At 45.0% G+C, this 65,942-nt stretch overlaps 2 protein-coding genes across 4 annotated transcripts in view; one reads left to right on the forward strand and one right to left on the reverse strand.

The window, feature by feature from the left end:
• Positions 1 to 834: 834 nt before the first annotated feature.
• On the forward strand, positions 835 to 37,233 carry RAB39B (RAB39B, member RAS oncogene family). The gene is made up of 2 exons (XM_030209422.1): positions 835 to 1,049; positions 34,700 to 37,233. The coding sequence occupies exons 1-2, from the start codon at positions 835 to 837 to the stop codon at positions 35,124 to 35,126; spliced, it is 642 nt and encodes a 213-aa protein (XP_030065282.1). The 3' UTR covers positions 35,127 to 37,233.
• A 12,137-nt stretch (positions 37,234 to 49,370) lies between these two features.
• Positions 49,371 to 65,942, reverse strand: part of VBP1 (VHL binding protein 1) — a 22,139-nt gene continuing 5,567 nt past the window's right edge. For 2 of the 3 annotated variants that reach the window (XM_030209999.1, XM_030209998.1), the window contains exons 2-6: positions 65,680 to 65,804; positions 63,031 to 63,097; positions 55,141 to 55,239; positions 53,408 to 53,546; positions 49,371 to 49,913 (exon numbers count right to left, since the gene is read on the reverse strand). In XM_030209999.1, the coding sequence (XP_030065859.1) occupies positions 49,843 to 49,913; positions 53,408 to 53,546; positions 55,141 to 55,239; positions 63,031 to 63,097; positions 65,680 to 65,786 (483 nt within the window). In that variant the 5' untranslated portion in view covers positions 65,787 to 65,804 and the 3' untranslated portion in view covers positions 49,371 to 49,842. The remainder of the gene's footprint in view (positions 49,914 to 53,407; positions 53,547 to 55,140; positions 55,240 to 63,030; positions 63,098 to 65,679; positions 65,805 to 65,942) is intronic. The other variant, XM_030210000.1, reaches the window with a different exon arrangement.

Consider the following 65,942-nt stretch of genomic DNA (forward strand, 5'->3'; position numbering starts at 1 on the left):
GGAAGATAAAATCGAGGGAGCATCGCTTGTTTGTAGAGCCAGGAGCCGGACTTGGTAAATCCGAGGCGCTCGATCCGGTTCAGTCTGTGATGATTCCTTGCGTTTTACCGAGGATTCGCTGCGTGTATTCTGGGCCTGAGCAGCTGACCCACATTTCAGCTGGGTTTCTTTTCCCCCCCGCATCTCTGAAAAGGAAGGATCTTAGCACATTTTATTTTTTTAAGTACCAGGAGAACAAGGAAGCCGTGCATGTGAATTCCTTTTAGATTTAGAAAGACAGCAGGACTGATACAATTTTATTATTTTTTTTCTATATATATAAAAAAAAGATTCCATATCGGTTCCAGAAGTTCGAATTGGATTTACGAGAAACGGAAACCATCTGACCTTTGGATCTGAAGGGAGTTCTGGTGCTGCTCCAGGGAGAGGGGCCAGCATGAGCCGGGAGGCAGCCCCGTAGCCCCTGCCAGGAGTAAGAGAGGGGGAGGGGGACGACGACAGCGCCGCCTCCCACAATTTTATTGTTGCCATCTCATTTTCTTTCTCCACCAGTGCAGGAGCCCGGTGCACAGCGTCCCCTGCAGGTGGCTGTTCTCTGCAACCTGCATAATGCCCATCACCCGCTGTATCGGAGCAGCGCTGCAGAACTGCGGCTTTGGCCGTGGCCCGGGCTCCGTTTTCTGAACGTTCGGTGCACTAGACTGACGTGCATGGTGCATTTATTGCACTTTCATTCATTGACTATTTTCCTGACCGTCGCTGGGAGGGACCTTAACACGGATTTGGATTCTGTTATTATTATTTTTTTTTTAATATATATATATTTATTGGAAGATGGAGGCGATCTGGTTGTACCAGTTCCGTCTGATCGTGATAGGAGACTCCACGGTGGGCAAATCGTGTCTGATCCGCCGCTTCACCGAGGGATACTTCGTACCGGTGTCGGATCCCACGGTGGGGGTGGATTTCTTCTCCAGGCTGGTGGAGATCAAACCGGGTAAACGCATCAAGCTGCAGATCTGGGACACGGCGGGGCAGGAGAGATTCAGGTGAGCTGAAGAAGAAGAAACCCTCCACCACCCACCCCTCTTCCACCCCCCCCCCCCTCCCCACAGAGTGGAGCTAGCAGCCAATGGGGAGTTTGTAGGGATGATCAAGCACCCAAGCAGTGTTGCATGAAGGAGCCCCACCCACGGTTTTCTTGACTCTCTCCCTCCCCATTGTTTTCCTATGAAGAAAGACTAAGGAGGCTAGGGCTATACAGCTTGGAGAAGAGACGGCTGAGGGGAGACATGATAGAGGTATATAAAATAATGAGTGGAGTGGAACAGGTGGATGTGAAGCGTCTGTTCACGCTTTCCAAAAATACTAGGACTAGGGGGCATGCGATGAAACTACAGTGTAGTAAATTTAAAACAAATCGGAGAAAATTTTTCTTCACCCAACGTGTAATTAAACTCTGGAATTCGTTGCCGGAGAAAGTGGTGAAGGCGGTTAGCTTAGCAGAGTTTAAAAAGGGGTTGGACGGTTTCCTAAAGGACAAGTCCATAAACCGCTACTAAACGGACTTGGAAAAATCCAAAATTCCAGGAATAACATGTATAGAATGTTTGTACGTTTGGGAAGCTTGCCAGGTGCCCTTGGCCTGGATTGGCCGCTGTCGTGGACAGGATGCTGGGCTCGATGGACCCTTGGTCTTTTCCCAGTGTGGCATTACTTATGTACTTATGTCCTCTACTTGGCTCACTTTTATTACATAGAGCAGTGATTTAACCTATTGTGATGTCATAGTGGCTCATTCCACCAATAAGAGCCAACCTCATTAGTGATGTCACAATGGCTTGATTGTATAGAATGTTTGTACGTTTGGGAAGCTTGCCAGGTGCCCTTGGCCTGGATTGGCCGCTGTCGTGGACAGGATGCTGGGCTCGATGGACCCTTGGTCTTTTCCCAGTGTGGCATTACTTATGTACTTATGTCCTCTACTTGGCTCACTTTTATTACATAGAGCAGTGATTTAACCTATTGTGATGTCATAGTGGCTCATTCCACCAATAAGAGCCAACCTCATTAGTGATGTCACAATGGCTTGATTGTATAGAATGTTTGTACGTTTGGGAAGCTTGCCAGGTGCCCTTGGCCTGGATTGGCCGCTGTCGTGGACAGGATGCTGGGCTCGATGGACCCTTGGTCTTTTCCCAGTATGGCATTACTTATGTACTTATTCTTAGCTTCTCACCCTTTTTCTTCTGGCATTCCTTTCACTTTCCTGCTTCATCTTTTCCAGATATGGGGAAAGCAGTAAATCTAGAGGACATGAATTGAGATTACAGGGTGGTTAATCTAGAAAATAAGGAGATATCTCCTTATTTTCTAGATTAATTTCGATTAGGGAGATTACCTCTTCGTGATAATTACAGGGTGGTTGACATAGGTGTAACATCAGGAAGTAGTACTTTTTCAAGGAGAGGGTGGTGGATGCCTGGAATACCCTCGAAAGTGGTAGGGACAAAAACAGTGACAGAAATGAAAAAATGTGTGAGATAAATACAAAGGATCCCTATATGCACAGAGAATGGAAGCGAAGGGTGCTTAGACGGTAACTCCAGCAGTTGGTAAGGAAGGCCTGTGCTGGACAGAGTTCTACCGTCTGTGATCTGAAAATAGCAAGGACAATCAAGAACAAGGACGCATATATCACATTCATATTATTTATTTCTTTACCATGTAACCCAAAATCCTGTAACACCAATTGTTTATATTCTTATTTCCACTATTCATAAGCCACATTGAGCCTGCAAAGAGGTGGGAAAATGTGGGATACAAATGCAACGAACAAAAACAAAACAAAAATGTATTTGCTTACTGAGATTTATTATCTGCCTTTATGAAGAGATTCACCCAAGACAGTGTACAACAGGTATAATTTAACATAAAATTTACAATTTTGTGAATGGCATAACAATCCTATCCTATATAATAATTCTCACCTCCAACAGGATGTGCTTGGGACCGTGCCTGCCGGAAGTGGTCTGCTAAGCAGGCACACACTGACCTCAGTGACATCAGTGACAGACAACTTGGCAAAGCAAAACAATCTGAGTGCTGGCCATTAGGACACAGGGTTGATAGGAGAGTTTTAAAAGACTGAAGGAACCGAAAGTGTTAAAGGGGGGGAGGAGGGGAGTTCTGAACGACTGAAAGACATGAACATTTCGGAAAGGAAAACAATCTGAATGCTGGCCATTAAGACACAGGGTACATTGGAGAGTTTTAAAAGACTGAAGGAACCAAAAGTGTTCAGGGGGGGGCAAGTTCTGAATGAATGAAAGAAATGAAAATTTACGAGATGAACACAATCTGAATGCAGGGCATTTGTACACAGGGTAGATAGGACACTTTTTGAAAAAAATGAAGGACGTGAAAGTATTACATCTTGGGGGAGGGGTGAGGAGGAAAGCGGTGGGGTATCCGGATACTGGGCGTTAGGGCCACGGGGGGGTACATAGACTTTTGAAAGCCTTAAGGAACCCAAAGTGTGGGAAGGAGGAGGAAAAGGAGGGGAGGGAACGGGGTGAGGGGCATTAGGAACAGGGGAGGGGACCCTGTCACACACTCTCATTCTCACACATACACTGTCACACAGACAGTCTCACTCTGTCACACACCCGCACATTCACTCTGGCTCTCTCTCTCAAACATACACACTCCCAGGAAAACCTTGCTAGCACCCGTTTCATTCGTTCCAGAAACGGGCCTTTTTTACTAGTAGTAAATAAAGAAAAACAATTACTCCTCAACCCTGTTATAACGCAATGTAAGCATGGCTCCCAATTTGATGAACAGGAAATAGCGTGACGTCGCAATGCCAAAGCCGTCTCTCCACCCACTCGGAGCAGTGCACACATCTCATACCTCAAGCCAGGGCCGCTGAGAGACTGAACTGGGCCCGGGGCAGGACCACCGCAACCAGCCCCCCCCCCCCCCCCCCGGATCGCTGCCGCTTACCGCCCCCCACCCAGGATTTCCGCAGCCGCTGCCCCCCCTGCCCGCCGGAACTGTAAATACCTTGGATCCTGAGGTCCTTTTTCCATCGCTGCTCTTTTCTCAGCCGCATTGCCTGCCCCTGCAGCTGCTTTCTCTCACGCCGCGCATGCTTGGTTTCAAAACCGAGCATGCGCGGCTTGAGGGCCCAGCAGCTGCTTGGGAGGCAATGCAAGGGGGGGCCTAGCAACGGAGTTTTCTCTCGCCTGCTCCTTCGGGGTGCGATCACCCGGGTCCCTTCAGGAGCAGGAGAGAGAGACCCTGGCGCTGGCCCCCCCCCCCCCCCCCCTTGGAGACCTGGGGAATTTTGCCCCTCCTCTTGGCAGCCCTGCCTCAAGCATTCCTCCTTGGGTCAAAGAAATGTCTCGTGTGTTTTAATATTTATGTACCCATAGTGAGTTCTGATTGACCGGTTCTGTGGATAGGAAAACGGTGTCCACCTAGTGATGGGGCTTTTCAAAACTGTTACGTAGTAGAGGAAACTTTATTTCATTTATGAGCCGCAGAACCGTCAGAAAGAAACATGCCATGATGAAGCCCTGGGATCTTCTGTTGAGAACACAGGCCGTGTTCCTTTTGCTGTCCCCCACTACCGTGAAGCAGCAGTTCCACTGACAGAGCAAAAGCCGACAGAGCTGCAGATCTGCTGTTAAACCTACCTTCCTCTAGATCCAAGTAAGAGCACTGCAGTGCTTAGATCCATTAGTGATATGAATCTTTTCATCTCTCTTTTATTATATTATTGTACGCTGTGGGTGTATCTGAGGGGGAAGGCAAGAGACCAGTTTGCACCATTGTTGGATTATTGCTTATGAATATGACCGTGGTGCAGACAAAATTATTAAACCTATTTGTGGCAAATTGCTGACTGCCCTATTTTTGTGATGCCAGTATTTATTTATTTATTGCATTTGTATCCCACATTTTCCCACCTATTTGCAGGCTCAATGTGGCTTACAATGTTCCGTGATGGCGATCGCCATTCCCGGCATGAGAAGTACAAATTGGTATTGCATTACAGATCATAGGTGGTAGAGTAGATTAAGCAGTCAAGTATGGAGAATTCATTTTCGGAAAGAGAAATAAAGAGGGGGTGCGTTAAGGTTCATTCGTGTCGAAGTACCTGATGCAATCAGTATTTGATCATGTAGGTATGCAGCCTGCACGGAGTGGCGGGTGTGGCTCTGGCCACCGCTGTGGGTAGACTGGATGGACCGTTCAGGTCCTCTGTTATTGTTTCCCTGAATTTTTCCTTCTCCCTTGCCTTTCGCTCTCTCCTGTCCCTTCCCCATCACTTTCCCTTTCCTTCTCATTTCTCACCACTGGCTATCAATACCTTTTCTTTCCAGTTTCCTCCGCTTGACCTTTCTGAAGCTGCTGGTTTCTCGATGTCCCATAACAGATAACTTGCTGTTGCTTCCAGAAGCAGGAGGTTGGCCAGAACGAGCATATATGGGGTGTGTAGGGAGAGACATAAGCAGTGGATGAAAAAGGAGGTGATGAGGCCTCTCTCGTGCAACATTGGTGAAACCTCAAGTGTGTCTAGTTCTGGAAGCCATACCTCTAGGACTGTAGTTCTGAATCTTTTTTCTGTTGTGACACACCTGACAGACAATATTCACCAGTGTGACACACTGAACACTACAGTTTTCAGCTGAACAAAGGTGGGAAAAAACCCTATGTAGCATTTAATTGTTGCTAACAATGATCTAAGGGAAATACAAACGCAATGCTGGTGATAGCCCACCTTTTTGATGCTGCTTTTAACTCCTAACCCTTATTCACTTGTTCAGAACCCTTATTTTGTCATCTTCACCTTAATATTCCCTTATCTCTTGTTTGTCCTGTTTGTCAGGCCTAATTAGATTGTAAGCTCTGTCGAGCAGGGACTGTCTCTTCATGTTCAAGTGTACAGCGCTGCGTACGTCTAGTAGCGCTATAGAAATGATAAGTAGTAGTCTTTGGGATTCCAGAATCTTGCTACTCTTTGGGATTCCACACAGAGTCTTGCTACTATGGGATTACGGAATCTTGCTATTCTTTGGGATTCTGCATGGAATCTTGCTACTATTTGTTCTTATCGCTTATTTGTCCTGTTTGTCTGTCCTAATTAGATTGTAAGCTCTGTCGAGCAGGGACTGTCTCTTCATTTTCAAGTGTACAGCGCTGCGTACGTCTAGTAGCGCTATAGAAATGATAAGTAGTAGTCTTTGGGATTCCAGAATCTTGCTACTCTTTGGGATTCCACACAGAGTCTTGCTACTATGGGATTACGGAATCTTGCTATTCTTTGGGATTCTGCATGGAATCTTGCTACTATTTGTTCTTATCGCTTATTTGTCCTGTTTGTCTGTCCTAATTAGATTGTAAGCTCTGTCGAGCAGGGACTGTCTCTTCATTTTCAAGTGTACAGGGCCAAGAGTACTATGGACTATGCCTTGGTGCCCCCAGGTAGAGAAGCTAGAACCTTGGACTCTTTTGGGAGGAAGTTGTTCCAGCCCACCGGTAGCATCTTCAGTTTCTGCAGGGAACGCACCACTTCCAGTACTGCGTGTTGCCTTTTGGCCTTTCGTCAGCACCCAGCGTCTTTACCAAATGCCTAGCAGTAGTTGTAGCATCGCTATGCAGGCTGGGGGTGCATGTGTTACCTTATCTTGACGATTGACTGGTGAAGAGTACGTTGGAGGATGGTGCTCTGGAGTCCATGCGGAGGACTATTCGGGTGTTAGAGCTACTAGGGTTCATTATAAACTACCCCAAGTCCCATCTTCAACCTGTCCAGCGATTGGAGTTCATTTTAGCACTGCTTGATACACAGAAGGTTTGAGCCTTCCTTCCAGAACCAAGAGCGGACACTGTGGCTGCTCTGGCTTCTCAGGTTCAAGCCTCTCTGCAGCACAGCTCGACAGACATTGAGGTTGCTGGGCCACGTGGCTTTCACAGTTTGTGACACATGACACGCCTTCACATGAGATCAGCCCAATGGACCCTAGCCTTCCAGTGGTACCAAGCCACGGGAAGTCTAGAAGATGTCATCCAAGTGTTCAAGATCTTGTTCACTCTCTGTTCTGGTGGACCATTTGATCCAGTTTGACTCCGGGACTCCCATTCCAAATTCCTCAGCCTCAAAAGGTGCTGACAATGGATGCATCACTCCTAGGTTGGGGAGCTCATGTAGATGGGCTTCACACTCACGGAGCCCCTGGTCAGTCCAGGAAACAGGTCTTCAGATCAGTCTCCTTGGAACACTCTTATGGCTTTCAGAGATCGGCTGTCTCACCAAATTGTACTCATTAAAACAGACAACCAGGTTGCAGTGTATTACACCAACAAACAAGGGGGCTCCAGATCACGCCCTCGGTGTCAGGAGGCCGTCCGCGTGTGGTGCTGGGCTTGCCAGCACGGCATGTTCCTTCGAGCCACTTATCTAGTGGGCAAAAACAACAGTCTGGCTGACAGACTGAGTACAGTTATGCAATTGCACAAGTGATCTCTCAGCATTGGTGTTGCCCGTGAGATCTAACGAGCATGGGGCACCCCCTCGGTGGATCTCTATGCCACTCACCTGAATCACAAAGTCCCTCAGTTCTGTTCCAGTTTTCAGGCTCACAACAGAGTGGCATCGGATGCTTTCCTTCTGCATTGGAGGATGGGTCTTCTGTATGCATATCCTCCCATCCCTCTTGTGGGGAAGACTTTGCTGAAACTCAAGCAAGACCACGGGACCATGATCTTAATTGCACCTTACTGGCCACATCAGATCTGGTTCCCTCTTTGTTGGAGGTTTGCCGTCTGGTGTGAGGGCAAGGCCCTAGATCCTATTTCCTGCCCTACACAGACCCTGCGTGAATACCTTCTGCATCTTTCTGAGTCTGGTCTAAGACCAACTCCGTAAGGGTTCACCTCAGTGCAATTAGTGCTTATCACCGTGTAGAAGGTAAGCCCATCTCTGGACAGCCCTCTAGTTGTTCACTTCATGCGAGGTTTGCTTTGTCAAAGTTCCCTGTCAGACCTCCGCCTGAGTCATGGGACCTCAACGTCGTTCTTACCCAGCTGATGAAAGCTCCTTTCGAGCCTCTGACTTCCTTCCATCTGAAGTATTTGACCTGGGAAGGTCATTTTCTTGGTGGCTGTTACTTCAGCTCATAGTTTCTGAGCTTCAGGGCTTAGTAGTTGATGCAACAAGTCAAGCGGAAGATATTCAGAAGGACCAGACTGAAGTCACAGGAGGAGGAGTGGCCTAGTGGTTAGGGTGGTGGACCTTGGTCCTGGGGAACTGAGGAACTGAGTTCGATTCCCTGCACAGGCAGCATATTGTGACTCTGGGCAAGTCACTTAACCCTCTATTGCCTGCCGCATTGAGCCTGCCATGAGTGGGAAAGCGCGGGGTACAAATGTAACAAAAATAAATAAATAAAAATGATGATTTATTAAGGGGTCTTAATAAATCATCATTTTTGACTGTTAACATCTGTGACTTCAGTCTGGTCCTTCTGAATATCTTCCGCTTGACTTGTTGTTTCTTTGTGTGTGTTTTTGCGGGAGAATTGGACTCTCTTTGTTGTTCTTTAGTAGTTGATGCACCTTATACTAAGTTTCATCACAACAGAGTAGTCCTCTGCACGCACCCTAAGTTCCTGCCGAAGGTCGTGTCAGAGTTCCATCTGAACCAGTCAGTTGTCTTGCCAACATTCTTTCCCTGAACTCATGCCCATCCTGGGGAGAGCGCCTTGCACACCTTGGACTGCAAGCGAGCATTGGCCTATTACATGGAGCAGACAAGGCCCCATTGACAGTCTGCCCAGCTTTTTGTTCCTTTTGATCTCAACAGGGTGGGGGTTGCCATCGGGAAACGCACAGTTTCTAATTGGTAGATTGCATTCCTTTCACTTATGCCCAGGCTGGGCTGACCCTAGAGGGTCACGTCACGACTCATAATATCAGAGCTGTGGCTGCGTTGGTAGCTCACTTGCGGTCAGCCTCTGTTGAAGATATTTTCAAGGCTGCAACATGGTCTTCAGTCCACACATTCACATCTCATTACTGCCTTAAGAAGGATACCCGGCACGATAGTCGGTTCAGGCAGTGTTGCAGAATCTGTTTGGGGTCTGGAATCCAACTCCACCCCACTAGGCCTGTTTTATTCTGTTCCAGGCTGCACTCTCACTCAGTTCGTATATAGTTTAATCTGAGTTATGTCCTTGCGAGGACCGTTGTCCAGTGATTGTTATTTGTAGTGAGCCTGGATGCTATGGATTCCCCACTTGTGAGAATAAATAGACTTGCTTGTTCTCGGAGAAAGCAAATGTACTTACCTGTACTGCAGACCAGGGGCGTAGCCAGCCTTCCGTGGGTGAGGGGTCCAGAGCCCGGGGGGAGGGGGCACATTTTAGCCCTCCCCCCTGCGCCGCCCCCCCACCGCCGAAATTGCCGCCCCCCTCCCACCGCGACCCCGCCGCCGCTGCAGCCTACCTTTACTTTTGCTGGCGGGGGATCCCACTCCCCGCCAGCCGACGTCTTCTTCTTAGTCGCTTCCCGCTCTTCAATTTGTTTGCTGACGTCCTGCACGTTGTACGTGCAGGACGTCAGACTCAGAGAACAGAACTGTTCTCTGAGTCTGACGTCCTGCACATACAATTACGTGCAGGACGTCAGCAAACAAATTGAAGAGCAGGAAGGACTGAGAAGACGTCGGCTGGCGGGGAGTGGAATCCCCCGCCAGCAAAAGTAAAGGTAGGCGGCGGCGGGGGCGGGTTCGCCGGGAGGGGGGTCCTGGGGTGAATCTGCGGGGGCCCCGGCCCCCTCAGGCCCCACGTAGCTACGCCACTGCTGCAGACCTTATCTACTATAATAAAACTCGCCCTCAACGTTCTGAAGACAACGTTCTGAAGTCACTCAGTCACTCCCTGAAGGGTTCATGGATTCATGGTGGTGAAGCCACAACACTGACCATGTCTCTCTGCCCCGCCCTCGCATGACGGACCAATCAGAAAAAACACCCTCAACATTCTGAAACACAAAGGACCATCACAACACCGTTCCCAGGCAACACTAGGCAACATAAGACGGACCAATCAGAGGAAACTACGTGACAATAAGGGAGGAGCATTCCCCAGCAGAATGGCTCATTATCTGAGCAGCACGGAGAGCACAGAACCACCGCTGGAACGAGAGAAGAATATTCCTGCTGTGGGTATGTGCAAAAATAGACCGGGGGGGGGGGGGGAGAAATTTTTAAATGCCTAATGCCAGTACTGAAGAGTGCCAGAGGGCCTATAGCACAGACTATATTTGGGATCGCTTGACATGGAGTCAGAGGAGCCGGAAAACAACGTGCCCGTCACCATCTGGGACGTGGGCGAACAGGACAAGCTGCGGCCCAGCTGGAAGGATTACCCGCGACCCAGCCAGCAGCAAACAGCGACCAAGGACAGCACAGCACATCCCCCAACCCCCAAGCAAAAAACAAAACAAAAAAAGACACACATCAACAACCTGCACACACACCGCACCCTCACACACTCACACACACACACACAAAATAACTCTGTGACACATACACACACACACAAAAAAAGCCACATGCTAGCGCCCGTTTCATTGGTTTCGGAAACGGGCCTTTTTTACTAGTGTTCTCATAAGCCCGTCCACCTCCCTTTGGAGTTGTCTCCTATTTACATTTTTATTTTTGATGTAGTATCTAACTGTGGGAGACGTGGGAGGTGGGATGGCACTTACGCATGAGCAGTAAAGCATGTCTCATGCTCTACAAAGATCTATTTTGAGCTTGTTAGACGCTGCAGACTGGGCAATGCAGTGCCACGTTACTGACTTGTGAGAATATAAGGCCTGCTGTCCTCGGAACACCTGCTACAGGTAAGTACCTTCGCTTTACTGGCAGGCTTCATTACCTGAAGACACTGACTGAGATCTTTGCTGTCTCAGTATTAATCCTATCTCCAGTGTGACTATTTATTTATTAATTATTAATTTCTTTTCTTTTCAAAATTTCTATTACACATTATCTTTACAATTCTAGGTGGATTACAAATCAACATACACAGTTTAAAAACATACAAACGAATTGCAATAAATAAAAAAGAGAAAAGTCCAGGTATCACTTTAATTTAAAACATGATGAAGTCTGTTTATCAAACTCATAATTTATTTGTTACATTTGTACCCCGTGCTTTCCCACTCATGGCAGGCTCAATGCGGCTTACATGGGGCAATGGAGTCACAAGGAGCTGCCTGTGCCTGAAGTGGGAATCCAACTCAGTTCCTCAGGACCAAAGTCCACCACCCTAACCACTAGGTCACTCCTCCACTGTTGCTACTATTTGAGATTCTACATGGAATGTTGCTATTCCACTAGCAACATTCCATGTAGAAGTTGGCCCTTGCAGATCACCAATGTGGCCGCGCAGGCTTCTACATGGAATGTTGCTAGTGGAATAGCAACATTCCATGTAGAATCTCCAATAGTAGCAACATTCCATGTAGAATCTCCAATACTATCTATTTTATTTTTGTTACATTTGTACCCTGTGCTTTCCCACTCATGGCAGGCTCAATGCGGCTTACATGGGGCAATGGAGGGTTAAGTGACTTGCCCAGAGTCACAAGGAGCTGCCTGTGCCTGAAGTGGGAATTGAACCCAGTTCCCCAGGACCAAAGTCCACTACTCTAACCACTAGGCCACTCCTCCATATTCAGATTAAAGGCCTGATCAAACAAAAAGGTTTTTAATGCAACTTTAAATTCTTTCAGGTCTCTCAGAGGCCAAATCTTTGCTGTTAAATCATTCCACATTTTATGTCCTGCAACACAAAAATATAGATATTCTGTTCTCCTCAAGAGGTACCATATGAAAAGATGGTACATCCAGCAAATTGGAAGCTGCTGATTGTAAAGACCGTGAAGGTTGGTGAAATGCAGTGTAGATGATACTACTGATGAAATTTTATTAATCAAGACATTAAACACCAACAATAAAATCTTGTAGCGAATCTGATACTTGATTGACAAACAGTGCAATGCAGTCAAAACAGGAGCAATACATAGTAACATAGTAGATGACGGCAGAAAAAGACCTGCACGGTCCATCCAGTCTGCCCAACAAGATAAACTCATATGTGCTACTTTTTGTGTATACCCTACCTTGATTTGTACCTGTCCTCTTCAGGGCACGGACTGTATAAGTCTGCCCAGCACTATCCCCGCCTCCCATCCACCAGCCCCGCCTCCCACCACTGGCTCTGGCACAGACCGTATAAGTCTGCCCAGCACTATCCCCGCCTCCCATCCACTAGCCCCGCCTCCCACCACCGGCTCTGGCACAGACCGTATAAGTCTACCCAGCACTATCCCTGCCTCCCATCCACCAGCCCCGCCTCCCACCACCGGCTCTGGCATAGACCGTATAAGTCTGCCCAGCACTATCCCCGCCTCCCATCCACCAGCCCCGCCTCCCACCACCGGCTCTGGCACAGACCGTATAAGTCTGCCCAGCACTATCCCCGCCTCCCATCCACCAGCCCCGCCTCCCACCACCGGCTCTGGCACAGACCGTATAAGTCTGCCCAGCACTATCCCCGCCTCCCATCCACCAGCCCCGCCTCCCACCACCGGCTCTGGCACAGACCGTATAAGTCTGCCCAGCACTATCCCCGCCTCCCATCCATCAGCCCCACCTCCCACCACCGGCTCTGGCACAGACCGTATAAGTCTGCCCAGCACTATCCCGCCTCCCATCCACCAGCCCCGCCTCCCACCACCGGCTCTGGCATAGACCGTATAAGTCTGCCCAGCACTATCCCCGCCTCCCATCCACCAGCCCCGCCTCCCACCACCGGCTCTGGCACAGACCGTATAAGTCTGCCCAGCACTATCCCCGCCTCCCATCCACCAGCCCCGCCTCCCACCACCGGCTCTGGCACAGACCGTATAAGTCTGCCCAGCACTATCCCCGCCTCCCATCCACCAGCCCCGCCTCCCACCACCGGCTCTGGCACAGACCGTATAAGTCTGCCCAGCACTATCCCCGCCTCCCATCCATCAGCCCCACCTCCCACCACCGGCTCTGGCACAGACCGTATAAGTCTGCCCAGCACTATCCCCGCCTCCCATCCACCAGCCCCGCGTCCCACCACCGGCTCTGGCATAGACCGTATAAGTCTGCCCAGCACTATCCCCGCCTCCCATCCACCAGCCCCGCCTCCCACCACCGGCTCTGGCACAGACCGTATAAGTCTACCCAGCACTATCCCCGCCTCCCATCCACCAGCCCCGCCTCCCACCACTGGCTCTGGCACAGACCGTATAAGTCTGCCCAGCACTATCCCCGCCTCCCATCCACTAGCCCCGCCTCCCACCACCGGCTCTGGCACAGACCGTATAAGTCTACCCAGCACTATCCCCGCCTCCCATCCACCAGCCCTGCCTCTCACCACTGGCTCTGGCATAGACCGTATAAGTCTGCCCAGCACTATCCCCGCCTCCCATCCACCAGCCCCGCCTCCCACCACCGGCTCTGGCACAGACCGTATAAGTCTGCCCAGCACTATCCCCGCCTCCCATCCACCAGCCCCGCCTCCCACCACCGGCTCTGGCACAGACCGTATAAGTCTGCCCAGCACTATCCCCGCCTCCCATCCACCAGCCCCGCCTCCCACCACCGGCTCTGGCACAGACCGTATAAGTCTGCCCAGCACTATCCCCGCCTCCCATCCATCAGCCCCGCCTCCCACCACCAGCTCTGGCACAGACCGTATAAGTCTGCCCAGCATTATCCCTGCCTCCCAACCACCAGCCCCGCCTCCCACCACCAGCTCTGCAATATGTTCTCTTCAAGTGTACAGCGCTGCATACGTCTAGTAGCGCTTTAGAAATGATAAGTAGTAGTAGTAGTAGTTCTCGAATATCCGTTAGTTAACTATGCAGTAGCATTCTGTGCAATTTCCAACAATTTTAAGGAGCACTTAGAAACGCCTATTAATAAACTATTACAATAATCAAAATGGGGACTAACAAACATTCTGAACTACTATTCTAAAATTATAGTCAGTCAAAAGATGCTTCAGAAGTTTGATCACTCTTAATTTGAAAACAAATCTTTTTCATAGTATTATGTATCTGTTCTTGCATTGATAATGTTGAATTGATAATTGCTGTGTGCAAGTGTAGCCGCCGATTCAGCGGTCCGTTTTTATGGTGTTATTTGTCGCAGAGGTATGAGGTCTTTTCCCTCCTTTATTTTTGCAAAAAAAGTGTGAGTGCTTGTTTTTTGATTCACTTGTATGTTTTGAGTATTCTCATTTTTTTTTTTTGAAGTGAAGAGGATCAATCTGTGGTTGATTTTTACCTTATGAATCAGTAATCACGCCTAATGCTTTTTTTCTGAACAAAAGGTGTTTCCATTCCATCAATCATTCAAGTCTTAGGGAAAGATGGAATTGAATGAGTAGCTAACATCATAATCTGAGTCTTACTCATATTCCCCCCCAATAATCAGTGCTATTTAACCAGCCAGGAACGACTCCTGGCCGGTTAAATAGCACTTAACCAGCTATCTGCGAATATTCAGCAAGAGATAGCCAGTTATCTCCTGCTGAATATTCGCAGTCAACGCTTAGCAGATAATCGGTTATATTATATGATATAATTGGTTATCTGCTAATATTCAGCACATTGCCGGCTACATTTGGTGGCCAAATTGGGCTACTGAAATGTTGTCTCAGAAGGAGGGCCTACTGTATCTGGACACAGGCCTATCTTTGACCAGTTTAAACTTGGCTGGTTAAGTTTAAACTGGCCAAAAATAAACCGGATATTCAATTTCAGTCATCGGAAATGGCCTGGCATTGAATATCAAGTCTCACCGCCAACCATGGTAGTTAGCCAGGCTGCTTCCCTTGGTCTGAATATCGGCCCTGTTAAGATGATTACTCATCATCCATTGTTTAATCATACTTAAAGACAATTTGAACATATACAAAATCTTAGTAAAAAGCTCTCCTGCTCTTAAAAGAAACTGAATGTCATCAGCGTAAATTTGATAATCTAAGCTCAATGTACTAATCAAAATACACAAAGGTGTAAGAAAAATATTGAGCAAGGTTGCTGATAAAGCTGACCCTGCAGAACACCTGAGGAAACATTCATAAGCAATGAGTGCTCTTGTCCCTGTATCACACAAAATTGTCTCATTAACAAATACGAAACAAACCACTTAAAAACAATACCATCTGTCTTGATCGACTTTAACTGGCAGAGCAGAATCTCATGGTTGATGGTATCAAAAGCAACAGAAATATCTAATGACACCAAAAGAAAACAAGATCCCTTATTGAATCTGGCACAAATTGTATCCAACAAAGACAATAATTATATTTCAATGCCGTGATCTGTACAGTAACCAAACTATTTGTCTAAAACTTGATGACTATCAAGAAATTCAGTCAATTGATCATGAACACTCTTTTCAATGACCTTTGCTATAACAGGTAAGTTTGATATCGGCCAATAATTACTAATCACTCCAGCATCTAATGAGAGACTCTTTAACAGAGGTCTTACAGATGTCTTTAATGATTCTAGCATCACTCCTTCGGTCAAGGATTTGTTTACAATCGAGTGAATAGTTTTAACAGAAATCAATTTTTACCCTTTCAGTATAGATAGATGGCAAACATCAAACACACAAAGTGAGCTCTTGACTCTACTCAAATTTGTTTTAATTTGATCAAAGCTTAATTCATGAAATGTACTCCATCATTCATTAGCCTCTAAGGGACACTCAAGTTCTAAAGGAAAATTCAACAATTGAAATTCAGGGGTTAAACTCTCAACCTTGTGAAGAAAACCTTCTGCCAGGATTTGAGAAAAAAGTTGACTATCGGGATTTTTATTAATTTTTTTTTTTTTGCATCTGTCAGCTTTGCCACTGTAGCAAAACGTTCTCTAGATTGCGAAGAAGGCTTCTCAATATGTGTATTGTAAAAGTCTTTTTTCGCTAAAAGACGAGAAGAACTATATTGTTGCTTAAGCAAATTATAATTTTCAAGGTTAGGTAAACATGGATATTTTTCCTCTCTCATTCAGCTCTACGCAAAGAGCATTTTCTATGTCTTAAATCAGAATTGAACCAAGGTGCTACAGTCTTTCATCTACATACTACTAATTCCTTTGGGGCTACCAGTTCCAAGGTAGTCAATAAAGTATTATGCCTCGAGCAACAGCATGTACAACATCTAAATCAGAAATTTCTCCTAATTTTTCAAACATAGTAGGTTCAAGAGGTTTTTTTTTTTAAATGTTACATTTGTACCCTGCGCTTTCCCACTCATGGCAGGCTCAATGCGGCTAACATGGGGCAATGGAGGGTTAAGTGACTTGCCCAGAGTCACAAGGAGCTGCCTGTGCCTGAAGTGGGAATCGAACTCAGTTCCTCAGGACCAAAGTCCACCACCCTAACCACTAGGCCACTCCTCCACTGTTGCTACTATTTGAGATTCTACATGGAATGTTGCCACTATTGGAGATTCTACATGGAATGTTGCTATTCCACTAGCAACATTCCATGTAGAAGTCGGCCCTTGCAGATCACCAATGTGGCCGCGCAGGCTTCTGCGAGTCTGACGTCCTGCACGTACGTGCAGGACGTCAGACTCACAGAGAAACAGAAGCCTGCGCAGCCTTCTACATGGAATGTTGCTAGTGGAATAGCAACATTCCATGTAGAATCTCCAATAGTGGCAACATTCCATGTAGAATCTCCAATAGTATCTATTTTATTTTTGTTACATTTGTATCCTGCGCTTTCCCACTCATGGCAGGCTCAATGCAGCTTACATGGGGCAATGGAGGGTTGACTTGCCCAGAGTCACAAGGAGCTGCCTGTGCTTGAAGTGGGAATTGAACTCAGTTCCTCAGGACCAAAGTCCACCACCCTAACCACTAGGCCACTCCTCCACTCCAGTTCAAAACTAGGCCTATGTTTTTTACCATTACTCAAAACTACGTTTCACTTTGAACAAAAATCAACAAATGATCTGTCCATGGCACTGATGTAGTTTTTTTGAATAAAAGCATTAGTGACAAATTATTATCAACAGATATTAAATCTAAAAGGAGTGGGCTGGTTAGCAATCTGTTCCAACCTAAAGACTCCAAAGTGACCAAAAAATCAGCAATATAAGAATTGGCTAAAACTTCATATATGTGAAGATTAAGATCAGCTAATATCACGGTATTAACTGGGTTAATTTTCATCTCTAAAATAATATCAATTAAACATGTAAAATCTCTCGTTAAGACTCCAGTAGAGCAGTAACATAATAACACATGTAGAACTGAAGAAAACAGAAATAATTCCTCCCTCAGTGCCAGCAACTGAGGTTACATTATGGTTCACAAACTTCAGTGAATCTTTACACAATAAAATAACACCATCACTACCGCTAGATACTTCCCACGCTCTAGAGAAGGAATCTGATCTTTCAAAAGAGTCGTCATTTCATATTTCTGACTCCGTTCCATCATATCAGGATCTGAATGGTTACTGCTGCAGTTTTCTGGTGATGGATAGCACTTTCATTGCACCAAGAAGCAAGGTTGTAACTCAGGGAAAGCTTAACTGGTAGACAGACTAGGAGGTTGCCTAGGGTGGCAGGTCTGGATGGACAGCAGAGAGCAGCTGCAGGAAAAGCAGAAGAAAAGCTCTTGACAGCCACAAAAACTCAAAGAACTGTCAGTACTTATTCTGATATTTTTATGTGTTCTTAGATGACCTCTAGAAGTAGTGGTTAGTGAGGTTATCATAATTATTGGGTTTATTTAGTTGTATCGTAGAGAGAGAAGAGCCTGTAGGCATAAAAATTAATTGAGGGGAAACAAGGCTGAAGGTTTGCTTAGGGCAATGCTTTTCAACTCACTCCTGGAGTTAGATTTTCAGGATTACTACAATGAATATGCATGAGGTAGATTTACATATATTGGACATTGCATAGATTTGCATGCACTGCCTCCTTGATATGCAAATCTCTCTCTCATTCATTGGGAATATTTTGAAAAATCAAATAGCTGGGTGTGCCCTGAGGACTGGGTTGAGGAGGTCTGCTGTACCGGGTCCTCTTCAGAACACTATTCAGGCCTTACAAGTATGCATCAGACCTGCTAAGTTGCCCATCTCATGGAGGGAGATTTTAAGCCAGTCCTGGAATTCTGACAAACCTGATGCATTATGGGACCTGCACCACTGATTTCAATGGGTAGAATCGGGAACTATAAATCCCATAGTGCTTTGGGATAGCCATTCACAATCATGGCTGGCCAAAAAGTCTGTCTCCAGGAACTGGGTAACTTGGCAGCTCTGATGCACATAAAACGAGAACTTCTCAGCCATTTCTTGGCCTCTCTTTGGCCAAGATTAAATGTGTAGAAATAAGGGTCAACAAACAAGTTGTGAGATTGTTTTATTGGACTAATTCAGTATGTCTGTGACATTCTTTCGAGAGTTATACTCCCTTCATCAGGTCAGTTGCATCGGGTTTAAACCAGTGCTTCTCATCCCAGTTCTTGGGACACACCTAGCCATTCAGGTTTTCAGGATACCCACAATGAATATGCATGAGATAAATTTGCATACAGTGCCTCCTTTGTATGCAAATCTAACTCATGCATATTCATTGTGGGTATGCTGAAAGCCTGACAGGGTTGAGAACCCCTGGTTTAATCCATGCAGAGCCAGGTGTCAGAAGGATGTCTGCACGTGTCTTTAGTAAAGGAAGGGAGATGAGTTGTACAGGACAGGAGTGGCAGAGACAGTCAACCTTTCTAGTTCCAACAGATGAGAAGGCCTAAGTCCTTGAGGGTCTTTTACTAAGCCATGGTAGAAATCAGCTGGCGGTAAACGCCAAGAGGGCATCTCGGCGTTCACTGCCAGCTGATTTCTACCACAAGCTAAAAAAGCTACCATGGCTTAGTAAAAGACTCCCCTTGTTAGGTATATTTGTGTTTGTTTCAAAGAGTTCAGTCATCTTAATTTCAAAAACTTAATTCCCTTTGTGAGGCTGTTAATGGAGTGATGTTCTTTTAGGAAATGCTGACCTACCGAGGCATCACTCCATGCTTCTCTATAAAGTGTCATGTTATGTCCGTGAAAGTTTATTCTTGTTCTAAATTTTTCATTGTTTCACTGACGTAGCATCCTTATTCACAGTTTTTTTTACATTGGATTCTCGTCATAATTAACGTTTTTTTGAAAATGTCCTTTCTTAACTGTTTTCTCGATGGTAGTACATACATTGGTCTTTTACTCTTACCTTGTAGTGATGACAATCTGATTTTGTTGAGTGTAAGCTAGTGCATATTTTATAATATTTTAAATTTTAATACATTAAAAAAAAACATTTTAAAATTTCCTTTCAACGCTAGTGGCGCCCAAGGCAAGTGTACAACCGTAAAATAAACAACATATAAACTAACAGCAAATCGTCAGTATTAATCAATTACTCATTAGTTGTTAATCCAGTCCTCAGGATCCACCAGGGGTTTCAGGATATCAACAATAAATATGCATGAGATTGATTTGCATGCTCTACCTCCGTTTTAGGGAAATTATTTAATACATATTCATTGTAAGTGTCCTGAAACCCCAACTGCAACATGTCTCCCAATGATTGGGTTGAGAATCACTGATATAATGCACGTAAGTACATAAACACCGCCATACTGGGAAAAGACCAAGGGTCCATCAAGCCCAGCATCCCGTCTCCTACAGCGGCCAATTCAGGCTTCAAGAACCCGGCAACCTCCCCCCCCCCCCCCCAAAAAAAAAAAAATGTAATAATGTTCAATGGACTTTCCCTCAGGAATCTGTCCAAACCCCCTTTAAATTCCGTAAGGCCAGCTGCTGTAACTACATTCTCCGGCAACGAGTTCCAGAGTCTAACTACACGCTGAGTAAAGAATAACTTTCTCTTATTTGTTTTAAATCTACCATATTCTAGCTTCATCTTGTGTCCCCTGGTTTTGTTGTTGTTTGAAAGTGTAAACAAACGCTTCACATCTGTCCGCTGTACTCCGCTCATTATCTTGTAGACTTCTATCATATCACCCCTCAGCTGCCTTTTATCCAAGCTGAAGAGCCCTAACCTTCTCAGCCTTTCCTCATAGGGAAGTCGTTCCATTCCCTTTATCATTTTCGTCGCCCTTCTCTGCACCTTTTCTAATTCCTTTATATCTTTTTTGAGATGCGGCGACCAGAATTGGACACAGTATTCGAGGTGCGGTCGCACCATGGAGCGATACAACAGCATTATAACATCCTCATGTCTGTTTTCCATCCCTTTCCTAATAATACTCAACATTCTGTGCGCTTTCTTAGCCGCCGCTGCAGCACACTGAGCAGAAGTTTTTAACGTCTTATCAACGATGACTCCCAGATCCCTTTCTATGTCCGTAACTCCTAACGCGGAACCTTGCATGACATAGCTGTAATTCAGGTTCCTCTTACCCACATGCATCACTTTGCACTTGTCAGCATTGAACTTCATCTTCCCCCAGTCTCACGAAGTCCTCCTGTAATCTTTCACACTCCTCCTGTGACTTGACGACCCTGAATAATTTTGTGTCATCTGCAAATTTAATTACCTCACTAGTTACTCCCATCTCTAGGCCATTTATAAATATGTTAAAAAGCAGCGGTCCCAGCACAGACCTCTGCGGGACCCCACTAACTACCCTTCTCTACTGAGAATACTGACCATTCAACCCTACTCTTTGCTTCCTATCTTTCAACCAGCTCTTAATCCATAGTAATACCCTACCTCCAGTCCCATGACTCTCTAGTTTCCTCAGGAGTCTTTCATGAGGCACTTTGTCAAACGCCTTTTGAAAATCCAGATACACAATATCCACCAGCTCCCCATTGTCCACATGTTTGTTCACCCCCTCAAAAAAATGCAGTAGATTGGTAAGGCAAGACTTCCCTTCACTAAATCCATGCTGACTTTGTCTCATCAGCCCATGTTTTTGTACGTGCTCTGTAATTTTATTCTTGATAATAGCCTCTACCATTTTGCCTGGTACCAACGTCAGACTCACCGGTCTATAATTTCCCGGATCTCCTCTGGAACCTTTTTTTAAAAATTGGCATAACATTGGCTACCCTCCAGTCTTCCGGTACCACACTCGATTTTAGGGATAGATTGCATATTACTAACAGTAGCTCTACAAGTTCATTTTTCAGTTCTATTAATACTCTGGGATGAATACCATCAGGTCCTGGTGATTTACTACTCTTTTGTTTGCAGAACTGACCCATTACATCCTCCAAGTTTACAGAGAATTCATTTAGTTTCTTCGACTCGCCTGCTTCAAATATGCTTTCCGGCACCGGTGTCCCTCCCAAATCCTCCTCGGTGAAGACCGAAGCAAAGAATTCATTTAATTTGTCCGCTACGGCTCGGTCTTCCCTGATCGCCCCTTTAACACCATTTTCGTTCAGCGGCCCAGCCGATTCTTTAGCCGGCTTCCTGCTTTTAATGTATCTAAAATAAATGTGTACTATGTATTTTCGCTTCTAATGCTAACTTTTTTTCAAAGTCCTTTTTTGGAAGCAGAAAGTAGTGTGATTACTGTATGCACAGAAATATAGGTGAACAAACAAAATAAATCTATTAATAGAAGACGAGACCTTCTTATTGAACTAACTTAGGGCCCTGTTTACTAATCAGTGTTAAAGGCAAGTTAACATTTGTAGTGTACGCTAATCATTAGGATGTGCTAAATGGTAAGTCAGCCATAGGAACATATGGGCGACTCTAACATTTAGCGCATGCTAATTTTAGCACACACTAAAAACGCTAGCGCAACTTAATAAACAGGACCCTTAATGTATTCCTTGGCTACCTTTCATTACCTGGCACCAATGCCTGCCCACACCTTTGATTTGTTGATAGAAAGTATCTCGGAACTTAAGAAATTCTTGGACAGCATGCACTAATTAATACTATGTGCTAACTGCACAGTCGACAGTGTGCACTAGTTACTGTGCATAAACTGCACATTGGACAACATACACCAACTACTGTGCGCAAACTGTACATTCGAGAGCACACACTAATTACTGTTCACTAACTGCACACTGGACCATGCTCAGTGATTACTGTTCACTAACTGTACATTGGACAGCGTACACCAGTTACTATGCGCAAACTGTACATTCGAGAGCGCACACTAATTACTGTGCACTAACTACACACTGGTCCATGCTCACTAATTACTGTGCATTGACTGCACATTGGACAGCATGCACCAATTACTGTGCGCAAACTGCACATTGGACAGTGCGCAGTCCACTAATTACTGTGCACTAACTGCACACTGGACAGCGTGCACTAATTACTATGTTCTAACTGCACACTTAACAGCATGCAGTAATTACTGTGTGCAAATTGCACATTGGATAGCATTCACTAATTACTGTGTACTAATTGCAAATTAGACAGCATACACCAATTGCTGTGCGTAAAGTGCAAACTTAACAGCACGCACTAATTACTCTTCACTAACTGCATATTGGACAGCATGCACCAATTACTGTGCACAGTGGATAGTGTGCAGTCCACTAATTACTATGCACGAACTACACACTGGACAGCACACACTAATTAATATGTGCAAACTGCATTGGACAGCATGCACTATGTTCCTCTATTTTTCACTGGAGAATAATAGTTTTTTCCCCCGAAGGTCACAGACAGTAGCTTGTATTTAAGCATCCTCCTTGGAAAAGGATTTCAACATTTTCCCATTTCATTCTACAAGGAGGCTTCCTCTCATTGCAGAAAACCCTCTTGCTGTGCTCTAGATTATTCATTTTTAGGACAACAAGGCTCAGGGTAGGTTTTCTGGAAATCATTTTCTCCTTGGCGTTCCTTGCTTCAGGATTTCTATGACGTGAGTTATATATTTCCAATCCTGATGCCCCAGGGGGCTTTCGGAATTGATGCAGAGCTTCCTGTTGTTCTACTGACCTCTCCAACATATCAGCTAAGTGAAATTCCACTTGATGCCCTGAATGAGCTGGTGCACAGCCTGCACAACACACCCTTCACACTCCAGTGGAAATACCCTTCTACACTTCAGCACTTCTTAGTTAGTACCTCTTAAGGCCTATGAGGTCTCTTACTACCAGACCAGGTGCTGCAAACTTTCAAAACATCTGATAAAATGATTCCCACACCCTTTCACTGCCTTAATTTTTATGTTATCTATCTATTTAATTGATAGAAATATTTATAGCCCACCACCATCCACAGTACTGGGCAAAAATACATAAAACAATAAAACACAGATAAGACATTAATAAAACCACAAGCATTACTGACAACATAAAAATCAAACTAAAAAGTTAATACCACTCACTAAACCTAGTGAACCCATGCATCATTCCACTGCCTGTTACAAAAAAAGCCAGAAAGCATGGTGGCCTATCTTTGGCCTAGATGCCATTCCTTTAGCATTCTCATTATTGCTGAGGTATGGACCCAAATATAGTTATCATCCATCAACTGGGTGTACAGCACAGCCCACCTGCTGCTGGTATACCACCCCCCCATGTCCACTGCTGGCCCCTTCCACAGGTGTGCCATCAGGGAGTGGTAGGTGTATGTGTAGTGATCAGACTAGTCCAGATGTTGCAGGTGAAATGCATTCTAGTAATCTTTGCCTTTGCCAGCTGTGCCTGCAGCTGAATACACAACTGACTAAAAACGGGGATCACCATCTACTTAAAAGCTGACCTTCAGCCCTTCAACAATATCAGTTACAAAAACGTTAAAAAGAATCGGCCCAAGAACCAAACCCTGCCAACATACCACTGATAACATCGCCTTCCTCAGAACGAGCTCCATTTACCACTACCCTCTGTCGCCTTCCACTCAACCATTTCCTAACTCAGGGGTCCTTTTACAAAGGCTCGCTAGCGTTTTTAGTGCATGCTAAAAAAAAAAAGCATTCTCTAAACGCTAGAGATGCCCATATATTCCTATGTCCTACCAAAATGCAGGCAGTTCAAATATTTGAAAGGTATTAATCTGCAAACTAACCTTTTCCGGAGATGCGAAGGCAGTAGAACGAGAGGACATGAAATGAGATTGAAGGGGGGCAGACTCAAGAAAAATGTCAGGAAGTATTTTTTCACGGAGAGAGTAGTGGATGCTTGGAATGCCCTCCCGCGGGAGGTGGTGGAAACGAAAACGGTAACGGAATTCAAACATGCGTGGGATAACCATAAAGTAATCCTGCTCAGAAGGAATGGATCCTAAAGAGCTTAGACGAGATTGGGTGGCAAAGCCGGTGGCGGGAGACGGAGATGGTGCTGGGCAGACTTATATGGTCTTTGCCACAGCCGGTGGTGGGAGGCGGGACTGGTGGTTGGGAGGCGGGGATAGTGCTGGGCAGACTTATACGGTCTGTGCCAGAGCTGGTGGTGGGAGGCAGGGCTGGTGGTTGGGAGGCGGGGATAGTGCTGGGCAGACTTATACGGTCTGTGCCAGAGCCGGTGGTTGGGAGGCGGGGATAGTGCTGGGCAGACTTATACGGTCTGTGCCAGAACCGGTGGTTGGGAGGCGGGGATAGTGCTGGGCAGACTTATACGGTCTGTGCCAGAGCCGGTGGTGGGAGGCGGGACTGGTGGTTTGGAGGCGGGGATAGTGCAGGGCAGACTTATACAGTCTGTGCCAGAGCCGATGGTGGGAGGTGGGGCTGGTGGTTGGGAGGTGGGGATAGTGCTGGGCAGACTTATACGGTCTGTGCCAGAACCGGTGGTGGGAGGCGGGGCTGGTGGTTGGGAGGCGGGGATAGTGCTAGGCAGAGTTATACGGTCTGTGCCAGAGCAGGTGGTGGGAGGTGGGGATAGTGCTGGGCAGACTTATACAGTCTGTGCCAGAGCCGGTGGTGGGAGGCGGGGCTGGTGGTTGGGAGGTGGGGATAGTGCTGGGCAGACTTATACAGTCTGCCAGAGCCGGTGGTGGGAGGCGGGGCTGGTGGTTGGGAGGTGGGGATAGTGCTGGGCAGACTTATACGGTCTGTGCCAGAGCCGGTGGTGGGAGGTGGGGATAGTGCTGGGCAGACTTATACAGTCTGTGCCAGAGCCGGTGGTGGGAGGTGGGGCTGGTGGTTGGGAGGTGGGGATAGTGCTGGGCAGACTTATACAGTCTGTGCCAGAGCCGGTGGTGGGAGGTGGGGCTGGTGGTTGGGAGGTGGGGATAGTGCTGGGCAGACTTATACGGTCTGTGCTAGTGCCGGTGGTGGGAGGTGGGGCTGGTGGTTGGGAGGTGAGGATAGTGCTGGGCAGACTTATACAGTCTGTGCCAGAGCCGGTGGTGGGAGGCAGGGCTGGTGGTTGGGAGGTGGGGATAGTGCTGGGCAGACTTATACGGTCTGTGCCAGAGCCGGTGGTGGGAGGCGGGGATAGTGCTGGGCAGACTTATACAGTCTGTGCCAGAGCCGGTGGTGGGAGGTGGGGCTGGTGGTTGGGAGGTGGGGATAGTGCTGGGCAGACTTATACGGTCTGTGCCAGTGCCGGTGGTGGGAGGTGGGGCTGGTGGTTGGGAGGTGGGGATAGTGCTGGGCAGACTTATACAGTCTGTGCCAGAGCCGGTGGTGGGAGGCGGGGCTGGTGGTTGGGAGGTGGGGATAGTGCTGGGCAGACTTATACGGTCTGTGCCAGAGCCGGTGGTGGGAGGCGGGGATAGTGCTGGGCAGACTTATACAGTCTGTGCCAGAGCCGGAGGTGGGGCTGGTGGTTGGGAGGTGGGGATAGTGCTGGGCAGACTTATACGGTCTATGCCAGTGCCGGTGGTGGGAGGTGGGGCTGGTGGTTGGGAGGTGGGGATAGTGCTGGGCAGACTTATACAGTCTGTGCCAGAGCCGGTGGTGGGAGGCGGGGCTGGTGGTTGGGAGGTGGGGATAGTGCTGGGCAGACTTATACGGTCTGTGCCAGTGCCGGTGGTGGGAGGTGGGGCTGGTGGTTGGGAGGTGGAGATAGTGCTGGGTAGACTTATACAGTCTGTGCCAGTGCCGGTGGTGGGAGGTGGGGCTGGTGGTTGGGAGGTGGGGATAGTGCTGGGCAGACTTATACGGTCTGTGCCAGTGCCGGTGGTGGGAGGTGGGGCTGGTGGTTGGGAGGCGGGGATAGTGCTGGGCAGACTTATACAGTCTGTGCCAGAGCCGGAGGTGGGGCTGGTGGTTGGGAGGTGGGGATAGTGCTGGGCAGACTTATACGGTCTGTGCCGGTGATGGGAGGTGGGGCTGGTGGTTGGGAGGTGGGGATAGTGCTGGGCAGACTTATACAGTCTGTGCCAGAGCCGGTGGTGGGAGGCGGGGCTGGTGGTTGGGAGGTAGGGATAGTGCTGGGCAGACTTATACGGTCTGTGCCAGTGCCGGTGGTGGGAGGTGGGGCTGGTGGTTGGGAGGCGGGGATAGTGCTGGGCAGACTTATACGGTCTGTGCCAGTGCCGGTGGTGGGAGGTGGGGCTGGTGGTTGGGAGGCGGGGATAGTGCTGGGCAGACTTATACGGTCTGTGCCCTGAAAAGGACAGGTACAAATCAAAGTAGGGTATACACAAAAGGTAGCACATATGAGTTTATCTTGTTGGGCAGACTGGATGGACCGTGCAGGTCTTTTTGTGCCGTCATCTACTATGTTATTATGTATTGAGTGTAACTATCTTACTAAGGACTTTACACCTAAACTAACATTACTTTCATTAGTCCCAGTACTTGTTCTCCCATCACAATATATTCTCACATCATGATTTTCACAAACAATTCAAGCAGTATTGTTCTTGCCTCATTAGTGCTAAATTGCCAAACAGTGATTTATGGCAATTCAAAACAGAACTAACTTCTTCACCGGCTTTTATTCATTTATATTAACATCTTAAGCACATTTATCTTAGGTGTGTTCGGACTGGGGGCTCAAAGCTGTCTGACATGCATGTTTTGCCACCCGGCTGTGTCAAGGACCTCCCCTAAAAAAACATTTTACAAACACCGTCATAATAATATTATGTACGAGTGACACCCTCACATAGTAATAGATTTTAAACCCAATTTCGTAATTACCCTTACGCCGTTCTAGCGCCAGCTCAACCAATTTTATCAAGGGAACTATTCCTGTCAAGATGGCGACGGCGTCTACACTAAAGCTTTTTAACTACTGACGTATCAGTATCATATTCCTATGGGCATCTCTAGTGTTTAACGTGCTTTAAAGATTAGCATGCCCAAAACACTGCAGCCAGACGTATATTTGGAAAAACAAAATACGAAAGTGCTAAACCCCTAAGAGAAAAATTACACTGGCTTCCTCTTAAAGAGCGCATTATATTCAAAGTATGCACTCTGGTTCATAAAATCATTCACGGAGATGCCCCGGCCTACATGCTAGACCTTATTGACTTGCCACCCAGGAATGCTAAAAGATCATCACGCACATTCCTGAATCTTCACTTCCCCTCCTGTGAAGGACTAAAATACAGATTAATCCATGCGTCCAGCTTCTCATACTTGAGTTCGCAGCTGTGGAATGCTCTACCATTGGACCTGAAAATAGTTCACAACCTAATTAACTTTCGTAAATCATTGAAGACTCACCTCTTTAACAAGGCATACCACAATGATCCATAATAAGAACTGTAACGCATCACCACTTAAATGATATTCTGAACGCTCTCTCTTTTTAAAGATCGTTTAATTTTATTATGTCACCCATGTTTTATATGTAATACCAAATGTATCTTTTACTCTGGAATGGCAAAAGCCATGACGAAAAATTGTAAGCCACATTGAGCCTGGAAATAGGTGGGAAAATGTGGGATACAAATGCGACAAATAAATAAATGGATAAAAAAAAACCCTCAGTCACTCACTTTAGGGCCCATACCAATGGTACTCAGTTTATTTATAAGTAATCTGTCTGGTACCATTTCAAAGGCTTTGCTAAAATCCAAGTACACCACATCTAGCACACTCCCTCAATCCAACCCTCTGGTCACTTAGTCAAAGAAATTAATCAGATTTCTCTGACAAGAACTGACTTTAGTGAAACCATGGTCCTGCAGTCCGTTAGATTGCAGAAATCTCACTATTCTCTGTTTTACAAGTGTTTCCGTTATAATTTACTTAGCATAGAGGTCAGACTGACCGGCCTGTAGTTCACAACTTCCGCTTATGTGGAGAAGGACCACATCCGCCCTTCCCAACTCTAGAGAAGCACCGAAAAGGTCAGCCAGCGGAGCCGCCAGAACTTCCCCGAGTTCCATCAGTTCTCTCGGATGTATGCCATCTGGCCCCATCACTTTGTCCACCTTTAGCTTAGCTAGCTCCTCATGAACACAGTCCTCTGAAAATGATTCAAGTTCTACCAAACTTCCATTCAGACTTGCGTTTGTCTTATGTGGTTCAAAAATATTTCTTAAGCAATTCGCCTTATCCTTGTCAGCTTCTATGTGTTCCTCCACTTCACCTTTGAGTTTCACAATGCCACTTTTGCACTTCCTCCTATCATTAACATATCTAAAAAAAAATATCTTGTCCACCCATTGCAGACTGTTGCATTGGAAGCTGCAGCTATTGGGTATTCTCCTCTTAAAGAAATCTCTCGTTAGCTTGTTTGATAGACTACAGGGGTGATACTCATAGAACCCCCCCATAAGAGCATAAGAAACATAAGAAAAGCCATTCTGGGTCAGAACAAGGTCCAGTATTCTATCTCTGACAGTGGTCACCTGGATAATTATTGTTATGGGTTTTTTTCTACAGGAAATTGTCCAGTTTTCTTTGAAACCTGCTATGTTATTCAACTTATCCACCAGGGGCGTAGCCAGACAACAGATTTTGGGTGGGCCTAGACAAGAAGTGCGTGGGCACCAAGTGTTCTCACCTCACCACCACCACCAAAAAAATATCTCAGCTGGCGGAAAAATGCTTCTTTCCACCTTAGCACTCTGCAGCAGGCATGTGCTGAAAACTGAGAATGCGCAGGTGTCAGTATCGTGGAGAGTAGCGTTTTTGATACCATCAGGGGAATCCCCACCAGCTACTGCTAAAAGTGTGTTACTGTTGGGTGGGCTTGAGCCCTAAGTGGGTGGGCCCTGGCCCATCCAGGCCCACCTGTGGCTACGCCACTGTTATCCACATAACTTCAGCAACAGATTTTACAGCCTAATTATGTTTAAAAAAACAAAACAAAACCAACTTTCTTGCTCTTCCTTTACACTTTGCGCTGGAACCGGCTCTAGATGTCTTACCTACCTACCCTCCTTTGCTTGCATGCCCATTTCCATGCCTACCCTTCCCAAACATGATTCAGTCACGCTAAATTATAAATTCTATATGTCTTTTTAGCACTGTGTAACCTAGTAGCACTTTGAAAATAATAGGTTTTAGCGGTAGTGGTAGACGTTCCTTGTTGTTGGAGCCTGAGGGTGAGAGATGTTTTCAGATTACTTCTCTCTGCTTTAAGGTTATCAATAGAAATCAAACAAAATAAAACATGGAAAAGAAAATAAGATGATACCTTTTTTTATTGGACATAACTTAATACATTTCTTGATTAGCTTTTGAAGGTTGCCCTTCTTCGTCAGATCGGAAATAAGCAAATGTGCTAGCTGACAGTGTATATAAGTGAAAACATTCAAGCATTACTATGACAGTAAAATAGATACTATTGGAGATTCTACATGGAATGTTGCTACTATTGGAGATTCTACATGGAATGTTGCTATTCCAGTAGCAACATTCCATGTAGAAGGCTGCGCAGGCTTCTGTTTCTGTGAGTCTGACCAGACTCACAGAAACAGAAGCCTGCGCGGCCACATTGCTGATCTACAAGGGCCGACTTCTACATGGAATGTTGCTAGTGGAATAGCAACATTCCATGTGGAATCTATAGAAATCAAACAAAATAAAACATGGAAAAGAAAATAAGATGATACCTTTTTTATTGGACATAACTTCATACATTTCTTGATTAGCTTTCGAAGGTTGCCCTTCTTTGTCAGATCGGAAATAAGCAAATGTGTTAGTTGATAGTATATATAAGTGAGACATCCAAGCATTACTTTGACAGTCTGACAGGGTGGGGGTGGGTAGGTGAGAGGAGGGTGATAAACAGAGAAATACAATTTTATGGTTTATAATGGGCTAGAAAACCCAGATCACCCATCCTATTAGAATATCAATGAAATGCTTTGATGTCCCCATGCATACCTCCGACCCACCCCCCACCCTCCCACCCTGTCAAAGTAATGCTTGGATGTTTCACTTATATATACTATCTGTTACCACATTTGCTTATTTCCGATCTGACAAAGAAGGACAACCTTCGAAAGCTAATCAAGAAATGTATTAAGTTATGTCCAATAAAAAAGGTATCATCTTATTCTCTTTTCCGTGTTTTATTTTGTTTGATTTCTATTGATAACCTTGAGTGGACTAACACGGCTACCACACTTCTCTCTGCTTGTAAGGCGGTTATATTGGTGGCTGTCTTAAGTCACCAAGTCACTCTGTCCTACATGTCTCTTAGGGCCTCTATTACTAAATGGTGCTAGCGATTCCTGGCACGGCAATGAGAGGAAGCCCATAGGAATGGAATGGGCTTCCTCTTATTTGAAACGCGGGAATTGCTAGTGCGGTTTAGTTAAAGAGGCCCTTAACTACTGTTGAGCCTTCTGGATAGGTACAGAGACTGTTGCCCCTACAGGCAATCTGGTTTCTGCCTGGTACTTGTGATCTGGATTGACCACTGTTGGAAAACAGGATACTGGGCTAGATGGACCATTGGTTTAACCCAGTATGGCTACTCTTATATTCTTATAGAAACCCTAGAGAGGTTGTAAAACACACGTTGTATGCTTCTGACTCAGATCTACTTTAGTCACTGAGCCCTCTTTGGCCTGTATGTCACTTAACTACTACTGAGACTACTTGGCAGACACAGATTGTTGCTCTGCAGCCACCAGCCAGAAACCCTGTAAAAGTTGTAGAACACACTTTTGTCTGCTTCCGACACAGATCTCTCTCTCAGTCACAGAGCTATGTGCTCTTTGGATTATTTTTGTTTTATTATTTGGCACCTTCTTCACTTGAGTAAAGGATATTTGTTCAGAAGCAAGCACAGAAACCCTTTCCATGGATAGGCTTGTTTAGCTGCTTGTCATAGAGTTTCAGTATGCTTCTTGCTTGTCCCCCCCTCCCATTCTCCCTCCCCAGAGTGGCTCCATGTTTCTGTGATTGCTGCTGTGCCTTTCCCAAAATTCAAAGCCTGTTCATTTGGTTCAGCAAAGGGAAAATGAATTGAAAATGCCTCCATTCATTACATTTTCCCAGTCATCCAAAAATGAATGCATATCCCTAGTATAAACAGCCAAAGAGTACACACACAGTGACACAATTCCGTGTTTCTCCTTCCTCCATTTGTAGAGTCAGGCATGTCTGTGGGGCTTGATGGGGAGAGATATGGTAAAGTGTGCCGCCGTGTGGCTGGATGGGGTTGTATGGAGGAGGTGTGTGTGAAAGAGAGAGTGGTATGGTGTGTAGATTGGTGTTCTGTGGAGATATGTCATTTGGGGGGTCAAGGTGTTTGTGGCTCTGGGTGTGTAGGCATTCATTTCCCTCTTTGATTCCCCCTTGCAATCTCCCTGCCCCCGTCTTCTCCTTCCCTCCGTCTCCTATTTTCTCTCCTCCATCTTCCTGTGAACTTATTTAGCCACAGGGTCAGCTCGTCCACTACTTCCGTAGCGAGTGAGTTCCTGCCCGCACACTGAAGATTATTGCCATGGTGGGAGTTTTTTCCCCACATTATTTGTGATGCAGGGATTGGGGTCCACACCTCACTTCCCCTGTTCGTCTTCAGATGGCAGGGCCAGTCCTCTGCTTACTGCTTCCGGATGCTTCTACCTTTATCCATGCACAGGGCTTAATTTGTAGACCAAAAGGGAGTGGAACAAAGTGAGGGGGCAGGAGTGGTAGAAGAAGAGCAAGTAGAGTGACTGCTGTCCTCTTCCCTGAAGGCTTCTTGGAAGGGCTGGAGCAGAACACCTCCGCTACTCTGGAGCCTAAAAAGAAGTGGTGGAACTGCGTTCTAGGCCGTTCCCCCCCCCCCCCCCCCAAATTAAGCCCTGTCCATACACATAGGTTTCCTTGCACAAACAAAGCTATGCAGACTGGCAGAACCTCCCTAACAGGCACTATCGCATGAACAAATGTATATAACACGAAGGGCCCTATTTACTAAGGCACGTTAGCATTTTTAACACGCCTACAATTAGGACACGCCCTAACCATATAGGCGCCTATAGGGATATTGTTTATTTATTTATTTGCTACATTTTCCCACCTATTTGCAGGCTCAATGTGGCTTACAATATGTCGCAATGACAATCACCATTAGCGGAATACAGAATATTGTTGCAATTAAGATACATAAGAGTATCGAGTAAATTAGAAGTAAATAAATAATTCAAAACATGTAAATGAGAGCAGGACAAGATATAATGTTCAATAATGATAATGTGATTAAAGTAACCAAATTAAGAGAGTTCAATATTGGCTAGTTCTGATGTAGTTTTGGAGTCAAGACATTATGGAGGATTCTTTTTGTAAGTCTCTTTGAACAGGTTAGTCTTTATATATTGTAGACACGTACACAGTTAACACGCATACATGGTTAACGCGCATTAAAAATGTTAGCTCGTGTAGAAAAATGTTTTGGTAACATAGGGTTAATCATTCTTACAATTTCTACAATAAATGTAGACCCTCTGAAATGTAGATTCTCTGGCCTTGTACATTACAAGTAGTAAAATGGAATGTACCTAGAGATGCTTGGGAGGGAGCCAGACAAGCTAACTCCCAGTAGCCTAGAAATGTAACGTGTTAAATGTGAGTGTGTTGACAGACACACGGGGGCACTAAGATTCCTTTGTGTCCCTGCACGTAGAAAAGAGCAGGGGAGAGGAGAAACTTAGATCAGACAACCTTCTGACTGCAGTTGGATCTGCCTCCTTTCAAGTAAATAAAAATGCTTAAACCTGACTTGGTCTGACGGTATTCGTGAGTATGTTCATTAAAATTCTTTTAACAGCGCGCCTATAACGCGGCTTAGTAAACAGGGCCCTAAGCCCAGCTTGGATACATGATACCACAGCAGCTACCAGCTAAACATGCCTAAACATAGAGGAGTGGCCTAGTGGTTAGGGTGGTGGACTTTGGTCCTGGGGAACTGAGGCTCCTTGTGACTCTGGGCAAGTCACTTAACCCTCCATTGCCCCAGGTACAAATAAGTACCTGTATACAATATGTAAGCCGCATTGAACCTGCTATGAGTGGGAAAGCGCAGGGTACAAATGTAACAAAAATAAAATAGATACTATTGGAGAGAAGCAGAAGCCTGCGCACATTGGTGATCTGCAAGGGCCGACTTCTACATGGCATGTTGCTAGTGGAATCTCAAATAGTAGCAACAGTGGAGGAGTGGCCTAGTGGTTAGGGTGGTGGACTTTGGTCCTGAGGAACTGAGTTTGATTCCCACTTCAGGCACAGGCAGCAACTTGTGACTCTGGGCAAGTCACTTAACCCTCCATTGCCCCATGTAAGCCGCATTGAGCCTACCACGAGTGGGAAAGTGCGGGGTACAAATGTAACAAAAATAAAATAGATACTATTGGAGATTCTACATGGAATGTTGCTATTCCACTAGCAACATTCCATGTAGAAGGCTGTGCAGGCTTCTGTTTCTGTGAGTCTGACGTCCTGCACGTACATGCAGGACTTCAGACTCACAGAAGCCTGCGCGGCCACATTGGTGATCTGCAAGGGCCGACTTCTACATGGAATGTTGCTAGTGGAATAGCAACATTCCATGTAGAATCTTAAATAGTAGCAACAGTGGAGGAGTGGCCTAGTGGTTAGGGTGGTGGACTTTGGTCCTGAGGAACTGAGTTCCATTCCTACTTCAGGCACAGGCAGCTCCTTGTGACTCTGGGCAAGTCACTTAACCCTCCATTGCCCCTTGTAAGCCGCATTAAGCCTGCCATGAGTGGGAAAAGCGGGGGGTACATGGCCCATTTCTGTGTGTGAGTACATTTATTCCGTAGGGCCTAATTCTCGGGGGGGGGGGGGGGGGGGGGGAATTATTAAAGTGTCTAATTACAAATGCTTAAAGGACAAATTTGGTCTAAGGAAGCAAATCAAGCATCAAATGCCCCCAAATGAAGCACAAATAAGTGTTATATATAGAGAGAGGGTTCTCAACCCAGTGCTCAGGACACACCCAGCCTAGCCAGGTTTTGAGGATATCCACATTGAATATGCATGAGAGAAATTTACATTCACTACTTCCACTGTATGCAAATCTATCGCATACATATTCATTGTGGGTATCCTGAAAACCAGACTGGCAGGGCGTGTTCCAAGGACTGGGTCAAGAGTGACCAACACACAGATAATTCAAATTAAATGTATATGTGTGTGTGCATATATTACAGAGATTGATTTACTGGTGTTCAAAGAGTGACCATTGAATTCATACATTACAGCAGTCTTGCATCTTGTTTGCATTTTTCTCTTTATCTTGCAGGTCTATAACCCGGGCCTACTACAGAAACTCAGTGGGCGGCCTCCTCCTGTTTGATATTACAAATCGCAGATCCTTCCAGAACGTCCATGAGTGGCTAGAAGAGGCAAAAGTCCACGTTCAGCCCTTCCAGATTGTCTTCGTATTGGTAGGCCACAAATGTGACCTTGACACACAACGGCAAGTGACCAGACATGAGGCTGAGAAACTGGCCGCAGCCTACGGTCTGAAGTATATTGAGACGTCGGCTCGGGATGCCATTAACGTGGAGAAGGCTTTCACCGACCTGACTCGAGACATATATGAGCTTGTTAGGCGGGGAGATATTACTATCCAGGAAGGCTGGGAGGGGGTAAAGAGTGGATTTGTACCAAATGTAGTGCACTCGTCAGAAGAGGTTGTCAAATCAGATAGGCGGTGCTTATGCTAATTTACTTGTAGATGGAGAAGCTCTTATGAACTTTAACCCGACGTTGCTAGTTGATCTCAGTGTGTTGCGAGGTAACACATAAAAAAAGAGAACCAGGAAAGTCATTTTCAAATACAGAAAGGCAATTTTTGTTTTGGAATTTGAGAATACAGACACATGTGGAAACGAAGAAAGTCTGCATGTTTACACTGTCTAAGACGGACATCATATGAAAGTGAAATTAATGAATTGGTACATTCCAGGGATTTAATTATGTACTTTATGTGGTGTTAAATCTATAGTGATCTGCAGTGCTTTGAAGCCACAAGCTAAGGAGTATGCTATGGCATAAATGTAAGACCAGAAAATCTCTGTTTTGCTGAATTTCGAGATGTTTCTGAAATTTCAAAGACTCAGCAGTGCTGGCATACGTTTATGAGGTGGTGAGGTACTCATTCATCCTAAGGATAGACTTGGCATGCAGACAGCTACTGGTTGCTGCCTCCAAAGGTGATCGAAAATGCAGACAGAAGGGTGTAATCTGGTATTTCCAGGAAACACATGCTATTTTGTCATTAATATTAAGTGAAATGTGAAAATGCACCTATTCAAAATAAGAAAAACATTTTTTCCATTTATTATTCCTGGCTGAGACTGTGGGAAGCAAGTCTGTGGTGGCTGGTCCACTTATAATTTTACACACACACATATGTATCTGTTCTCACATACACACACAAGTGGTTGGGACATGGTCCACAGACCAAAGATGAACCGCGCTTTCTATGTAAGGCTAGAAAATATGATCACGTTACCCCTCTTTTTCTCTGTCTGGCTTCCTATCCAGTATCGACGTGTGTTTAAAGTTCTTTACTTAATTCACAAGGGGGGTCTTTCACTAAGGCGTGCTCCCGTTTTTGGCGCGCGCTAAACGTTACAGACACCAGTGCATTCCTACGGGCGTCTGTAATGTTTAGCGTGCCCACAATTTTAGTACGCGCTAAAAACGTGAGCGTGCCTTAAGTAAAAGACGCCCAAAGTCCACTACCTTGGCACTCCAGCGAATCTTTCCTCCGTTATAATTCCATATACCGCTTCCTGCGCTTTACGCTCCCTAGGTTCCTACCAGTCGGTACTCCCCTCTCTTAGAACTGCTCATAATATTCGCTCCTCTGCCTTCATTTTTCTTGCTCCTTCTCTCTGGAACTCTCGTCCTTCTTATACCAAATCCTTTGTTAAGTTTAAAGCCCTTTTAAAAACCTATTTTTTTGACAGTCTGAGTGACTTTGGGGGTCAGGTAATCTGTTCAGTACCAACAGCTCATTCGATCTCCCTGAATTCTCTCTATTTTCTACGATTGATTGACTTTTATATGCTTGGTCTTTACCTTTGCTCTCAGATATTGGCGTTCCTTTCAATTTTAGTTTGATTTTATTATTTTTATTATTGTTCGCCGCTGTGGCCTGCAACCAGAAACAGCGGGATGTCAACATAATCATAATTGCACAAGAGTGGAAAGAATCAGTGGACACGCATGCCTTACTGCCCTAAGAGAACACGTAGCCGGTTTAGGTACAGACTGTGTAGCCAGTCCTGGCAGGTAGTCGCGCCTTATCATTTACCCTAATTTGCAAAGTGACATCTTAGCTTGAAACCAGAAACCCTTCCCCACCCCCTCCCGATCTCCATAGATTTAAAAGCGTCCCCATAACTACCACTTTCTCCATTCTAAACATGTGACATTCTTATATCGGCCACAGTGGTTTAAGTAGACAAGTGGCTTGGGCACTAGTTCTGGTTGTTGGAGTTAGTAAAGAAGGCCTAAGGGTGAGCATAGATTACAACACTTTGGAAGTCATTTTAGAGGATTAGGTGGCCTTTACATGTTTAATAAGCTCATTTATACATGTAACTGGGCATACACGTATTAGTAGTGAGTTCTAAAAGCCACTTCTCACATGTGTATCCGCAGCATGTACATATGTCAAGGGGGAAGGTCCTGTGCATCATGTGGGCATAGAGAATACATTTATATTGTAAGAATTTCCCTGTTCATACCTCCTTCGAATCAGTGGCTTAGCTAGGTGGGGGCCTGGGCCCCCCTAAATTTGCTCTGGGCACCTGGTTGGCTGGCAGGGGTCCCCAACCCCCGCCAACTGAAGACTTTGTCCAGCGCTGGTCTGCGGCAGCACCGCCCCATTGCCTGCCCTGCTCTTTCTTCCCCTCACGTCCGGCACGCTCCTTTTAGTGAAATTGATGTACATCGGCAGCAGTGGGTGGGGAGCGGCAGGGCAGTGAGGGGGCAGGAGGTGTGCGGTGGTGAACAAAATTTCCTCCCCACACACCTTAGGCTCTGGCCCCCTCCCACCTTGAGGTCTGGCTATGCCCCTGTTTCGAATCACACATAAATATGCATTAACTGCTCGTTTTGGGCCTTGGTTTTCAAGGAGTCAGTGAGGAGTCAATTATACTTCTTTCTCTGGCCTTAAAAATCACCTCAAAAAGCCAAAACTTTGGGGATTTTGGAACTGGGCTGCCTAATCAGCTCCTTATATGTCGAGTTTTGTAAAATCTACTACTTAAATGTGTACACGCTGGACCATATATGTGTGAATTACCAAAATGCCAGCTACACCTGTGATAGCATTCACACATGCAGAATCCAGGTACAGGCCACTTTTTCTTTGAACATGTTTCTTTGTAATATAGCTGCTCCTTCTGTGTGTGCACCAAATACACATGTATTTCCCATGGCCTTATAGGTATTTTACAAAAGGCTTCTCATTCAACGAGCCCTTGTAAAATATCTTGCTAATTGTAAATGTCCCAACTTAAAGTCCCTTTTCTACTAATTGTAAATGTCCCAACTTAAAGTCCCTTTTCTACTTAAAAGCCCTATGCAAAATTGGATTTTTTTGTTTTAAGACCCTAAGATCACAGGTCTTCAGACTTGATGCATCACGTGTCACTCGGGTTAACAAAAAGACCACAATACCATTGTTTCAAAATGTTGGTACACAAACAAAGTTAGGTACCAGTGAGGGAGTAGCTAGTGTGTTGTTGGGGCTCATTTTGAAAATACTTAGACTGACAAAGTTCCTAATATGGCTTAATCCACTATTTTGTTTTAGTTCTACAAATCTAGGCTTCTTCAAATTGGGTTTTATAGGTGAAATCTGTTTAGTGGTCTTTCATGACCAAATGTTCCCCTGAAAGAATGGTTGTACAGACAGCTATAGCTGGTAGACTATGATCGATCAGGTGGCGTTTAGTACACACTGGAATAATGAAGGTATCTTGGATTAGGATGGGGGATGCAATAGCCACTCTGTAAGTGCTAGGCTGGACAGTTCCGCTCACTCAGTTCTAGGCCAGACAATCACAATTCTTCTTCCATTGTAGAAAATACTAAGTTCCATGTCTGGACTCGCCCCTCAGGAAAAAAAAAAATCTTTGTATTGTTAACAATGCTTTGAAATCCTCAGCTCGGTATGCAGCAGTGGCCAAAACACAAAGAGGCATATTTTCAAAGCACTTAGCCTCCCAAAGTTCCATAGAAACCTATGGAACTTAGCCTCCCAAAGTGCTTTGAAAATAAGCCTGATAGAGTACAAAACGATTTATTCCGAAAGGAACAGAGAACATCATAAAGCATCACCTTTACGTAATCAGATCTATTCAATGACTAGTTAATACTGTGTGAAAACCCTGTAGCTGGTTTAGGTCTAGAAGCAACCGGAAGATCCCGAGTGACAGTGCGCTAAGCACAACCGCTAATAATGGCTTTAGCTGGTAGAGACCGGTCATCAAAACTCAGAAGACAGACTGTCTTCACAGCACAGCTGTTGTTTTCTCACTGCTTCTTAGTGTTCTAGATTCAGGCCTACGAGTGAGGAGCAGTAAGACCAGGAATGTTATGTCACCCAGACATCCTTTGAGTAGCTGAGAACGAAATGGCGAGTATTGCCGGATGAGTTTGGGAGGCAAATCCCATACAATAGTCTGAGGAAGGGAAAGCGGGGAATGAGCTGCAATTAAGCACCACACCTCTGGCATCCATCCTTTACACCTGGTGGAATATTTCACCGAGAATGATCAGTGACAGCCTGTGTTGTGTTCTAGATCCCCACCCCCCTTAAACAATACTAAGAGGTTTGCTAAACGTAAACATTGATTTTGTGGATCCCTGTAATTTTAACATTCCCAGTGCTTGGAAACAGCAATCCTCACCGTTCCCTAAGGTGAAAAGTGGCGCAACCCAGTCCAGGAGACACACTTAAGCCGGTCAGGTTGTCTGGATAATCACGATGACTGTGCATGAGAGACTTGTGCAGACACTGCATCTCAAAAGTCAACAGATATATCTCGTACATATTTCAATGCATAGTTTGAAACGCAGCTCAATTAGAAAACATTGCAATGCACATCAACACTCGTATTCATGAGCAGCGAACACGAAAGCCATACGTACACATTCATTTCATTCTAAGTAACTGTCAGCTCTGCCTGTGCTTTTTAACTCCATCACAGGGGTCATTTAATAACTGTGGAGCACTTTTACTTAAGGGTATCAAGCCCTAATGTACACTTAGCTCGTGAAAATCAGGTTACTGCGAAATGGGTCTTAAATATTTTGCAGTATTTTGCCTGTTAAGTTCACACTAACTCACACATTAGCTATTTTCTAAAAATATTTTTTGGAGGGGGTGTGTCATGCGGATAGAAGCATTAACTAGCTGGCGCGTTGCGCACGCTAACTGGCTAATGATGGCTTAGCGTCCCCCTAAATCGGCACCTAACCACTACACCTCTATTCAGGAAATCTTGACTGCCCCAACTTGACATTTCGTCCTTTAGATTGTAAGCTCCTTCGAGCAGGGACTGTCCTTCTTTGTTAAACTGTACAGCGCTGCGTAACCCTAGTAGCGCTCTAGAAATGTTAAGTAGTAGGTGCACCCGCATTAACTTTGTACAAGTAACGTGCCCTAATGCGAACATTAGCACACGACCTGAAATAATTTTTTTTAATGCCTTTTAAATTGCGTGCAGGTAAAAAACACTACTACGAGTATCACGTGAGCCCCTTACCATCTTCTAAATAGGAGGCTGTGAGGGCTCAGGCGGCAATGGCCGTGAGCTAATTTAGAACTTAGAGCATGGCCATTAATGGCAGAAATACAAATTCTTTCATTTTAGCGCTGCGCTAAAAAGTGGCCTGAGCATGCAGGAAACCCACGTGCTAAACCTAGCGCTGGCCACTTTTTAGCGCGGCTTAGTAAAAGGACTCTTAGCTCTGGGCTTGGCACACGTGAAAGGCCCGCGTTAAGACATGCTTGGTCCGGATTCTGACGCCTTTTACTAAAAGAGCTCCTGTGTTAGCACATGCTATCAGCCAGAGGGCTCGTGTATTCTTACGGCAGATAACACATGAATGAGCACACGCTAAACATTAGTAAATATTTTTCTTGCTATTCTGGGATTAAGAGAGGCCTTGTAAGAATTATAGCATATGTTCTACATAGAATCTTTCTTCTATAACTAAAATGTTGCTTTCCCTGTTCTGTTAGTCTTTAGTTCCCCATCTTTTTTTTTTTTTTGTCCCAACTCATTCTCAACCTTTCCTGGAGGAGCCACAACCAGTCAGGTTTTTAGGATGGCTGCAGTGAATATGCATGAGATAAAGACAGGGTATGCAAGTCTATCACATCAAATTTATGCATACTCATTGCACATATACTGTATATAGATGATGTTCTCCAGGACAGGTTTAAGAACTACTGCCCTAGCGGGGTTTTTTTTTCTTGTGCTAACAAGGGCTTCCGCCGAGGGTCTGTATAGTAAACTCAGATTCTTAATGAGAGGGGGTTAGGACAAGGAAGTTTACATGTATGTTTGTTTGAGATACCATCGATCAAGTATTGTCAAAGCGGTTTCGAAACAAGGGGCTCCTTTTACAAAGGTTTACTACCATTAGTGGCACGCAGAACGCAAAGAAGGCCACGGGAATATAATGAACTTCTTCCCATTTAGGGCCAGATTCTATCTATGGCGCCTTAAAAAAAAACCACGCAGTAAACATTTCCGACTACATGTATTCTATAAGCAACGCCTAGATTTAGGTGCGGTATCTTAGTTGCTATCCCAGCACTTAAAAAGTACGCGTGTCCATTTGCACCAATGAAAACGCATCATAAATCCCGGCGTATAGATTTACAAGCACCTGGGCCATATTCTATAACACCACACGTAAATTTTGGAACGCCCATTTCCCCACCCATAGCCACACCCCCTTTTGAACTGCTGACTTTTGAATTTAGGCACAGTTCATTACAGAGTCCGTTTAGCGAGCTTTGCGTGTAAACTAATTATAGCCAATTAGTGCTCATTATTGCTTAAGTGCTGTTAAATACACCGATTGGCTTGCAAAGCCAATTAAGTTACACACGTTGTTATAGAATACACCTGGATTTCAGTGCGGACCTGTAGGCGCGCTATATAGAATCCGGCAGTTTGCATTAGCTTTGTAAAAGGAGCCCAAAATTGTGATAGAATAAGAAAAAAAAACATTTGAGAAAGGAAATCTGATTATAAAAGATCCACTTGAATTATGTTAAACCCATTTTTGATACGACTGCTTCGACCACAACAGTTTCTGGATTTGTCTACTGTGGAGGAAAAAAAATAGGTAAAGGCAACAGAAATCATAAGAGAAATTAAATTAGGTAATAATATGCGAGCTTACAATTGAGACATCATGAGAACGCAAAATGTTAATACTTCCATAAAAAGTATAATTGTAGAAACAGATCGCTAGACAGCTTTTTCTAATTCATTGTATGGTTTGGTAAGGTGGGATTTATTTTTTTAAATGACAGTGATTGCAGGTTGACCAACTGGACCCTTACAGGTCAATATTCAAAAGCATTTATCTGGATAAGTGCTGCTGACCGGGATCTTTGGAGGCACGCTCTGGTTAGTGCATCTGAAAATCCTTACAAAGCACCTCAGCTTTACATGGATCGCACCAAGGAGGCGTCAGGGTAATGCCAGAACTTAACCGGGGTAGTGGGAATGTTCAGTCCAGTATCCGGATAACGTGGGTCAGGGAAAAAATATGTCCTACTATCCAAACGCGTACTGGCACCGACACCATTATCCAGATAGAGGTGCTGAAAATGTATAGTTCTTTAAACTCTGCAGGCAGCATTTTTAAAAGTGCTGACCACAGTGGATAAACATTGACCTGCAAGCATCCACTTCCAGTCCTCAAGGGCTGCCAACGGGTCAACATGCCTAATGAATATGCATGAGAAAGATTTGCATGCCCACTACCTCCATTGTAGGCAGATCACTCTCGTGCATATTTACTAAGGATATCCTGAAACTCTGACCTCGGGGGACTGGGAGTGAAGACCAAGGAATTAGAGCCCGAAGCGGGGTTCAGTCCTCTGATGAGTGTGATTAGGCACCAGGAAGTTAAAAAAAAAAAAAAAAAAAAAAAGAGAGAGAGTCGGATCTTAATTTTACTCCAATAGAAAAATGAAAGCTATTAGGAGCTATTTTATTATAGGTAAGATTAAGGAGCAGAAGTAACCTTTGTGGTTATAGATCACATAAAAGAAAATTGCATGTTGGGTTTGATTATTAGATTCTTCAGAATAAAACTGTATTGTACATTTTCCCTTGCTTTCTGTTATGCACTGTATCAAAATGTGAAAATATGCTGTATTTAGCTGTATGTGAATGAAAACCTGCCTGTATTTAGCAAAAATGGTTAACACGTGATGTGAAATGCAAACCTTGTAAAGGAAAACGCTTGTGAGGTTTTTTGCTCTCCATTTTTCAGCAGTAAGCCATCTATTAACTCTGTACTAACTACCAAGCAGGGATTATATTTGCAACTGAAGTACCCCGTGTAGACCAACAATAAACAACCCGCACTCTGTTTGTGACAGACAGTAGTGGTGTTTCGAAAACAAACCCTGTGGGTCGTCTGGCTGTGGTGTAGTGCCTGTAAGAGGTAAATTAACCTTTTAGGTTTTCTATACAGCCGGCCACTTACGTCCAAGGAGTTATCCTACATCTCCCATTAATCCATCAATAGGCGAGAATCCTGCAGTTGGAAGCTGATGGCACTGTGAAATGCGCAAATGTAGACACACTGGTACCATCCGCCATCTTTGATGCCAGTTGTAACACTGTATGGAAGAATGGATCAGTGATCTTTGCTTTCTCTGCTTCTGTTTTTATTTTATACCCCCCCCCCCCCCCCCGTTTCAGTCAAAAAGAATGTGCAAAGCAACAGTGACTCAGCTCATCCTTGAAGAGCTGCAAAATGTACACCATGTATATCTGTAAATCGAACAATCCTGGATGATTTCAGTGCAAGGGTATAAAGCCGAAGCCTCCGTAATTTCATATAGGTTTTCATTAACAAACGCATTGACAAAGACATATTCATAGGTGATGTTTGCATATGTTCAGTATGAAATTTTGTGTTATAGAATTTAAAACCCATTGCATTCATTTCTCCGTATCGATTTAAAAAATCCCCAGATGTTTATAAGTTTTAAGGAGCAGAGCCAGTTTTCCTTAAGAAAAACAAAATTAGGGACCATATGCAGAAACATGGCTTAATGGGGCAGAGCTGTCAGATTTCTCAGTTGAGAAAGGTAGAATGCAGTACCCAAAAGATCTGTACTGGAAACAGTGCTTTTTAGCATATATAGTATACCAATCATTTGGAAAGGGAAGCAATAATTGAGATGAAAACTTGCAGAAGACCCAAAAATATTCAAAGTTGTTAAAACATGAGGGGATGGCAGGAGAATATTGTAAGACTAAGGGGACTGGACATGTTAATGGCTGATTAATTTTAATGTTGATGTTGACAAGTGCAAACCGATACACATAGGAAGATAATTCTAACAGTAGATACAAGATGCTAAGTTCCATGTCTGGACTCGCCCCTCAGGAAAAAAAAAATCTTGCATTGTTAACAATGCTTTGAAATCCTCAGCTCTGTATGCAGCAGTGGCCAAAACACAAAGAGAACAAAACGATTTATTCCGAAAGGAACAGAGAACATCATAATGCATCTTGCTTGATCCATAGACCGGTCTCATCTTGAATGTTATGTGCAGTTCTGGTCACCTCATCCCAAAAAGGATACATCAGAACAAAAAAAAAAGGTACAGAGAGGAGAAACCAAAATGGATAACTGTGATGGAATAGAGCCCCTATGATGAAAGGCTAGGGTTCTGCAGGTTAGAGAAGAAATGGCTATGAGGGGATGTGACTGAGGTCTACATAATCCTTGGCCTAGTGGTTAGGGTGGTGGACTTTGGTCCTGGGGAACTGAGTTTGATTCCCACTTCAGGCACAGGCAGCTACTTGTGACTCTGGGCAAGTCACTTAACCCTCCATTGCCCCATGTAAGCCGCATTGAGCCTGCCATGAGTGGGAAAGCGCAGGGTACAAATGTAACAAAAATAAAATGGATACTATTGGAGATTCTACATGGAATGTTGCTACTATTGGAGATTCTACATGGAATGTTGCTATTCCACTAGCAACATTCCATGTAGAAGCCTGCACGGCCACATTGGTGATCTGCAAGGGCCGACTTCTACATGGAATGTTGCTAGTGGAATAGCAACATTCCATGTAGAATCTCAAATAGTAGCAAAAGTGGAGGAGTGGCCTGGTGGTTAGGGTAGTGGACTTTGGTCCTGAGGAACTGAGTTTGATTCCCACTTCAGGCACAGGCAGCTCCTTGTGTCTCTGGGCAAGTCACTTAACCCTCCATTGCCCCATGTAAGCCGCATTGAGCCTGCCATGAGTGGGAAAGCGCGGGGTACAAATGTAACAAAAAAAAAAAAAACCACAGTACTATGACAGAAAGAAGTAGCACCTTAAAAACCCAAACTGGAGAAAGTATTTTTTTCACTCTCCGCACAATGTTGCTGTGAAATTAATTGCTGGAGGATTTGATGAGGGAAGTCAGCAAAGCTGGATTTTAAAAAGCGTTTAAGACAAGATCCTAGAGAAAATAGTCCATAAATTTAACAAAGTAAGACCCTTTCTACATCCACATCAAAGATTTCAGTAGAAAAGCAGAGGGATCATCAGACAAGTGGTGACTATCAATAAAGAGACCAACCTCTAAGGCAGCGGGGGTTCTCAACCCTGTCCTCAGGATACATCAAGCCAGTCAAGTTTTCAGGATGTCTTCAAATAAATATGCAACAGTACCCCTCTTGTTTGCAAATCTATCTCAAGCATATTCATTATGGGTATCCTAAAAAAACGTGACTGGCTACATGTTTCCAAAGTACTGAGTTGAGAACCTCTGCTCTAAGGTGTCAATGATCTGACTTTTACCATGTAATTTTAATCATATACTAACAAAATGTCTTTTTTTTTTCATAATGATTTTTCTTGCAGACTGACTTTTTTTTATTACCAACATTTCAATTTAAAAATCACACAATCAAAAAGGTTGCAACGAACATTCAACAAAACATCAAAAATAAAAGAATGCAGCACTCAAATCCAATGGTATGGCTATTCTAAAGAAATAAATATTCCCCCACCCTGAACTGCACCCAGAATCCCAATTTTCAACTTTTAAACTAGATGAAAATACAGATATTTATTTCTGACCTAAATTTTAAAAACAAGAGACAGACCCAAAGCGTAGTGAAATAAGTGAACTTTTAGTGCAAAATAGCAGCGTCCAGTATTACAGTGAAGGATATAGCAAACCATCCAGAAGTCTGTCCCAATGGTGCGGTATATCAAGGACGATTAAAACTTGAAAACAAACTTGACTAGAGGGTGAGAAGATGAGGCGTGAGGAGACAATAGGGCAGATGCTAAGTAAGAGAAATCTAGAGCTGTGGGTGGCAAGGGTTAAGAATGGGAATGGAGGGATTACATGGAGAGGAAGGTTATCAATAGAAATCAAAATAAAACATGAAAAAGAAAATAAGGTGATACCTTTTTTATTGGACATAACTTAATACATTTCTTTATTAGCTTTCGAAGCTGCCCTTCGTCAGATCGGAAATAAGCAAATGTGCTGACAGTGTATATAAGTGAAAACATTCAAGCATTACTATGACAGTCTGACAGGGTGGGAGGATGGGGGTGGGTCGGAGGTATGCATGGGGACATCAAAGCATATCATTGATATTCTAACAGGATGGGTGTGGATAGGTGAGGGGTGGGGTGATCAACAGAGAAATACAGCTTTATGGTTTATAATGGGCTAGGAACCCCAGATCCTTGTTAAGTCCTTTCTGTTGGGTGTTAAAATATTCAATCATTCTGACTTCAAAGGTCTTATGTTCTTGTATGGTTTTAAAGTTACCTTTCAGGATTCTCACTGTGAAGTCACTGGCACAGTGTCCTGGTCCTGTAAAATGCTGACCAACAGGGGTGGGAGCCCTACTGGCACCAGTATTGTTCATGTGAATTGAATCTTGTCTTAAGCATCTGGCCTGTTTCTCCAATATAGCATCCTTCGTTGCATTTTTTACACTGAATGATATATACCACATTGGAAGATAAGCAAGTGAAAGATTCCTTTATGTTGAATATCTTTCCTTTGTGGATAACTGTGGGGTCCTGTGAAATATTTTGGCATAGTTTGCAACTGGATAAATTACAGGGAAGTGTGCCCTTCTGTTCCTTTTCTGTTTCCTCCATCCTCCTGTGATGGAGGTTTACTTCTGATTAGCTTGTGTTTTAAGTTGGGTGGCTGTCGGAAGGCCAGTACTGGTGGGGATGGGAATATCTCTTTCAGTAATTCATCCTCCTGGAGTATAGGTTGTAGATCTCTTATGATTTTCCTCAGTTTTTCCAGCTCTGGATTGTATGTCACTACAAGGGGGATTCTGTCTGTGGATTTTTTCTCCTTGTACTGTAGCAGATTCTCCCTGGGTGTTTTGAGGGAGGAGGCAATATTCTTGGAGAAACAGGCCAGATGCTTAAGACAAGATTCAATTTACATAGACATCACATGAACAATACTGGTGCCAGTAGGGCTCCCACCCCTGTTGGTCAGCATTTTACAGGACCAGGACACTGTGCCAGTGACTTCACAGTGAGAATCCTGAAAGGTAACTTTAAAACCATACAAGAACATAAGACCTTTGAAGTCAGAATGATTGAATATTTTAACACCCAACAGAAAGGACTTAACAAGGATCTGGGGTTCCTAGCCCATTATAAACCATAAAGCTGTATTTCTCTGTTGAACACCCCACCCCTCACCTATCCACACCCATCCTGTTAGAATATCAATGATATGCTTTGATGTCCCCATGCATACCTCCTACCCACCCCCACCCTCCCACCCTGTCAGACTGTCATAGTAATGCTTGAATGTTTTCACTTATATACACTGTCAGCACATTTGCTTATTTCCGATCTGACGAAGGGCAACCTTCGAAAGCTAATCAAGAAATGTATTAAGTTATGTCCAATAAAAAAGGTATCATCTTATTTTCTTTTCCATGTTTTATTTTGTTTGATTTCTATTGATAACCTTAAGAGTGGACTAACACGGCTACCACACTCCTCTACTTAAGATGGAGAGGAAGGAATGAGATGAGAAGGCAGCAGGTACAGAAGGCTAAAGAAAGAGAAAAATGAAGCACATGAAAAGGTTTGGTAAGAGCTGAAAGTTGTGGCGACAGTAAGGATCAAAAAAGAAATGGAAACTGTGAAGAGGGAGAGAGAGAAACGCAAGAGAGCAAACAAAAGGAGGCACTAGTTGGGTTCTTGATGGCGGGTTGGTGTGGCAGAATAGAAACTACTGTCTGTTCTTTCCTATTTAAATTGTAGCTCCCTGTGTGTTTTATAGTTTATTTTTTAAATTTGTACACCGCTTTGAACTATATATTAGCAAAGGTGGTATTGCAAGTCTAAATAAATAAAAAGAAGCAGTGGAGATCCCCCTACTGCTCACTCGCATAAAATTATGTATCCCTCCACTGACACCATGGGGAAAAACTAGAGGGGACACCGGATGAATGTGGAATTGAAAGTGCAAGGATCCAATGCAGCAGGGGACAATCAACGAACAAAGGAAATCAAGGCCGTCTCAGAACAGTAAGGGTACCACACATGGCCAAAACTTTCTGTGGCAAATCAGCCAAGATTGGCCCTTGCCCTTCCATGTCAATATTCCCAACAAACAGTACCAGTAACGCAGAAATTTACTCTGGTGGAGATTTGTGCTCTAGTATTTTATCCCCCCCCCAAAAAAATGTATTGCATTTGTATCCCCCATTTTCCCACCTATTTGCAGGCTCAATGTGGCAACAAAGCAGGAAACAGCAAAATACCGACAGTTTCTCCACGACAATGTAGTCTCATTTCTCAAGTAAAAGCAGAACGGGCTCAGCTGGTCCCTCTGGACAAGGAACTTTATGGTCACCATATTCATAGTAAACAAATTGAGGTGAATACATTTCACTTAAGGGAATCACAAAACACTATCAATACAGTGACACCCTATTCATAAGGCATGTTCATTCAATAAAAATGGGAGAAAAAAGATACGATCTCAATTTCTGTGTAAAAACACCACATTTCTCCGTACACAGGGAACAATGTTTTAAAGGGGAAAAGGCTCAGTAATTAGGGAGGTGTCGTATATGCTTTCTAGACACAGTCATGTTAATTAAAAAAAAAAAACAACAAAAAAAGATTTCCAGACACTTATTTAAGTTTCACTATTTTAATAGAATGAAATAAAAGTATAAAAACTTTACAGGTGTCTTGTATTTTTTTTTACATGAACAGTTAACACTTGCATTACTCCTGCAATGAAAGCTGTATCACCAGTCACACAGAGCTGTAACTATGACCCTCTCTCATCTCACCACTGTTGCAATAGTTTGGTTTTATTATGAAAAATGCAGAGGTAAAGTTTCATCACCACAAGTATCCATATGCAACAAAAATTAGTCTAACAGAGGTTATTTGTGTTTTAAGACAAGTTTCACTTTTTAAGCAACTGTGCCAGATTGTTAAGACATTTAAAATAGATGCCTGCATGAGGAACTGTAATGGTATTACTGCAGATTATCACCCCATGTGCTGGCTTTGTATACCTGCAAAGATTAGACCACATTAAGAGACAAGTCTCCACACGCCTTGTCCTTAGTCTCTCACCTTTAAGGTTATCTTCCTGCTAACACAGGCCATTAACTTGCTCCAGGTAAAGTGCACAAAGATCAGTGGCTGGTGATTTACTGGCCAGTTGTACTTTCCACCAATAATTGGTAGAAAGTGTTTTTACTGGTGAAAGCCTGTCAATGAATGCTACTAAGAAACTTAAAAAAATAGGTTTACATTGTGCTGTCCCAGTCACTATAACAGCAGTTGAATATGGACTTCTGGTTATCCTCACCAAGTGTGCGCTTTTAATGGGCACATCACATTTCTAAACACACTCCAGGTAACAGAATTACTTCAATGCAAATTAAACCTGGCCAACAGATGAATCTGTCTTTTTATTGGGTAATTCTTTGTGAATAATCCAGAAATATCATGCATGCATGAAACAGTCTGAGCTGACAAATAAATAAAATGTTGTTTGCTATTCATTCTCACCTCCCACCCCCCCCCCCCCCAAAAAAAAAAAAAAAAAAATTTTTTCATATATTTTCTGAAAAAGGGGCAAGATAACACCACCCCTTTGGGGAATGTGATGGGTTTATTTAAACTATACTGTGCTTTTGGAAATATCCTCCTTGTTTCTTCTCTTTACATCCCAATTGTACACTCTGGCCATATCTGCGAAGGAAAGTTAAGGTGATAGCTTGTGTCCGTCCATTCCACTGTCAAAGCCAGGTTAATCTTAAATGCTTTTACAAGTTTTTGCTTTCAATTTCATCACAGCAAAAGATGTCTAAATGAGGGGTTTGAATTTTGTGCCCTGTGACAGAAGAATGTAATCCCACAAAGTTCTATCAGATTCTTATTTTATACTAGTAAAAAAAGGCCAGTTTCTGACAAATGAAACAGGCACTAGCAAGGTTTTCCTCAGAGTGTGTATGTTTGAGAGAGAGAGAGAGAGAGAGAGAGAGAGAGAGTGTGTGTGTGTCAGAGAGAGAATGAGAGAGAGACAGAGACAAAGTGTGTGTGTGTTTGTGTGAGAGTGTGAGACAGCGTGTCTGTCAGAGAAAGTGTATGTGAGAGACAGTGAGTGAGTGTGTGCCCCCCCCTCGCAGGGCCCCCCTCCCCACACCCACCTCTGGTCTCAGGACCCCCTCCCCACCTCCCTCACCCCTGCCCCCCCCAAGCCATCTATGTCCAGCGACCCTCCTCCTCTAGCCTCTCACGTTGCTGCGCTCCTCCGGGGTCTTACTCCAGGGGCAGTGACATGGAGGCGAGAGGAGGAGCGGCTGCAGAGCCGACAGCCAATGCCTGATGGCTGTCTGCGGTGCCGTGCTTGATGTTTAAAATCATTTATGGCTTTTTTTCTTTTTGTAGCGGTCGCTGCTGCTCAACAGGAGAAGCAGCAGCGGACGGACAGCGTTACCAATGGCAGCTGCGGGTGGCAAAGGGGTTGATGTGCTTCCGGGAGGGGGGGGGGGGGGGGTTCTCTGTGCACCGCTCCCTGCCACTTGCCCGGAGCAAGTGGCAGGGAGCAGCACACTCACAGCTGATTCCCAGGCAGGGGGAGTAGGGAAACACACGGAGCAAGTTGCTCCACGTTTCCCTACTCCTCCCCCTGCCTGGGAATCAGCTGTGAGTGATGTCAGCCTGGCTACGGAGCCTAGTTGAGCAACTCCAGGAGCCACGGACACAGGCAGTCACTCATTAGAACGTTGGTGGTGAGAATTATATAGGATGTGGCCAGGGCCGCCGAGAGGGAGGGGGGCAAAATTCCCTGGGCCCAGCCTCCAAGGGGGGGCCCTGCTCCAGGGTCTCTATCCTGCTCCTCACGGATCCCAACAGGAGCAGGAGAGAGAAAACTCCGGCAGCGCCCCCCCCCCTTGCTTCTACCGCCGTGCCGAGTTGCCCCCCCCCCTCAGGCGAGTGCTCGGTTTTGAAACCAAGCATGCGCAACAAGAGAAAAAAAGCAGCCGCAGGGGCAAGGCAGACACAGAGAAGAGCAGTGCTGGATTCTTCCGCTAGCGGGGCCTCAGGATCCCCACCAGCCCCAAGGTACCTCAGTTGTAGCAGCAGTGATCCTGGGGGGAGGGGGGCGGGAGCAGCAATGATCCGGGGGTGGGGGTGGCGGCAGTGGCCCTGCCCCAGGCCCGGCTCAGTCTCTCGGTGGCCCTGTACAATGCATACAACCACTTGGCTACAAATCTTGACCACAAAGAGCATGCAGTCTAGGAGGCAAACACTAGCCCACTCCTGCAGGGATCGTGGCTGCAGCAGCTTCCTGAGAGATGAGGTAGCAACAGCACAATCACAGAAAGGGAGGGCGCTTAGTGTTTATCCTCTCAATAAAAAAAATCAACTAATTTACTTTAATACTGTTACCTTTCTTCTAATCCAAAAGATGATTTTCCTGCCCACCTTATGCAGATCTCACTCTCTTTCAGCCCGTTCATATAAGCACCCGAGTATGGATCTTGACTGTCATGGGCACATAAGAACAAACTATAGCCTGGAGCTGCAAAAGTTACATCCAAAATATGGCAACACACTGCTAGCCAAAAGAAAAGCACAAAGCCAACAAATTCAGAATGCCCATCATCTTCTACCCTTCAGGACTCCTTCCTCCCTCAATCAGTGGGGACATGAAATAAGGTCGCCTTGGCAGCAACTGAAGTATCAGAATGTTAGTTGCTAAGATAAAATGAGTACTTAATCTTCCTGATGTGCACATTCCAAAGAGCCAGTCCGCCGGGGCACTATACTACGTTATAAATGAGGAAAGATATATTTGCACTGGATTTCCCGCCAGGTAGAGGAGAACGAACATACGGGCATTGGTCAGCTTTATCGCTGCGGGTGTTGGGACAGTTATGGGAGGAAGGGAAATGTCAGTCGTTTCAGGCTCTGAGAGAGGAGTATGGATTGACTGACAGAGACCACTTTCATTATATGCAGGTGAGGGATTTTATGCATCGTAAGGCCAAAGACGAACTATTGCTGACAATAACAGAACTGGAACGGGCCATGGGCTCAGGGGCAGGGAGGGGTGGCATATCCTGGATTTATAAAGCGCTCTTACATCAATCTTCCCCCTTGTCCCAATATACTGATAAATGGGAGACTCTTTTATCCGTTCATTATGAGCGGGATAAATGGCCCCGAATATATAAAACTTTACTGAATTTTTCTGTGGCAACCCCTCTGGTGGAGAATGGGTACAAGATGTTATACCAGTGGTATCTCTCCCCCCACAGAATATCACGTATATTTTACACGGTGGTCTCAACGTGTTGGCGGGGTTGTGGAGCTCGCGGTACATTCTGGCACATATGGTGGGACTGCCCGACCATAAAGCAGTTTTGGACAGACTTAATATCACACCTCCACACTAAGCTGGGGTAGCACTCACGCCGAGCCCGGAGCTTTGCTTACTTAACATACCAGTGGAGGGCATACGTCGCTCTTTTCATGGTATTCTCTCTCATGTAGTAACAGCAGCACGTATTTTAATTGCTAGATACTGGAAACAAACAGCGATCCCTACGTTGGATCAAGTCTTTTAAAAAAGTGGATTACTGTTGCTTAATGGCTAAAATGACAGCCGTGAAGCGGGGACAGATGGTAAGATTTCTCAAAGTGTGGACAATATATATGGACTGGAGAGGGATCTCTGTTTGATAAGGTGGAGGATTCCTTCGGTTTGAACTGTTGAGCCTGACTGTTGCTACCCTGGAGGGAGGGTGGGAGGGGGGTAGGGTGCGGGGGGGGGGGGGGGGGTGTTGGGGGAGGGGATATGTAGCATTTGTTGTCAACAGCGCATTTGGACTGTACATTGAGTTGAAGTATTGACTATTGTATTGAACTTGTTTATGTAAAATAATAAAAATTCATTAAAAAATAAATAAATAAATGAGGAAAGATCCCTTAAATTATCTTTCCACGCTAGACATGCACTCCATTCCCCAGCATCCCAGCTCACTTGCCCTTGAGGGTGGACAGTAGATGCTATTACAGGAGCCGAGCTATCTCGTCATTCCTCTTTCAAGGACTGTTGGACACTTCAGCTGCGGAGTCAGAAGCAAGACACTTGTGTGGGAGCAAGGAATATTAAAAGCACCTGCAAAAATACTAGAATATAGGGTTTTTTTTTTCTCTCATCTCAAAAAGGATACTGACTTCTGTAGTTGTGAACTGGTCTCGAAGAAAATCCAGATCCTCTTCTGCAGAATCCAGATTCCTCGTCGCTGTTGACAGATTTTTCTCTAACAGCGCCTGAGCCTCATCGATATCGTATTCAAGCATCACGTTAGCCTGAAGGAAAAAAAATCTCTTTGTGGTGAGAGCGCAAACATGGCTTAGCTTACAAAGCCTTCCAGACAACGGCACTAAAGGGCTAAAGTGAAAGCAAACGCGTCCATCTGAAACAAGGCAGGCAGCGGTACGTTACTGAACAACCCTCCCGTCCCCCTCTCTAACCTTGTCACATCTTTTATTTTTGTCTCCCATATTCATCCTCCCAATTTGGCTAACATCTAGCTGTTAGCTGGTTAGGAGTACCTTTATTTGCAGGTATCACCGTCTTCCATTTTTAATTACTTCAACCATAATGCCACACCAGCAGAATTACCATGAGCCCTTCTTGCTGAGAAGAGCAAGCTGCATCTCTCTCAGGTGCACATGCTAATCCTGTTCACGTTCTTCTACTAAACGCTTAGCCTGAGCCCAAATCACATCGAGCAGCAATACTGTACTTTTAGCCCTCCGTTCTGCACCGAGCGATCAGGATTGTCCCTTGTACGGAGTATTCAGCACCACCCTTCCCATGAACTGCATTGTGATTTATTCAGGAGCAGTTTGTTTTCTCTTACAGTAGTTGTCTATTTTAATAAGACAACTTATTCAGAAGAAAATGACCAAGGGGTACATTATCACCAGAAAGTTACAGAACTGAATGCACAGAGGTCTGCCATCTGACATGTATGGGAAAAAATGACCTACAGAGCCCTAAAAATATCAATCAAAATAACAGAAGGCAAAAAAAACCTGTTTAGTGAACTAATCTAATACATTTCAGGACTTTACATTCCCTTTGTTAGGTCAGAACAACATAACTCATTCTGTCTGGACCTGAGGAAGACAGTGTAAATTCAAAAGAAATGTACTAGACCAATATAAAAAGGTCAATAAGAGTAAGCATTTGCTAATGCTGTTATCACATGCAATTACTAAACATCATGATTATGTTTTGGTTGTTAACCTTTATTTCTGTGCATTCAAATGAGAACACGACAACCACACTACTTTAATATAGTAAAGGATAAATGAGTAGGAAGCAGAATTTCATCAAAACTACTTGAGAGGTTTATGAACAGTATATTAAAAACTGAATACCTGGGTTTAAGACAAGAAAGAAAAGTCTTCACCGCAGGGGCGTAGCTAAGTGGGGCCAGGGGGCATGGGCCCCGCAGATTTAGCCCTGGCCCTCCTGCTTTCACACCCCCCCCCCCCCCCCCGCCAGGTACCTTTGCTGGCAGGGGGGGGGGGGGGGGCCCCAACAACTGCCAGCCGAAGTCCTCTTCAGCGCCGGTCTCCGGCGCGTTGCTGATCTGGATTTTGTTTCTGTGAGTCCTGACGTCCTGCATGGTCGTGAGGACTCACAGAAACAGAATCCAGATCAGCGAACGCGCTAGACTCGGAGACCAGCGCTGAAGGGGACTTCGGCAGGCAGGGGTTGAGGACCCCCGCCAGCAAAGGTACCTGGCGATGGCAGGGGAGAGGCAGCAGCGCCGGGGGGAGGGGGGGCTAAAATGTGCCTCCTCACCTTGGGCTCTGGACCCCCCACCCGCCAAAGTCTGGCTACGCCCCTGCTTCACAGAACGTACACAGATGGTTTCAGTATACTCACCCCCAACCATAAGCATACTTTATTTGTAGGAGGAACTGAGGCTTTGCAATACAAGTTATCTGCCAATAAAAACCTGGTCTCCATTGGATCTGTGGACTCCTGCAGAAATAAAATAGTCGTTTGTATAATGACACCGAGCTGCATGTTCAGCAGCAAGTCCATTTGTAGGCCGCACAATCTCATCTTGTTGCCTACAGATAAATTGCCTGCTACTTGCTATGAGAAAACAGCAACCTCAGTTCCCAACATGCAACTTCTAAAAAGGCTTCTGAGAAAGCACAGAAGTAATCTGTGTACAAGGGCTGTTACCACCCTAATAGCAATTGTATGGCTGCATCGGGTTACCTGCACAGCATGATCATCTTAAAACCTGAACTTCATGTTTGTGGGAAAGTTGACTATGTTGGCCAATGGCTTTGCTAATATTGGTAGCTCTATGGATTGTTAGACAATGTGGTGATAAAACATGGAGGGGGTTCTGGGTGCTGGACTTAGTGCCCTCTTTGTAAAGCTTGGAGGAAGATAAGGCATGGTACACTTGGGATGGATATGAAGGATGACAGTAGGGAGAATAATCGAGTAGTTAGGACAAAATTTGGGAAGGATAGAGAGGGTGCTAAGCCTGTAAGTTCCCCTGTGCAATGTAGCATCATCTACCCAATGTGGAAAAAAACTCAAGGGCCTTTACTATGTTAATTCGCCCTCCTCCTACTGCATCACTTGTACATGCTGTCAGAACACCCCAAGACTCAGGTTCACAAATCAGTCCTCAGAAGCTGTGCTCTATAACTGATACACAGCACAAAACTTACATCCACCAAGGTGCTGTTTTAAGAGCACCATCAGTATAAAACCATCTCCTAAAAACAAAACCATCACTTGACCCTACCTGCCCCTCCAACTACCGCCCCATCTCTCTCCTACCCTTCCTCTCCAAAATACTTCGCTGTCTTGATTTTCTCTCCTCTCATGCCATCCTTGATCCACTTCAATCCGGTTTTCACCCTCTACACTCGACAGAAACAGCACTCTCTAAAGTCTGCAACGGCCTGCTCCTCGCCAAATCCAGAGGCCACAATTCCATCCTCATCCTCCTCTTCTTGCCACACTGTCCTCTTTTGGGTTCCAAGGCTCTGTCCTCTCCTGGTTCTCCTCTTATCTCTCCCACCGCACCTTCAGGGTACACTCTCATGGATCTTCCTCCACTCCCATCCCACTATCTGTTGGAGTTCCCCAGGGATCTGTCCTTGGACCCCTTCTCTTCTCAATCTACACCTCTTCCCTAGGCTCACTGATCTCATCTCATGGTTTTCAGTATCATCTTTATGCTGATGACACCCAGCTATATCTCTCCACACCAGACATCACCGCGGAGACCCAGGCCAAGGTATCGGCCTGCTTATCCGACATTGCTGCCTGGATGTCCAACCGCCACCTGAAGCTGAACATGTCCAAAACCAAGCTCCTCGTCTTTCCACCTAAACCCACTTCTCCTCTTCCTCCACTCTCTATCTCAGTTGATAACACCCTCATCCTCCCCGTCCCATCTGCCCGAAACCTCGGAGTCATCTTCGACTCCTCCCTCTCCTTCTCTGCGCATATCCAACAGACTGCCAAGACCTGTCGCTTCTTCCTCTTCAACATCAGCAAAATTCGCCCTTTCCTCTCTGAGCACACCACACGAACTCTCGTCCACGCTCTCATTACCTCTCGCCTTGACTACTGCAACCTACTCCTCACCAGTCTCCCACTTAGCCATCTATCCCCCCTTCAATCCGTTCAGAACGCTGCTGCACGTCTTATATTCCGCCAGAACCGATATACTCACACCACCCCTCTCCTCAAGTCACTTCACTGGCTTCCGATCAGATACCGCATACAATTCAAACTTCTCCTCCTTACCTACAAATGCGCCCGGTCTGCGGCTCCTCACTACCTCTCTACCCTCATCTCCCCCTATGTCCCCGCCCGTAACCTCCGCTCACAGGACAAATCCCTCCTTTCAGTTCCCTTCTCCACCACTGCCAACTCCAGGCTCCGCTCATTCTGCCTTGCCTCACCCTTTGCCTGGAACAATCTTCCTCAACCCCTACGCCAAGCTCTCTCCCTACCCATTTTCAAATCTCTGCTTAAAACTCACCTCTTCAATGCTGCGCTTGGCACCTAACCTTTCGTGAAATATAGTATTCCCTATCAGACAGACTCCACACTTGTCTTTAGATTGTACACCTGTCTTTTAGATTGTAAGCTCCTTGAGCAGGGACTGTCCTTCCATGTTAAATTGTACAGCGCTGCATAACCCTAGTAGCGCTTTAGAAATGTAAGTAGTAGTAGTAAAACAAGGACCTAGAACATAGATAAAATAATACTTTGTCCTGGAAAGAATGAGAAAAGGCTGATCAGGCAGATATTCAACAATAGCTATAAGAACATTTCTCCCCGAGTGACTATAAGGGATTTTTGCATTTAGCTCATTTTTCTGTAGTAGCTCAAGGAAAGTTACATTCAGTTACAGGAGGTACTGTCCTGTCCCCAGAGGGCTTGTAAGTCTGTACCTGGGGAAGTAAAGGTTTAAAACTTGCTCAAGACTGCAAGAAGCGGCAGTGGGATTTGAACTCTGGTTTTACTGGTGCTCAACTTGCTGCTCTAATCACTAGGTTACTCCTCCACTTCCCATAAGAAATTATTTATGATCACTTAGCTTAGCAGGCCCAGACCCATATGGCAGACCCCCACCCCCCCCCAAAAAAAATAAAAAGGTACAAATGCCACAAAAACTGTACCCTCATTAGCATGATTAATCAATGAAGTCCTCAAACCTCAGGAGCAGTGACCATGGAGAAATTAGATCTTACTTGTGTACTTTCCTTTAGTCGCTCAAACCATGCCCTACAAGTGGGTATATGTCCTCCTAGCAGCAGATGGGGAGACCGAGATAAACTGTGAAGTGAATACACTTGGTGCTGTGGAGCCCTGTGTCCCTCAGTATTTTTAATGACAAAGCAACCAAAAAGAACAAAGGTACAACGGATCCTCCTAAATAGCCCCATGGGGAACTGAACAACTAGGAACTACCTGAACATCCTGTAGCACAAAAGTTAGTCTGGATGATTTATGCCTCTCTTGGATCGTCTTCTGGGGTTTTTTTTGAGCTGAGACTTTCCACAGGGTCTCCTAGAAGCCAGCCGGCTTCCACCTTCTGCTTTTTCTTGCAGTGGTAAAATCACGAATCACCACAAAACAGTCAAGAAACTAGGGAGGAAATGGGCATGGTCTGGACAGACTAAAGGAAAGTACATTAGCAGGTAAGACCTAATTTCTCCTTCCTTAGCATCAGCTTCAGACCAGGCCCTACGAGTGGGAAGTTCTAGAGCAGTACTCACCGGTGGTGGGAAACAGCCAACCCTCGCTCCAGAACCGACGCCCCCAAGGCAGCCTTTCCTCAAGCTTGGACAAACGATGCTAGATGAAAGCATGCAGGGACAACCAGGTAGCCACCCTACAAATGTCTGTGACTGGAATTGTGTGCTCTGCCCACAAGGTCACCTGCGCCCGGGTTGAATGCACATGCAGAACATGCAGATCCCGAGGATCACCCCTGCCCCTGAGCAAATAAACAGAGATCGCCTCCCAGAGCCACCTGGAGATAGTCACCTTCAAGGCGGTCTCCCCCTGCAGTAACCAGCAAAAAGAACGACAAGCCGATCGGAGAGTCTAAACTCTGCTGTCCTATGTAAATAACAGCAAACAGCCCGACGAACATCAGGCCAATAGAGATGGTCACCAGCCAAAAGAGATGGTCTGGTTTAACATGAAACGGTGAGATCACACCACCACATTCCTCGAGAAACAGGAAAAAAAAGGCTCCCGGAATGTAAGGTCCTGAAGCACCGAGACTCTCCGCATTGATGCTATGGTGATCAAAATGGACACCCTGAGGGTAAGATCCTTCAGGTTTGCCGTTAGCAAAGGCTCAAAGGGAGGGTGCAGTAAAGCGGCCAGCACCAAATTCAAGTCTCAAAGTGGAACGATAGACCTCACCAGAGAGTACAAACAAACTTCCTGTACAAAACAGGTGACATTGGAACGGATCGAGAGGGAATGACCCTGGACCAGCCCCCGAAAGACCATGAGGGCTGCCAACCAGACCTTCAAAGACGAGAGGACTAACCCCTTCTGAAAACCATCCTGGAGAAACTGCAATATCTCCGTGACAGAGGACTGCTGAGGTACCACCCTACAGTCCGAAAACCAGACCTCAAAATGTCCCATTCCCTGACATAGGCCAGCAAAGCGGAACACTACCTTGTGCTCAACCAAGTAGAAATGACAGCCGCCGAATAACCATGCTTCAACCACCATGCGTTAAGAGCCACACCATAAGCAATAATCGAACCGCGCCCAGCATGGCCACTGGCCCTTAAAACAGCAGCAGAGTCGCGAGAGACAGCCAAAGGGGCTGGTCGGCCAGCAAGCGCATCAGATCCCTGTATCACAGACGAGGCCAGTCTGGGGCGACAAGCACCACCAGCCCCCCGAACCTGAAGCTCTAGCAAACGCGGGACCTTGGACTCACCCAACTCCTTGACCAGCTTCTTGAGTTCCTCCACAAACAGAGAGGTACTCCAAAAGGCAACTGGCTGAAGCAGACCTTGGACGCCACATCCACCACACACTGACGGAGCCACAAAAACCGATGCTCCACCAAGAAGAGCCAGGTTCTTGGCTGAGGCTCTAACCAGATCGGACAAAAAAAAGCTGCCCCATCTTCAAACTGCCAATAAAATGGCAACCACTTATTAAGACACCAATAATATCAAATTGTACTCTTCAAGTGTCCAAAATAATATATACATAACACACTTTAAATGCAAAAAAAATTTTCCCACAACTTATATAAGTTTGTCATCAACTCATTCAATTGACCTCAGCGATGTTCATTGCCAACTATAATTTTCTTATATGGCAATGTTAATAACATCCATTATCTTCATAGGTCAGCTCTACCATCGTGAGCTTTTTAAATTTTTAAATTTCTTGTCCATAGATTAACGTTAAACTCTTTGACTTATCTTATTTCATTTATCATCGGACCCAGGGGTAAAGTTGTCCGACATATGTTTCGCTCAAACCTGAGCTGCCTCAAGGACTGTCCCCTATGAAACAAAACAGTAATTGCGTTACATTCATTGCTCAGAACCGATATCTTTTAAACGAACATAAGCAATGAAAAACTCACCCTGAGCATTTATTCTAGCGCCAGCTCTGTTCAAACCTTTATAATCAAAGATGGTGCCAGCGTTTTTTATTCAGAATTAAATACCATCTAAGTGTTGACGTCAATAGTCCCTCCCCCTAGGTTCTTATTGGACCTGAGCGAAATCAAAGACGCCCATTCAAGCTCAGCATTCAAACCCATAGGGGCAACTGTTTGTAAAGTAAAAATATACCATTGTTCTCTGAAATTAAGCAGTTTATTCACTGAACCACCCTCCCTCCTCATCTCAATTTGTTCAATAACTCTCCATCTAATATCCTCACTATTATGACCCTTTTGCCATCTTCAAACTGGCCAGGTCATCCGACTGCTCACCCAGAGCATCTGGGAGGTTCTCAGCCCAATGAAAAATATGCCCTCACCACATAACCTCCACAAACAGTAGCTGCTCCACCTTCCACAAGTACCGCAGTCTTCTTGGTCACTGCTGTGACCAACACATTCACCTTAGGAACCCGGAAAAGTCCCTGAACTTCCACAGGTAAAACAATACAACCAGGCAATAGCCTGTGCCGAGTGCAACGAAAAATCCGGCTTCTGCCACTGTGCCTCCACAAGCTCCTCGAGGTCCTCATTATACGGAAAAACCTTAAAAGGTTGATGGATGCCCTCAAGGACTGGATCCCCTTTACCAGGAACCATGGGTTGTTCGTCCTGCAACCTCAGATGGTGCAGGACCTGGGCAATCAACCAGGGAAGCTCCTGCCGCCAAAAAAGATGGACTACAGAAGGATCCTCCCCCACAGGTAGCTCCCAGTACTCCAACAGGACTCCTCGAGCCCACTCATCCTCCTTCACCAGCGGGGTCCTCTACCACTTCCTGAAAGAGCAAAGCTTGAAGGGCTGTATAGTGCCCAAAAGCAACCCCAAAGGGCCACCTATGCCAGGCGCGGAACTAACACTGTTGTTGAGACAGTATGCCTGGTGCAAAAATAAAACTCAGATGAAAAGGGGAGAGGACCTCCCATCCCCAAACCAGGTAGGGAACTAGGCACCAACTGACTACCCTCCTTCCAACGGAGATCCTGAGGTTGAACACGCCTCCCTCCTGAGCTCTCCCCAGGTTCCTGCTCCACAGATGCATTGGAACCCATCGACCAGTTGTCCCAGTGCAAAGGCTCCCCAAAGCGAAGCCTCTTTACAGACCAGGCACAGGCCCGACATCGGCACGAGCCCCCAGAGCGCCTTTGTAATGGAAACTGCCATCTAGAGAAAAGGCAGGAGGCAGGCCGCACACTCCTCCCACAGTGCACTCATGTTGCCCACGCCCGGAGCAGGATAGAACCTCAGAGATCAGCAGGAGGTAAGGAAAAGCCCCTGCTATCCAACCTGACTTGATGCTTTTGATAACTTTTTGTTTGTTTGTTTGCGAAGCAAGTCGCATGGAAGCTCCTCCCCACAGGGCTGCCTGAAAGAACCCTCTTCTCTGAGAACAGGAGAGGGAGCAGATGCGGACCCCGAAACAAAGGTCGGGAAAGGAGGGGAGCCTATAAAGGGGAGAGGGACCCACATCACGGAGTGTGCACCTCTGGGGGCCACAGTGTTTTTTTTATTAAAAAAAAAAAAAAAAAAAACAAGCCTCACAATCTGTTGTTCCTGTTATCCCCCCCCCCCCCCGCCCCCCCCACACACACACCTTTTTTTTTTTTTTTAAATCTCAAACAAGCTAAAAAAATAATCCAGAGCCTACATCACCTACCTACCATCTACTGAGGGATACAGGGTTCCACAGCACCAAGTGTATCCACTTCAGTTTATCTCAGTCTCCCCATCTGCTGGTTTGAGACCGAGACAAACTGCCATCCATCATAGGGCATGGTCTGGAGCTGATGCTAAGGAAAGACCACATTCACAGGTGCTTTACTCCAACCAAGCAGCCAGCCACTGTATGTCTGTATTACTCATTTCAGCAAACAAAAAATACTTCACTATTTTATTTCTAGTTCAGTATGATTCTCCTGTTCCTTTAGTCTCCAGCTAGTTCCATAGCCCATTCTGTTTCACAGTACAAATACAAACTCATTCCGTCAATATTACAGCCAAGGTCTTCTGGCAGAGGTCACATAACACTGCACCCCCAGAACGTGGTAGGTGGGAGCTAGGTGTCACCACTGAGCAACAGGGGCTGCAAATGCTGCCTCCACAGCATCCCTAGCCCAGTTGGGGCGGGAATCGAACCCAGGTTCTCTCCAGAGCAGCACACAGAAGACACCACGCCACATCAGCCTATTTTGTTAGCTTTGGAAAAATGGAGTGGAAGAGTAGCCTGATGCTTAGTGCAGAGGCCTGAGAACCAGGGTAACCAGGTTCAACTCCCACTGCAGCTCTTTGTGACTCTCGGTAAGTCACTTAGGGCCTCTTATCAAGCTGTGCTAGCAGTTCCCGGTGTGGCATTGCCTATAAAGCCCATTCACTTTGATAAAAGAGGCCCTTAATCCTCCATTACCCCAGGTACAAAACAAGTACCTGTATATAATATGCAAAGTAAAAATATTCAAATAATACAATGTATAGAATAGTATACTACATTATAATGTCAACACAATATGCAATAAATATATCAAATAATGATCAACAAAAAAAATGTAAAACAACAAAAAAAAACAACTTACCTTTTTCTTCTGCATATGTTTTAAAATTTCTAATGTCTGTTTAATTTCTGGGATCTGACTTTTTAGCCTGTAAATGATAATATTAGTGGTTAATAAGCTTACAAATTCAAAAGATTACATTTATTGTAGTTGCTTTCTGTGAAAATACAAATGTTCCACCTGCATTTCTAAAGCTTTAAATTCAAAGTTTCTCTTGGCTAAAATCATTTCATTAAAAGGCATCACAGTAATAGGAACCCCCTCACAGATGTTACTGGATATATATGGGTCGTTCAGAGGAAATACCTCAGAGGAAACATTATTTTTTCGTAAGGGGTGTCTTCTGGCAAAGAAATGTATACTTCAAAACTGGACTTCAGAGGCAGTACCAGAATTTTGGCACTGGCGGAATATGGTGCACCAGCTGCTGATGTGGGAGGCAAGAGAAGCCAGAGGATCCCCAAAACGAAAGAATCAGTTTTTGAAGATCTGGGGAAAATATATAGATACCCTATCAGCTAAGGGTAAGAGTTTTGTACTTAATGTGCTATAAACACTATATTGAAGTTGTAGGTGGGTCAATTCCTCTTTAGGACGATTATGAGTTTTCCGTGGGGAGGGAGAGAATAGGAGGGTTAACAGAGGGGAATTTTTGGGGGTGGGGGGAGAGGGTTGGAGAAACGGAATAAAAAAGTGAAAACAGTAGGCCCGAACTGTTTGATTAGAAGGGAATTTCATGACTGGTTGTACGTATTGAATATTTGATGTTGATAAAAGTGTACACTGTTTTCAATAAAAAACCATTGAAACATAAAAGGCATCACAGTAATTTCCCCAGCACAAAAACATACAAGAGGTACAAAGTCTACTCTACGATTTCAACTATGGATTCAAGGCAGATCACAATGAAAGAAAACTTCCACAACTGGAAGAGATACTTCTTTATTTCTTATTGCATTAAACAAAAGATTACATGTTGCTTATTTATCAAAACTAAAAAGCTTTTCAACAATGAAAATATGAAGGCATAGTTCTAATTTGCGCAGGGATATTGTTCTCCTGAGAGGCAAAAGAATGTTCTATTGATTTGATCAAGTATTTTTCATTGAAAAGTTTTAAATCTGAATAAGTTCTAATGGGCCTAAACCATGCAAAGGTTTAAAATTTAAAATGGCTATTTTCAATTGAAAACGCTGCTCGACAAGCAACCAGCTGAAACTATTCAAAGGGGTAGCACACTCATTTTCCCACAACAAAAACCATTTGAGCAGCCGTATTTTGAAGCAATTCTAATTTGTAAAGTAAATGAACTGAATTGCCACTATAAGAGCAATGCTCTTATACCATTATACCTGCACTACCATTCTGAAGTTTTCCAAGCTCAAGAAAGAGAGGATTGCACAAGGTTGACACTGAAAATTTTTTTTTTAGGTTAACTAAGTCATGAATCTGTGCTTGAAATTAAAGTTTTAAATCTAGGATAATTCTTAAAACTTTGGATTTATCTCTCTCTGCTCCACAAGGCCACTTGGTGCTGGTCTTCCATATTTGTCAGGTGGTAAGATCTGGGCTTCTCACCACCCCCATAGCTCCCAGCTCCTACCCAGCTGTCTGTTCAGCTGGCTGACTGGATATGCACAAAATGCATGTGTGTATACAAACCAACAAAGGGACCCCTGACAACAAACCTATCACCCGCTGCAACACAGCCCAAGAGATTATAAAAACTAATTATCTAGCTGCAATGGAATAATTTTACTACATAACTTAGGTCAAAATGATATGATAGGCAATCTTCAGTCAATACAAACCTCTCCCTACATTCCTCCCCGGGAACTCCGCTCACTGGGTAAATCTCTCTTATCTGCACCCTTCTCCTCCACTGCTAACTCCAGACTCCGTTCCTTTTATCTTGCTGCACCATATGCCTGGAATAGACTTCCTGAGCCGGTACGTCAAGCTCCATCTCTGGCCGTCTTCAAATCTAAGCTAAAAGCCCACCTTTTTGATGTTGCTTTTAACTCCTAACCCTTATTCACTTTGTTCAGAACCCTTATTTTATCATCCTCACTTTAATATTCCCTTATCTCTTGTTTGTCCTGTTTGTCTGTCCTAATTAGATTCTAAGCTCTGTCGAGCAGGGACTGTCTCTTCATGTCCAGTGTACAGTGCTGCGTACGTCTAGTAGCACTATAGAAATGATAAGTAGTAGTCTTTGGGATTCCGGAATCTTGCTACTCTTTGGGATTTCACACAGAATCTTGCTACTATGGGATTCTGGAATCTTGCTATTCTTTGGGATTCTGCATGGAATCTTGCTACTCTTTGTCCTAATTAGATTGTAAGCTCTGTCAAGCAGGGACTGTCTCTTCATGTTCAAGTGTACAGCGCTGCGTACGTCTAGTAGCGCTTTAGAAATGATAAGTAGTAGTAGTAGTAGTAATATCCCATGTTCTTACGCTGTCATTTTTAATAGGCCAGTTCAGTATATGTGCAGTGCATACCAAATGGTCTGTTTACTAAGCTGTACTAGTGGCTTCCACGCGGCATTGCTGATACAGCCCATTCAAAGTGAACGGGCTGTATCAGCACTAGCGCCTTAGCAGCTTAGTAAACCCCAGCACTAGTAACTATTGTAATCCCATAAATGTAATATTCATACAAACTCACCTCCTTTTTTTCTGAGAAAGGTTAAGTTCCATAAATTTATATTTCTGATACTGTTCATCCAACTTTTTGAGTACTACATCAGCTGTCTCATTTCCAGGCTGTTTCATAAAAGCATCTACATCTTCCTTTAAAAAGAATCCCAGAAAAAGAAAGTGTTTGGTTAAATATAAGCTCACAATTGTTATGCATGTGATCATATAACAGAGATGAACAGCTACTAACTGTAGGAGGGGGTCATGATTTTATGACCATATCAAATTATT

The sequence above is a fragment of the Microcaecilia unicolor genome, chromosome 7 (assembly GCF_901765095.1).
Source record: "Microcaecilia unicolor chromosome 7, aMicUni1.1, whole genome shotgun sequence".
Lineage (NCBI taxonomy): Eukaryota > Metazoa > Chordata > Amphibia > Gymnophiona > Siphonopidae > Microcaecilia > Microcaecilia unicolor.

Bases quoted from the DNA above. Each gene is read 5' to 3' on its own strand.
- RAB39B (XM_030209422.1), top strand. From the start codon at position 835: ATGGAGGCGATCTGGTTGTACCAGTTCCGTCTGATCGTGATAGGAGAC. The intron at 1,050-34,699 runs GTGAGCTGAAGA...TTTATCTTGCAG, and splicing joins GCGGGGCAGGAGAGATTCAG to GTCTATAACCCGGGCCTACT.